We start from the raw sequence: 60,948 nt of genomic DNA on the forward strand, positions 1-60,948 counted from the left end.
TTTCCCGCTGACCACTGGCAGGTTAAGAGGCTCATTGAAGGCTGATGCAGAACAGACGTGTGTGTGTGTGTGTGTGTGTGTGTGTGTGTGTGTGTGTGTGTGTGTGTGTGTGTGTGTCGTGAGTGTGCGTGTCGTGAGTGTGTGTGTCGTTAGTGTGTGTGTCGTGAGTGTGTGTCTGTGTGTGTGTGTGTGTCGTGAGTGGAGAATGTAAATGGGCTGAGGCATGGGACATTTTTTATAGTGCATGATGTTATGTCACACACACATACACACACACACACACACACACACACACACACTCACACATGTCATGCATGCATGCATATGAGCGTTCGTACATACACACACACATATACACATGCTCCAAATAAAAATACTGACTAGATTAATAGTGACTGAGACTCAGCTGGTTGTATGCCTTGTTCTATCTTTGCCCTCCCTGTATGTGTTTGGGGCTAAACCCTTCTTTCTGCCTGCTGCTTACCATACACTTGCATGCACGCACACACACACACACACACACACACACACACACACAGAGATATGCATTTCCGCCCCTATTCCCCATCCTATCATTTACCTCTGGGTACAACGAAAATAGCCCAAACAAACACTCAAACAAAATAAACAAACACAGACCACACATGGAACACACAGCCTCCCTCATTCCAAACACACACCACACACACACACACACACACATACACACACACACACACACTCACCCCTAGACACAGACAGCCAGGGGCTGGCAGGGTAGGCAATCAGAGCCTGTGCACTCATTAGTCTGCTTAATGGGGGGGACTGAGGATGAGTCCATGGGCTACTGAGCCCACCGACACTCCGGCCTTTAATCACAGATGTGATTGTGTGTGTGTGTGTGTAGGGGAAGACCCCTCCAGCTTCATTCTATGCCTCTCTGTGTGTTAGTCACGGTGGCCTGCTGTAAATTAGGGGAATAATTGAAAGATAATTAGAGTACACACATTTGCACCGACCTGCCACAAGGGGGACTGCCGCTTTTTATTAGCGTTTAGGGCTAGTTGCCACCCCCACCCCCCCCCCCACCCCCCAAGGACCTGACCTACCCAGACGATTCTACTCATTAGTTCTGCTTGCAGCTTAACGAGAAATGGTGTCACTAATTTCTAAACCTAAATGCTTGACAGTCAGTCAGCCTACACTGGCCACCCCGGGGGGAGGCCCTCCTCTTTCTGCACCGTGTGGCAGTGCAGCAGTGTGATAGAGGTGGGTGGAGGGGGTGACTCTATTAAAGCGATTCAAATGTCCACCAAATGGTCTCCTCTAGACATATGAAGATGTGAAGCGTGTCTGCTAGTCTTCAGCAGGCCAGTATTCTGATAAGGACGTTGCTTACTCCAAACTGGTTTTTTCGCTCACATAGCAGCGGCAAAGGACACTGCTCCTGCTACTATTCAGTTTCATTAAAACCTGCCCAGAGGTGCAGAAGTCTGTTGAGGGGAAAGGAGGGGAAAAACTCCCCTCGGCGTCTGCCAACTTGCCAAATTTCTGTCCGTCTCCTCACACAGGCTCTTAGAACACGCTCGCGCAGGTTGCCGTTGGCGACAGGAATTGATACCGCTGCTCCGACTGCTACTCCGACATTTCTCAACATCCACTAAATATATCATCAATCTTAAATACACATCACTACGGGGTGTGAGGGCTCAGCCAGACTGTTCTCCTGTAAGCCACAGAGATGATGCCAGAGCTGAAAACACTAGGGAGAGGAATTAAGGGCACAACAGGATAGCTTCTCATAGACAGAGAGACAGAGGAAACACAGACGGCTTAGGCTAGGGTACTAACATTTTATGTTGCACTTGTATAGATTAATGTCCTGCCTAATCACATCTAGATATGCCATGGTGACGATGAATTGATCACTTTGTTGCCATACACTATTAATGGCCTAGCCTACTTGATATGCCATGTTTCATTTTTGAGTTCATTTCACGGTTCTGACTAACTACTTCACCTAAAGGCCTAATGCTCATGGCTCTTATGCCTTTATTCTAGCACATAGCCTACAGTAGTTATCACCACTAGGATTAAACAAACAGGTGTGTTTATAACCAGACCCGAGTATGATTTTCCAACCTTTATGAAATAAATAATAATAATTAATGAATAATGTTAGGTTGGAGTGCCACTTCTTTCTTAGCACTGGTGTAGGCTACTTGGTGTCACCCAAGTAGGCCTATAAATAATTAGAATTTTCCTCTCAATTAATAAGTCTCCTCCAATGACTAAGTCTTCATTTAAAAATGTAGGCCTATGAATAATTCACAATCGGTATCTGCATAGTAAGATGAATGTTTGTAAATAAAGGCATACAACACGTCATCTCTAATTAACATTACCAGCTTGGTGTGAAGGTGAAGGCTGGGGCCCTGTCATCGCCCTAGGCAGCTTCCTGACTGCTTAAGGGAGATCGGCGTGCTGCTTTTGATCCCTTAAGAAATGCCTGACTTCTTAAGACCCACTGAATGGCTCCCTCCGTCTCCCTTAAGCCACCATGAATGGAATAAACTCGGCCTCTACTCCTGACAGCCCTATACCCATAAAGGGCTTTATTTCCCTCCTGCAACTCTAAAATCATTAGTCTGAACGGTGGCGGTCGGCCTCCTATGAAAGAGGTTTTTCGGTAGACTTCCCTCAGCACTCCTGTTGTCACCATTTCTGACCTTGCATTCTGTTGCCGTACAGCTCTTTTATTTTCTCATCTGCTGTTACTCCCTCTCTCACTCGCTCCATCTCTTTGTGCCGTTCTCTTTCTTAGCCTGTTTGTCTGTCAGTGTTTTGACAGCTGTGATATACAGATGGAATATCAAACGTATTTCCACAAAGGGCGCCCAAGCTTTTATGAGTGAAAAGACTTGTCTGGATAGAGAGAACGGAAGAGCCGGAGACAGATAAGAGATGGAGTGAATGAATGTGTGTGTGTGTGTGTGTGTGTGTGTGTGTGTGTGTGTGTGTGTGTGTGTGTGTGTGTGGCGTGAGGCTACAAGCATCACCACCCACTTCCTACGCTACACTGGTGGCTGATTGTCTCGTGAGGGACCTCCCAGCCATCCCTGGCCAGACTCTCCCTCTTGTTAGGGTTCCCCAGGAGAACATTCACAAGTTCATTTGAAGTTTTACAGCCCTCCATTACGGCAAACTTCACAAGACTGTCTCCCTCTCGGAAATGAATCTGTCATCATCAGGGCCGGGGTCTCTAAGCTCCTCAGGCCTGCCAGCTGTCGTTTATCTTGTTCCTCAGGCTCAGGTGGGCTTAAGTGTGTTACAGGATGATACTGTTGCCATTCTGCGGTATTTCTGTTATGCATAATTACCAACACCATGCATGGCTATGTCTAAAGATCAAAGAAGGGGGGGGGGGGTCCTTTTTGATCCTCTTTTTTGATCCTCTTGTTGTTCTTAGAGTCTCTAATAAATGTGGCACTGGGGAACTAACAAGATCACTAAAGCATGTAAGCACTTGGAGTGTGTCAACTTCACATGCATAATTCTATAATCACGTCTGTTTTTGGCCACCATCACCAAAGTTAAGTCGGTGGCTCTGTCTTGTTTTATGTGACTTGTTTTATGGCTGTGCTAAAAAACACTACAGACCGTAGAATTAAAAAGCACTGAACTGCACTGGTGGGATGAAGGGAACAAAAACATTATTGGACTGAATCTCAAGGAGATAGAATATACTTTCCTCTGTAACTGGGATGTCACCAACAGATCTGGGATCTAAGCAGTGGACTCACACACTGCGCTGTCTGGAAGATGTATGAATAACTGACAAATGGAACAGCCTGTACCCTTCTTGTACAATCTGTCAGTACTCCTGTCTCATTCCGTCCAGGATACAGGCAATTTATATCCACAGATATATCCGTATCATAGGCCTACCGAAATTATTAGCCAAGCACATTTAGGATATCTACAGCACACAACGTTTAAACAACAAACACCACAAGTGCTAACGTTTAACAGAGAACAGAAACTCAAAAATCAATCGACTGTGTGATGCAATCATGTTGGGGTCAAAAATGGGTACATGCGCTTCAGTTATTTTTTCATTGGTCTGAATAGCCTATGCAGCCTGATTCTGGTCTGGCATTAAAGTCTGTTTAAGCCGAGTCATTTTCAGACCGGGGTGATTGAGGAGGTAGGGGAGGATCCACTGACAGCTTTATAGTACAGGACGGTCATATCGCTCTTATCGACGCAACTTTCAGATGCTTGGCTGGGCACTGTCCTTGCCACGCGCTTTCAACAACTTCACATAGATAGATAAAAACAAACAAAAAACTTCCCAGAGCACCAGAGTGTGTCGTGTCTGTCCAATAATTGCATTAACTAGTCTCATTTTATCACAACTTTGTCAAAGTCTTTTGGGAATTGTACCATTGGCAGGGGGTAGAGGATAATGTAATCGTGTCTATCCGTTTGTCTTTCTGTCTGCCTGCATGTATGCCTGTGCTCACAACTTAAGACTACATTCATACTATTCTGTTTTCATTTTGAAATGTTTCATTTTAAATATGTTCTCTGTCCACACGCACACAAAACACACACATTACTAAATCTTGTCTGCATGAGACACCTAGACAGTATACCTGTATCCCCCATAACATGACCATTCACGCAATAACATTGCAATAACATGATCATTTATGCAACTGTCATCATTGTAAAATGCAGAATTTCACTGCACTACAGATGATACCAAAGACAGCAAGGCTAGTAAAGCTTGTTTTCTTTTTTTTCATGTTACATTCATCGTTCTAGTATAGTGAAAGTTGAAGTGAGTCATGGAGAGTCAAGAGTCATGAGTCAAGAGTCATGAAATATCAGACTGACAAGGAAGGAAGGGAACATGGTTGTTTTCAGATGTTTGTAGATTCACTGTCCTCATTAAAATACAAAGCTGGAGTTTTCAAATGAATATGGAGCCAACAGCAACAAAAGTGTTTCAGATTCAATTGAAAACGAAATATTGTGGATATAGCCTTAAAGTAGCCTAGCTTGATGGGGATGCTGGGGAAGCTGGGGATCAATAAAGTATCTATCTATCTATCTATCTATCTATCTAGTGGTCTGATTTATATATACATTTCACACAAGGTAGGGGATTAGCATATCTCGGTCTTCCAACATGATGAAACAGACCAATTGCATGGGAGAGGGACTGCAGGCACCTGACTAAATTTTCACTTTAACAGGGATCTCATGTAAGAGCTCTTTAGGCTTGTAAATAGTATAATTTGCTATGTCTGAATATTCATGTCAATTTGAACACATGAACAGACATGACTCAGCATTGACAGACGTCAGAGATAAGTGGGTAGCTACGCTGATGTCCTCACTGCCAACCATTAATGAACAGGGTTTGAGATTTCTGATTATATAGTGGGCCCTTATCTTACCTAACACATGCTGTTCTGCCTAAACACCTCAAGAGCAATTTAGAAACATCAAAGGGCACTTTAAAGGAGTTCCATCCTGAAACCGTTGTACAACACACAGGTACTCAACAGTAATAGGTCATTTTGAGACTATAAGGCCAGAATGCGTCATCGTAGCTTTGTGTTACAGTTTTTCTCAGTTGCTAAAACACTAAAACCCATTGGCTGAAGTTCTCAGTTGTTTGAACTCATTAAGCTAATTATTCAGTCTGTTGTCAATACCTTAAACCATTTCACATGGTAAAACACAATTTGCAAATCTCACTTACAATTTTTAGCAAAACGTTGAACACATTCTCATTCTCAAAACACATTCTGCACTCTAATGCACATGCATCCATACAAGTGGCAACAATGAAATAGAAATAGACATACACATGTCATTGATTAAACACAACCACTCAAAATTGATTTCACTTGTTTCAAATGATGTGACAAAACCACTATAAGTTCAGAGAGCAAACAGGTTGTTGAAGGTGGGAATGAGAATGGATAGAAGAAACTATGTGAGGATGAGGACGAGTGCATATGCGAGGTGGGGGACGAGGAGGATGGCAAGAAAGAGGATTTTTATTGGACACTGTAGTACAGTGCATTGTAGGCTGTATACTGTACAATACTGTAAACTAATTGTATGGCCCTAAACATTGTGCTTTCCATTTGTTTACAGCACTGACTGCTCAATAGATTTTGCAAGTTCATATCAACAAACAACAAGAATCAAAGGACAAGTTTGTGAGATGCAGGGTACTGAAAAAATAGGGGTACAAGGAGGAGGAAGAACAAAGTAGCACTTGATGTTTTTGTTTAGCTAAAGTTTCATTTTGAGCACAGGTAAATCTGTTTTGAGGCGAAAGTTTGATTTTGCCAGAGGAGTCAGAGGTTTTGTAAATAGTGCTTGAAGCTGAGGTTTTGTGCTTAATGTTTTAAGAAAACGGAGCAAAGTTTCAGAAATTGTGTTTTAGCAATTGAGAAAAACTGTAATATTTCTCTTGGTTTTCAATGGCACATCCAATCCAAACACATTGTGTTGCCTTGTCTAAAACATCTGAACTTTGACCTCAAGAACATGATGAAAAACAATGGAGCGACTGGTCTTAGGTATGCTCAGACCCCAGGTACACCATGCACTAGACCCGTTACAGTTTGCATACCAGGAGAAAGTGGGCGTGGACGACGCCATCACTTATCTTTTACACAGGACACATTCTCACCTAGACAAGGGGAAAAGTGCTGTGAGAATCATGTTCTTTGATTTCTCAAGTGCTTTTAACACCATCCAACCCCTCAGACTGGGAGACAAGCTCTTGCAGATGGGTGTGGACGCTCACCTGGTAACCTGGATTACAGATTACCTGACCGAGCGACCACAGTTCGTCAGACTGAAGAACTGCCTCTCTGACACTGTGATTAGCAGCACCGGAGCGCCACAGGGAACTGTGCTCTCTCCAGTCCTGTTCACCCTGTACACATCTGACTTCTGCTACAACACCGAGTCATGCCACATGCAGAAGTTTTCTGATGATACTGCAATTGTGGGGTGTATCAGGGACGAGCAAGAGGAGGAGTACAGGAGCCTGGTGGAGGACTTTGTGCAGTGGTGCAAACTCAATCACCTTCAACTAAACACTGCAAAGACCAAGGAGATGGTGGTGGATTTCCGCAGGTCTAAGCCCGCTCTGCTACCAGTCTCCATTGATGGGGTCAATGTGGAGGTGGTAAGCACCTACAAATATCTGGGTCTCCACCTGGACAATAAACGGGACTGGTCAGCCAACACTGATGCACTCTACAAGACAGGACAGAGCAGGCTGTACTTCCTGAGGAGGCTGCGGTCCTTCAATGTGTGCAGCAAGCTCCTCAGGATGTTCTATCAGTCTGTTGTGGCCAGCGCCCTCTTCTATGCAGTGGTATGCTGGGGAGGAAGCACAAAGAAGGATGCTGGGCGACTTGACAGGCTGGTAAGGAAGGCTGGCTCTGTAGTGGGAGCTGAACTGGAGTGCATCACTTCAATATCTGACAAAAGGACCCTAAACAAACTGATCAACATCTTGGACAATGAATGTCATCCGCTCTACAGCACTATCAAAAACACAAAGAGCTTGATCAGCTGGAGACTTCGCTCACTGCCATGCACAACTGAAAGGCTGAGGAAGTCATTTGTTCCTAGGGCCATTGAACTGTTCAATGCCTCACTAAAGGGAAGAGGAGAGATAGACTTCTCTGCTTAGTCTGTCTGCCTCTCCACCCTCTCCATGTTTGAGTACTGACTGCCCACTACTGCTTTACTACTGTTTTACTACTGTTTTACTAATGTACACAGCCTAATGTTTTCACTACTGTTTTACTGCTACACTGTTTTTCATGCTATATTAGCACACATGATCAATGGCTGCGGTCAGGCTTCTGTTACAATACTGAATGAATGAATGGCTATAACCCTATTACCTCAACCTGTTCTTGCACTGAAATAGTTTTTTATTTTACCTTGTTTACATTATACTTTACTCTCCTATTTGTCCATATTATTTATGCTGGTCTCTAGACCTTACTCTTGCACTGTTGCACTGTTGGACTAATGTTGGACTACTTTTTGCACCTTCACCATGACACTCACTCTCTTGAGCACCTTGCCATGCACACATAACTAAGGACTATGGTTGGACTACTGTTTGCACCTACACTATGACACTCACTCCCTTTAGCACCTTACCAGTCCCGGCCCTGTCACTACAAGCGTCTTATGCTTGATCACCCTCAAGCACATTGGACTTTCTTAATTTAATTTATATAGTGTATTTAGTATTGTTAGTTTTCTTATCTTTCTTATCTTCTACTGTCTTGTCTATGTTTATACTTATGTTTACCATTTCTGCTGTAAGTGCATGTTGTGTGTGATGTCTGTATGCTACTGAGACCCTTGAATTTTCCCTTGGGGACCAATAAAGTATCTATCTATCTATCTATCTATCTGATCTGGTTATGGTGTGTGCAAAGTGCAAAGGCAGGTCATGATATACCAAAGCTTTAGTAGAAAAGAGGATTAGATGTCGTACTAAAAAACAGGTGGTTATTTTTTTTGCAGACAGGAAATTTGTCTAGTAGTTGTCGCTTGAACGTGAATACACCTTGTCATTTTCAATTTCACAAGATTACTGTGGAGGAACGTGCCAGAAATGATTTCAGACAGGCTGTTCTCTGCGTTCTTTAAAAACTGATTTGCGCCACTTTATCTCTGGTCACGCGTGAAAAGCCACTCCTGGATTACCTCTCGTCAATGAAGTGGAAGGAGGACATCATCTCCACAAGTCTATTGCATTAAATGATACCAATCTTGCGGTTTATATAGCCGAATACATCTTAAGACAGCATTCTCAAGCATCCGATTCAACATACAGCAAACAGCCAGTCAACAAAACTACCACTCAGGAGTAACTGACACCTTCACATCCAAAAGTGGTGCATCTTGTCACTAAATAAAGCATGAGATGATATGCCAGAGGGAAAATAAAAAAGCGATTCTACCTGGAAGCAGATGAGAAAGTCTTTCGCTGCTAAGAGAAACGGTCAACATGTAGCCAACACTGGATCGACTTCTATTTTTCAAGTGGTTGACAAGGCATCCCGTTTAGCACAAAATCCTGCTACATCAACAGCTAATGTAAAGGCTATAGGAAATCAATTGTACTGGAGTGAGGACCGGAGGGGAAAAGCCCGCCTCTGTAAACTGTGCTCATCTCCACTGTCAGTCAGCAAGAAGCTTGGTAGGCCTACAAATGGCTTTTCCTCCATGGCATAGCTATCCGCAGTCCAAGCAGAGGAGAGGGGTATTGAATCCTGCAGGGTGCCCTAAGGTGGGTTTAACCCAAAGGAGCACACACCCGTTTCAGACCAAACCCTTGTTTGATGCCATGTTGTGACTTTTTCCTTAATGTTACACTCAAGTGCTTCAAATCTGCACAAATGCATTCTGATTGCAAGAGGTACTGGCCCTGATTAAATATTTACTGTACGGGATTGGTTCTGACACACCAGGGTTGGGCCTAGGAAACGGAGCGGCACAATTCCCTGATGTGGCTCTGCCGCACGAGTGATACAGTGGTGCTAAATTAATTCTGAAAGGTCCATTCAGTAATCCAACTCCCAGTCCCATCCTCATCCATCATTCATGGAAGGAAATCTATTTGGGGGAGTGGGGACACATGTAAGAAGTCGGGTCAAGAGTCTTGGATGGGTCAAGGCATAGCCGGGGAACCACCCCCCGGTCTCATCACACACCGTTTCTCTCTGGCCCTGGGGAGATGAAGATGAGTAGCGACATTATCAAAACTGACGGCATTAATATTTCTTTTATATAATGTCATGGGAGAGATGGCAGGTAGCTACTTTGCCGCACATACCTTAATGACTCGCCCACGCGTCACATGGTATGTGCTCCTACACTTCAACCTCTGCCGTGGCCACTGAGAAATGTAATCAAGGCTGTCAATTACCCGCCCCGCCCCCCCCCCATGACTGAGTGTGACTCCACACAGCGTCAGTCAGCCACATGGATTTCAAATGGCAATCCTTCTGCAGAGGAGAGCCTGACAGCCGAGGGAAACAAAAATCAGGTCGGGCTGCTTGAAGCGTCAGCAGCGTCGTCTCCGCCACGACTTGGCATTGGCCCGACTCTCCTGAGGACTGAGCTTTCAGACACCCCCCCCCCCCACCACTGTGTGTAAAACCAAAAGCAGACAAATTACGAGGGCAACACTTGCGCTTCATTCATCTTGACGCAGGGAAAAGAGCACTTTAATTACCGCACTGTGAGCAGGAAAGCTTTTCCACATCGCAGATCTCTGTCAAACACTGGATTAACAGACTGTATTTGTTGTTTTTCCCCCCCTCCCTTCCTCTCTATCTCCCTCGTGCTAGCTGGGCGGCGGGCTTCTCATTCATCTCGCGACTGAAGGCCGGGATAAATGGAGAAGTGAAGCTCTCGCCGAGGGAGAGTGGAGAGCAGGAGAAACTTTTAATGATCTTGCTTTCCCTGGCGGTAATGGCCCAAAACATGCAGTGCCGACCACCTGCCGGGAGTGTCCCTGTGCGGTGGCCACTTTTGAAGCGAAAATGTAGCAAATGGTCACTCAGCATCTTGAAGCAGCAATACAGCTGCCACTGTGTGTGTGTGTGTGTGTGTGTGTGTGTGTGCGCATGCCTGTGAGTGCATATCACAGGTTTTCTCAGACACACACACACACACACACAAAGCAAATACAATCTTGTGCACTCTAATATACACACACAAAGACTAGCACCGTCATTATTCACACACACACATACACAGAAACACTGACACACACACGAATCCTTGATTCACAAATCCTTGAAATACTGAGTTATTGTCTTATCTCATTGCCACTAAAAGTTGTGAGAAGCTTCTTGCACAGCAGGACAAATTAGAAGTCACAAAGACGTCCACTGCCTTGCTACGGAGTGGCCATTGTGGCTTTATGACACTCACAATTTCAGGCCCCATTCACAGAAGATCCTTTCAAATGTCCATTCCTTTTCTTCACCGCAGATAATGGTACAAATGAATGCCAAAGTGCCCGGTCTTATCAGCCCGGGATGGTGGAAAAGCAGCCTCGACAGGTGCTGACATGTTGGCTTCAGTGTTACTGACCCTCTGCTGCCATCCAGACTCACCAAGAGACATAAGACAGTGGACTACTGGACTACAGATAGATAGAAACCTATTTTTAATAAGGGTCCATAATTGGTCGATAATGAAATGCAGTCAAGTGTTACAAAAAAAAAAAAAAACGCACAGCAGTCAAAAACACAACGGAGGAAAATTACTTGTTAAGAATGCCTGAGGGCTAATTTAGCAGACAAAAAGGAAAGCATGGGAGTAGCCTCCACCACAGGTATTGACATTTACAGATGAAATATGTTTGCTGACGGAAAATGTTATTTTGAGACACATGGGACAAGACTAAATTATACAGCAGGTCGCAGACAGCTGATGCTGGTAATTCTTTGTGCAGGGAGTAGTGAAATAACAATTGCTCTGCTTGGAGGTGAGGGCACGCTTCCAACCTATGGCCCCAGCTGGGCCTCTGTGTAACCTAGTAGCCTTTAGATGGAACGGAAACATGATGATGAGTGCATTAATGATCCCAATCTTCTTCCCCACAGTCTCCAAAGCTCCCCAGTGCAGCCCTAATGACTCAACTGAATTAAAACAACGATGGCGACATCATCATCTTCGTTTTGACCGTGAAACCAAACCATGTTGTATGTAAACAGGCTTCGGCTGACAACGGCACACACTATGTACTGAAACAAGTTTGATGATAAAGATCCCAGGTGAAAGTCTTTGGCAGAGGTGGAAAGTGTCTTTTGGGTCATCTGCTATGTATATATACACAGACAGCATATATATATAAAAGTACAGTCTCTGATAAGATCAAGGTCCCTGTGAAAGTTGTTGCGGCCCCGCCACCGGCCTACTGTCCCTGGTGACATGGAAGCACCTGCTTTTTGAGGTCAGCGAGCCGGTCCTGGGCCAGTGCCCGGCGCAGCGCCTGGAAGAAGCCCAGGTAGTGGGCAGTGTTGTGGAGCATGAGCAGCACGCCAGCCAGCAGCTCATTTGTCACCAGCAGGTGGTGCACATACGCCCTCTGGTGGTTCCGGCAGCAGTAGCACGAGCAACCGGACACAAGCGGACGGAAGTCTTCCCGGTACCTGTGGGGTCAAGAGAGAAAAGCGTTTTTGTTTTTTGGATGTGATGGATGAGTCTTACTGAAGTATATTCCTCAGATGTTTAGCATTTTTCGTCTTTATTTAGACATTCAATGACTGCAAACTGCAGACTGCCTGTTGATGTTGATGGTGTTGCCATCCCTCCGCTAGCCATTGCATCAATGAATAGAAATGAAGCGAGGCCGGCGGTTGACCCTCCCCCGCGACAAAAAATTACCTGCTGTCTCTCAGGTCCATCTCAAAGCGTGTCATCTTCCTCCGAGCGTCGCCGCTGCCGTCACCATTCTCTCTTGGCACTTCTCCCGTAATGACTTTCTCCTTGTCCGAGTCAAGCACTAACCCCACACACCCCAAAAAAAGAGGAAGTGAACGATAGGGAAAAAGTCAGTATACAGAACCCCCCCCCCCACACACACACACACACACACACACACACACCCACACCCTCTCTCACACACCCTCTCTCTCACACACGCACACACACCGTCTCCGTCCTTGAGGCAGTGCAGTAATCTGTCAAAAGAGTGTTATTCCATTTTTATTCCTTGCTAATGCTCCCTCTGTGTGTGTGTGTGTGTGTCTATATATATATATATATATATATATATATGTGGTTTTAAGGGTAAGGGTAATGTCCCATTTATGCCCCCTTCTTTCCTGATTTAGGGCTGACATTTCGCCGCGTCCTTGGGAGTCCTCAGTCCACTCTACTGCAATGGACCAAAGTGTGACCTCGTCGGCAACCAATCAGAGTCTACTTGACTGTGCTCCCCCCGCACTCATCAAATTTTCACCAGGTGCACACAGAGATGGGAGGTGGGGGGGGATACATGAAATGTGTTAAATCAACTTATGGAAGTGAGTCCATCAGTGTGAATACATGTGTGGTGATGGGTGGGAGTGTGATGTGTTGGGGTGTGCGTGTGTGCATACAGTAGGTGTGGTTTGATTTGTATGTGGGGGGGGGGGTTGTATGTGCATGTATGCATAGAAGTGTGTTTGAGGTTCGGGTGAGAGTGGGATGGTGTGTGGGTGTTTGAGTGTGTACTTTATGTGCATGTGTCTGTAGAGGTCCGTGTGTGTGCATGCATGTGTGTGTGTGTGTGTGTGTGTGTGTGTGTGTGTGTGTGTGTGTGTGTGTGTGTGTGTGCATCCATTGAGGCAGTTCTGACCGTAATGACAAGTCATCTGGGCCATGTGTGGCACACTGCTGCACTCCTGAACGACCGTGTTGACTCAACATGACAACAGGTGTGCCGGCACCTTAGCCCATCGCTGATGCCTATTGACAGCTGGAACTCACTAGCCCTGTGACAGGCAGATAAATCAAGCCTCCCATTTTGTACAGGGATGTAATCAATAAATCACCTCCCAAGAGCCATTTGGTCACATATGGTCATGCTCACGGCTGAAGGGACACGGGGGACGCAGCACCAGTGTCGTCGCACAAATGTACACCATCAGGTTTTCTATTCTATTTTAAATACAGATTTTCTTTCCTTTCTTTTCCAAAGAGAGTATATTTTTTGGCAACGGAGGCTCCGCAAATGCAGAACACCTGCAACTTGCTGAGTACGCAATCAGAATATCGATTACATTCAAAAGCCTGTAATGCAAATAGTATACTGTAAATCAGGAGTCATAAACAACAATGCCAAGAGTACAATTTCATGGTGCATTGTTTGATGATGATGCAGAATTAAATAGAGGGATTGTATAACAGTTCATTAAATTAGTAAAATCTTCTGAAATGCTACAGAAAACATACGAGGTCATCAGGTGCTGTGTAATGATTTGAATGAGAAAGGATTCCTATGAAAATGATCCTCGTTAAATTCCTTTTGTGGAAACAACGGCCGATGGGTGCACTGTCTTACTGCAAGGATAACTGTGTGTCATCATTATGCATTTCTACCAAGTCTATGGGTTGGAAACTGTGAGCAGAAGAATATACCAAATTAACCAGGCATTAGTGTTTGGAGAGGTAGACGAATAGAAAGAGACTAAGTGATGAGAAAGAGGGAGGAGGAGAGAGAGGGAGAGAGAGACAGACTGAGGGATAGAGAAAGAGAGAGGTGGAGAGAGAGAGAAAGAGAGAGAGAGAGCACACAACACAGATGACATTGTTGGAGGGTGGAAAGGAGTGAAGAAAAGAGCCAGGAAGGTAGTGGGGGCATGGAAATGTACAGAGAAAAGGTAGATAGAGAACTGAGAAGCACCCGAAGGATTGAGAAGGGTAATGTCAGGGGAAAAAAAGAGAGAGAGAGAGAAGGTAGTAGATATGCACACAGTCAGAGTAACAGAGTAAAAGAGATAGATTGAAGAGAGGGGTAGAGAGAAAGAGAAGAAGAGGTGACCATGGGCAGTCTGGACGGAGGATGGCAGATTGGGGTGAGGCCATGTCCTCTGTCTCCTAGCAGGGCTCTCTAATTGGTTGAGGAGGGATTCCTCCCCGCCCCTGACCTCCCCCAACCAACTCCACCTTGTTCTCCAGAGGTAATAGATGCCTCTCACTCTGCCCTGCTCCTAGATATTGTGAAGGCTGGCCATCACCCCCACCATCACCCTCTCAATACGGTTGAACCCATCAAGACCCTCATGCACAATCAATTTGTTTTTTATCCCCCTTTTTTACTTTTCTGTCAGAAACTTGCGTCTGCGAGATTGCGGTTGTGTTACTTTCCTGCATAATTTATTTAGCCAGTCAGGGCAACGATGGTGGAACAATAGAATAAGTCTGACGGTGCCTTGGGGAGGCTCCGCCATTGATTTCAGACATGGAGTCCCGCGCTTTTGTTTTCCAGGAACCTAATTATTCATTTGACCCTGAGCACATTCAAAGCTGCACGCCTAACGAAGACACTGAAAAGCCTTTTTCTCATTAAGCACAGACACACTGGGAGTGAACCCGTAGCCTCTGACAGTCAAGAATTACTAAAACACACACACACACGCACACGCACACACAAAAACACACAGCATCCTTGCGGTCACTTCACCTTCCAGTGCTAAACAAGTGGCCGACTTTCGACTAACTCTTGATTAATGCATGGATCTTCACTGAAACGACAAGACACACACACAAAAAAAGCTTCACTGCAAAATGCCACCAGACTAAGAGGCTTGATGCGACTCTGTGGAAATCTAAGCACTGGACAAATCAACTGGGACACATCTATAATATACCAATGTACCATTCAAACTGTCCTGTCATAAGCAGTTACCATCAGTGAAGAAGCAGGTTCGACAAACTCTGTATAGCAAGATGGATGGTTTGCTGTGTGCCATTGTGAGCACTTGCAAAAAACGCTGCCTCTACTAACCAAGACAGAATAACACCAATCATTTGCAGCTCTCGCTCCTCCATAATCCTCTCTACAGAGTAACCACTAAATGTGTTAGTAGTAATAGTATACAGGAATGAAGGGCCATCACATGAACTCCTCAGAATCTAATGCATATGGCCCCAGCTCATATATCTGCACCATTTACATTGTTACTGTTGGTGTTGTTGTATTATAAAACATAGCCTATTATATATAAATATATATATATATATTTCAAGATATGCAGCTTTTCACACTCGCAACCAATTCGCTTATTAAAGCTTGACAGACATGGAAAGCATTTTCAATGCAAGCACCTTGAACAACTGATTGCAGATATTCTGGCTGAACTTTAAGGCGGTATGCAGTTCCAGTGGGAAATCAATAGAACTCTCATGATTGCCAGAGAGAAACACACTGGCGGTCATCATCGAAATTTTACGCAATCAGATTCTTTAACCGGAGGGTTGCCGGTTCGAACCCTAACCAGTAGGAACGGCTGAAGAGCCCTTAAGCAAGGCACCTAACCCCTCACTGCTCCCCGAGCGCAGCTGTTGTAGCAGGCAGCTCACTGCGCCGGGATTAGTGTGTGCTTCACCTCACTGTGTGTTCACTGTGTGCTGAGTGTGTTTCACTAATTCACGGATTGGGATAAATGCAAAGACCAAATCTCCCTCACGGGATCAAAAGAGTATACAGCGGGGAAAATAAGTATTGAACACGTCAAAATTTTTTTCAGTAAGTATACTTCCAGTGAGGCTATTCGCATGAAATTTTCACCAGACATTAGTATTACCTTAGGTAATCCACACATATTAAAAAATCCAAACATTAATATCCATAAGTAGAGTTATGAGTAAAAAAGTGGAATGGCACAGGAAAAAAGTATTGAACACACTAAGAAAAAGCAGTACACAAAGGCAAGGAATGGCAAGGAACAAGCTGGAATCTATAAGTAGTTAGAGAGTAATTATCCCTCCTATCTGTGCAAATTAATATAAGCTGGCTTAGTACATACTGATGGGCTATAAAAAGGTTTTTCGTTACCAAGGTGTCACACAAGAAACATTTCATGATGGGTTAAAGCAAAGAGCTCTCGCAAGACCTTTGCAACCTTATTGTTGCAAAACATATCAATGGAACTAGTTACAGATGCATTTCAGAATCATTTAATAAGCAGTATTGGAGCCATTATCTGCAAGTGGAAGGAACATCACTGCATCATTAACCGGCCATGCACAGGATCTCCTTGCAAGATTTCGAACCAGGAAGTCAGAAGGATTGTCAGAAGAGTAGCCCAAGAGCTAAGGACCACTTGGAGAAAGCTCCAGAAAGACTTGGATGCAGCAGGTACAATTATTACAGAGAAAATCATAGGTAATACACTCCACCACCATGGCCTCTATGCACGCTCACCCCGCATGACTCTATTACTGAAGAAAAACATGTCGAAGCTCGTTGAAAGTTTGCTTTCAACATTTGGACAAGCCTATGAAATACTGATAGAATGTATTCTGGTCAGGCGAGAGCAAAATTGAACTTTTTGGATGTCATACTACATACCATATTTGGAGGAGAAATGGCACTGTGCATCACCCTAAAAATACCATACCAACAGTGAGGTTTGGAGGTGGTGGTATCATGGTGTGGGGCTGTTTTTCATCTCATGGTACTGGCGGACTTCTTACAGTTGAAGGAATGATGAATGGAGCCCTTTTGTTCCGGGAGAATCTTGCCATTCACCAAGATGATGAGGATGAGACATGGCTAGACCTTCCAGCAAGACAATGATCCAAAGCATTCAGCAAAGGAAACTCAGAGAAAGGAAATCAAGGCCCTGACTTCAATCCAATTGAATAGTTTAGGAAGTTAACTAAAGATCAGGATTCACAGGAGGGACCCCTAGAATCTTCAATATTAAAAGACTATCTGTTTAAAAAAATGGGCCAAAATCACACCGGAATACTGCGACTGATTAGTTTCGTCATACAGAAAATGCCTTGAAGCTGTCATTTCAAATAAAGGCTCTTCCCCCAAGTATTTAAGAAATTTCAGCAAGCGTGTTAAATACTTTTTTCCTGTGTCATTCCACTTTATTACACATAACTCAATTTATGGACTTTAATGTTTGGATTTTTTTATATGGGTAGATTATCTGAGTTAATACTAATGTCTGATGAAAATCTTATGCAAATAGCCTCATTGGATGTATCCTTACTGAAAAAAATGTTAACGTGTTCAATACTTATTTTCCCCGCTGTATATACTTATACTTATACTAACCATTTATAAAACTTCTGTTGAGCTCAGCTACAAACTGATCCAACGCATAGTTTCACGTTGTGAGATAGTTGTTTTAAATTACATTTGACATTTTTGTTGGGAACTTTTCAGTCGATGGTTTATCAGGATAAAGTGGAGGCAAATCAGACTTCACTTCTAATATGTGATTTTCTATCTTAGATACATTATACTCCAGTACTCCTAAATGTAATTGACTATCACTGCATTAACAGACGTTGTATGCGATTTTGGTCCGATTTTAGCCCTGATTCAGTCGGACCGGACAAATTTAAGAATCAGGCAGAATTCCCATCCAATTCAACATGCAGTTTGAACAGACTTATTCTCCCAGTTAGAAGACGACATTCAACGATCAAGTTCAAGTTCCAGGCTGATCCAAACTGGATTTTAAACAAACAGAAATGTTTGTCGGCAGTTTTGTAGTGTGAGAAGTTCAATCACAACTGACTGAAACGTGTAGTGCGAGTTACCACAGCACAGTGTCTGCCAGGCTTCTGGGGCACTTCAGTTCCAGGTTACGCTACTATCAAACAATCGGTAATATGTGTTAAGGTGACACAGAGCCTTTTCTGAGCAATGTTGCCAGGAAATCACATGACCGGCTCCATGTGTTTTGATTGGATGATAATGATAATTTGCCTGGTTAAAGGTGCAGTTAGGGATTGTTTATGTTTATATTTACATTTATTAGCAGACACTTTTGTGCGAAAAACCGTACATTATATTTTAACCAAGGACCAAACTATACACAACATACAAGGTAGCTCACCCCTACCTTCAGTATTCCCAGAGAAATTCCACACAGAGTTTCACCTTTAAAGTTCTCCAGATGATAATTTGTTGTGCAATGTGGGGGCAGGGGCAAGTGCCCGAACAACACTGCTCAAGAACACTGCTCAACAACTGTTGCATGTATTGCTCAAAACATTAACCAGTGTATTAGCTTGTGTGTCTGCATGAGAGGAGTTGGATGGCTGACTGTAGCACACCTGTAGGGGTCCTGGTACCTGCTCTCTCCGGGTCGGGCTCAATGTCGAAGTCGAAGCACAGGGCACAGCCTCGCTCCGCCACCTGGTAAGGGAAGAAGCTCTCAAACAGGTCGACTCCAGCCTCTACACAGTCAAGGACCTCATCAGGACAGCCCACACCCTGCAGTAGCCTAGACGCAACAAACACACACGCAAACTATGAACATATTCACACACAAATACACACACAAACTATAAACATATTATTCACACACAAATACACACACATACACACACGCAAACTATGAACATATTCACACACAAACTATAAACATGTTTACACACAAATACAAATACACACACACACACACACACACACACACACAAAGAAAGACCACACACCAAAGCACACATACTAATACAAGATATACACTCACACACAGATAAACATAAAGATAAAATAATTGTACAAAACCACAAACGCAAACAGACAACACCACACACATCCATATTCACATTACAATAAACCATTTAGCCATACCAGCCTAATTCAGTGCCAAGCAAACTCACTGAAGAGCTCAATTTAAGTGCCAGTTTCCAAACAGAGCTGGCGCAACATGAGCCCATTTCCTTCAAAGCCAAAATATTTGGAAATGTACAAACACAATTTTGTCCACAAAAAAAGGACCCTGAGGATTTCATTTTTAAGGCCTGGCATGACAAATGCCTCACAAATGATCGACTTTCTCTCTACTTTGTTTCCATGCACTAATTATAACACCATTATAGCGTCAATCATCAGACTACGTCAGCAGCCTCATTTTCCGCCTATACTTCATCTGGCATCGTTGGCATGTCTCACTCATTGTCATTAAATCAAACCACGTGAAAGGAATCCACAAGCCTCCGCTAGCCAAACCGCCAAGCACCCTGTGATACACAGACACGACAAGGTTGTCAACTTGACGGCTTACTCATATTTTAACAAGAAGCTTTAAGGAGGCGTGAAATTGGTGAAATGCGTTGGTCGGCTGCCTAATGAGGAAACACTGATGCGACTTTACATTGTTTGCCCTGAAATAAAGCATTTCCTATAATCTCTGATGTCGCTCTCAGCTACAGAGCGGCGGATATTCTCAGACGATGTGTCAATCTGGTTCAGTTGGCTCCTGCCCAGTCACAGCAGACACCGCAGTTGACAGTCCCAGGAACGAATGTGGCCCAGATTGGGGCAGCCGTGGCCTACTGGTTAGCACTTCGGACCTGTAAACGGAGGGTTGCCGGTTCGAACCCCGACCAGTAGGCACGGCTGAAGTGCCCTTGAGCAAGGCACCTAACCCCTCACTGCTCCCCGAGCACCGCTGTTGATGCAGGCAGCTCACTGCGCCGGGATTAGTGTGCGCTTCACCTCACTGTGTGTACACTGTGTGCTGTGTGAGTTTCACTAATTCACAGATTGGGATAAATGCAGAGACCAAATTTCCCTCACGGGATCAATGCTAAGTGTTGATGCTAAGACACTGAGAGACTCAGAGACATGCCCCCCGTTCAGCCTTTAGCCGGGACAGCAATGGAGTGTGGACTCTAATTCAGGCCAGATATGGTGCCATATCTCTCTCTCTCTGTCTGTGTGTGTGTGTGTGTTTGTGTGTGTGTCTCTCCCTGTCTGTCTCTCTCTCTCTGTTTCACTCAGTCATGTTCACACTCACTTACTCTCTATCTCTCTCTCTCTCTGTCTCTTGTCTCTCTCTCTCCTAAGAGACATATCAGATGCCCTTCTCCTCCCTTCTTGTGACTCAGAACTGCTGCTGACTGCAGACCTTGACACACTTTTGCCAAGTGTGCTTGGAAAGGCACCTCACTGAAGCATTGAGAGGGGGGGAAGGAAGTTGGGGCACTGGGCAGCTGCCTCACCCCAATATGAGGACACGACCAGTCACATGGCCATGCCGGTCACATGTATCTGACCAAACATGGCCCAGCGAGTCTTAACACACCAGCCCACAGGTGTGCTGCCTTCATCAGGCCCATAATGCTGTTCTATGCTCTCATTATTGCACTGGTGATTTGTGAGAGGAAATGTGCACAGCTGTATCACCTATCTAGGTGTTTTCACTGAAGTCAACATGCAATTTCACAGACGTACAGACTAAGACTTTGCTAGACTTGGCCTAGCAAACGGCAAGTCAGGCAAATTAATTAGTCATTAATTAGTCATTAATCTTGAGCAATGGCCAGAAAAAAGGAAAGTCTTCAACATGTGCCATGACGATAGACTAACTCATAAATCATCTGCTTCTTCCACTGAGCAACATAGAGGTTAGATCTCATAGAGGGGCTAAGGGATCATATTTTACTGCCAAACAGCAACACTGACACCATTTATTTATTTATTTTTCAGGAAAATGTCCCTATTTCCTTATAACTATCTTGGTACTGATTGGCTGCCATAACTTCCTGTCAGTAGACCCTATACACCCTGAGCCTTATGCTTCCTGCTGGGAATGTGCCTGGCTCTACAAGAATCACGTGGCACGGAATGAGGTTAGTAATCAGGTGACAACCTGTAGTGCTCTAAATTTGATTTCTACAGCAGAGACTTGAGGCTCTCCCCATGCAGCCTCTGTCTACAAAGAGCAGTCCTGAGCAGTACTGAATATTATTAGTGGGGAGATTCGAACTTGCTGGAAAAGACAGGGATTTGCCAGTTTTGTGTTATATGACATCTCTCTTGCTGCTCATACGAACCACACAACAGTCCTGTTGAGAGTTATGGCAACAAGAAAGCAAAAGCAACAAGCAGGCAAGCCAGTAAAAAAAAAAACTAGAAACCTAAGCTCAAGTGTTTACCCTTTTTTTTCTTTTTTTGCCTGCTTGTTGCTTTTGTTTTCTTGCTGGGAATGTGCCTGGCTCTACAAGTTTGTTATGAAAATGAAATCCTGGCAAATGGGTCCACCAAGGCAATCCAAAATGTTCATGATGAATTAAATAACGCTTAAGTTCAGTTCACTTTCGAGAAAAATATTCTGAAACTATGATGGTCTAGCACAGGGAATTATACATGCTTTTATGCACACAATTCTGAAACATTATTAAAGAGTTTTTTCTTTTGGGACGAGCAACAAAGCCTAGAGAAAAACCACAAGCACACAACAAAATTATGAAAACCGAGCACACCAGCTCAAAGTGTCCCTAATAAGCTCAGGCCCCACATAAGTGTCCTCTGAAGTTTTACTCCAGACATGGTTTGCAGCTCAAGCAGGCAATTATAAAGTGTGCACACTTACAATATGCACAACAACAAAAGCAGGGTTATTATTATTAGCTAGGGTGACAAATATTTCTCTCTCTCTCTCTAACCTTGAGCCTTTTGGGCATCACTGCATTGCCGCTTCAATTTCTGATGACGTGAACTGGTTCCTGATCAGCTCAAGGACTGGCTCCTACTAATGATGCCCAATGGCCCTCCAACAGAATTACTAGAAGCTTTTCTAGGGAAATAAAAAAGAAAATAGGCACCCAAACCCCACCCCCACCTCTGCTCTCCACTCAACCATGCCTGTGTGGATTCTTTCTGCCCCTGAGGCGATCTCAATAAGATGATGGCTATCCCTATATGGGAAGCTGGGGCTGAGTGTGGAGTTAGGAAATATACGCCTCATTAGCTCACAAGGAGTCAAAGTGGAAATTCACCCAAATTCCAAGACGACCTCTCCATCTACTTCTCCTGATCTTTTTCCACATCCCAGTAGGCCCTTTTACACTGGCAAAATTGCCGCGATTTTATGTACCAGAATCGTGGAACGACGGTCCCTTTCACATAGACCGAGGCGGAACGGCGGGACAAAGTGTCTCGCCAAATTTACTACCAAGCCCCCTAGACATTTTTCCGAGTTTTTTCGTTCCGCCACCAGTGTGAATGGGTCAAGGCGGAAAGGGGAATCTGGGCGGGCATTTCAATGCTATGTCCAGCCCACCACAGGAGATTGCAAATAAATCTAACTGATCAAAAGCAGCAATAGCAGAGACAGCACATTATGTCAATCTATAAATTTACAAAGCCTCCAGTCATTCAATTCCTGCTAAAGTTGACTGTAGCTTGGAAAGCAATCCATAATAGGCTATCCTAAAATCCAGCGATAAAACAATTGCATGAACTCATGAGCGTCTGTCTGCCCTATATGTATATCCTCTGATTGTAATGCTTACAGATATCTAGGCGATATTTGTAACATTTATTTTGTATTTGGCCTGTTATAAAATCATGTAGACTTATTGAACAATTTAAACACATTAGGAACCGCAAAGTTGGAGACATGCATAAATGCTGCAAATTTAATTTTTAATTAAATTGGAATGGCTAACTGTGCAGGGGAACTGTGCTTTAGGCTACACCTTTATGTTCGGTAAGGTCTGCTGTTTATTCTGATATATGGTTTGTCATGTGTTGAGGGAAAGTTCGCGAAGTATTCCACCAAGATGAATGGGTAGGGAGACGGGCGCAAAAAATATGATTAAATTAAAGTTACTTTTCTCGCGAACCGTTTACCACAACAACTAACCACTAACATCGTTTAAAGCAGGGGTATTCAATTAATCTTCAGCGAGGTCCAGTTACGGAAAATTTCCTCAAGCAAAGGTCCGGAGCATCATAATGTTTAACGTGCGTGTTTAGGCTATGTATGTATGTATAATATTAGGATGAATGGATGGAGCCTAGTTGTAGATAGATAGATAGATAGATAGATAGATAGATACTTTATTGATCCCCAAGGGGAAATTCAAGAAATAGAAGATTGTAGGCCTAGGCCTAATGTTTAATGTGAAATAAAATAAGTAGCCTAAAAGGCAACATTCGAAATGAGGAGAAATAAGGCAAGTTAAGAGTAGCCTAATTGGGGAGAAAAAATGAGTAGCCTTGGCTATTTTTAAGATCTTAACGTGAACTTAAAATAAAATTTGAGCTGAGACAATATTCCACAGCTGGTTCCTTGAACCCATTAATCAGCAAGTTTAATTTGATTTTTTTTGTTTTTTTTATGTTGACCTGAAATCCTGGAAACCCAGGAATAGCACGTTGTTGGGCAGTGAATGCATAGGCTTAACTAGATTGTGGTGGATCAATCATATTGCCTTCTTAAATCGTAAAATATTCTGTGGTCTCAGTTCACTGTTGAATGGGCCTAGCATACCCTATGCTTGCTCAAAATATATGCTTTGTCTAGTAGAGGTGGTTCAAATTGACGCTTAAAATCGCCTGTCTCAGAATATATAGAAGAGGTCCAGGGCAATTCCGCGCAAAACTGTCACATCCATATTTAGTTGGCGTTACGGACGTGACAGTTTTGCGTGGTATTGCCCCCTAATTGTTATATAAAGCTCTGTTCTCGCTTTCTAGCTTTCTCCTCTTTGAGCAATCGATAATTTGAAAATAACTTACTTATCGTTAACTTAGATATCCATCTGATTGTTTCTCGTCCCGTCTCCTCTCCTCGCTCGTTTCAGGCTATCAGTCTCTTCTCCATAGTAGGCTACTTTACTCACTGACTCGACTATCAGAATTCACAGATTTCACTGGCTGAGTAGCAGAAAGCGAAATGATGGTCCTTTAAGCTCCTGAAGTAAATGCTGTTATCCTAACCAACGAAACATTTAGCGCAGCTTTGAAATCTTACGTGAAAATCTAAATTAGGCTATGGTCTGGGTCCGGATAGGATCACGTCACGGTCCGGACTCGGTCCGCGGTCCGCCATTTGGTAATGGCTGGTTTAAAGGCTGAGAAAAAGCTCTTTCGTGTGATAGATGTGATGTCTGTGATGAATAGGCTACTTCGCAAGTAGTTCAGCAAATTTGGGTGGGACAGAAATACCTTTACAGAGCAGCAGTTCTGGCCATATCGGCTCTGGCTCACATGATGTAGGCTACTGCTTTAAATGCATTATCGCTTCACTACCCAACACGCGAACAAGAAAGAAAAGAAAAAAGAAACCAATGTGCTTATGTCGCGATTTCCGATTGGCCCAGGGCTAGAGAAAAGACGGCTATGGTAACCTAACAATTAGGATTTGCTTTGCCTACACTGCTGTTTGGTTGTCCCAAACTTTGAGATGATCCATACTCGCATTAACTGAATCTTATCAACCCGAACTGCGATGTTGAGTGATAGGATGCAAAGCCTAATAATCTCACTGCCTTCGGCATAACGGCTCCCACACACAGCTGCGTGCATCGCGTTGCTGGAGACGCATCCCATTCACTTTAAATGGGCTCACGTGATCCGTTGCCGAACTGAATTGTGGGTCCGTCGCGTCGCGTTTCTCCCGCCGCTCGCGTTGAGGAGTTCAGCTGTTGCTGCACCGACAGACGGCACCGGCCAATCAAGCCAATCTACGGACGGCACCAACCAATCACATTACGGTTTTACTTCAAGTAATTTGCATAGCTACCGCCGGGAACACCCACTGGCATGTGTTGACGGAACACAGCTGTGTGTGGGAGCCGTAACTACTAACAGTGCGCCTAGGCCTACTGTTAAACACCTGAAAAATATTAAGCTGCTGTTTTCTTTTCATGACGAGCACTAGGCCTGGCCTACGCTTGAATGATTTATGACTGAATGGAACGTTTTTAAAGAACTGCTTATTACGTATTGTGACAAAGTTTACACTGTACACAAGTGTACACAAGCTATTTTAATTGTTGTAATTATGAATTATTTCATGAATAAATTGTACGCACAGTACATTGTATGGCCAATGCAAGGGGCAACTCTTCTCTTCAATTTCCCTTCCAAATGACGTTTTATTGTCTGAAGACATCTATTGCAAGAATTTAACATTCTAACAGCAACAGCAAAGCAAATGCAAGCTGACCAAAGTGCAGTCGGTTCTCCCGCCATGGTTTTTGAAATCACACACCTGCTGTATCTAAAGGCCCACGCACATAAGGCCTGCTACGACTATCACTCTACATGCCCCCTGTTGCACGTCACAATTTAATTTACTATAGCTGATCCTGCCTCCTGGCTCCCCAAAATGCCGCATCATGTGAACAGATCAGCAGGCCGGCAAATTTTCATCTCGCTTTCAGACACAAAAAGACGGCAAAAAGACGTCCCCTCTTCCCGCAAATTTAGCGTGATCTCTGTGTGAAAAGGCCTAGTGTCTCCCAACATGGACCAGGAGCTTAGTTAGTTGCCATGACTCCCGTGAGGAATCGTGAGCATGTTGCCATGGTTCCTGGGAGTCGCGGGGCGTATAATCAGCCAAGGGTGATGGGAAGGCACGAGGGAGACAGCCGCTCAATCTCCAGCAGAGAGTGGGAGAGAGAAAGCGCACCTGGGATTGCCTTTGCGTGTGTGTGTGTGTGTGTGTGTGTGTGTGTGTGAGATGGAGAGCTGGAGAGCTGGAGAGAGAGACAGGGTGGGATAGCGAGTGTGTGTGTGCACGTGTGTGTCTGGGAGGTCCAAGAGACGACCGCGTGGATGGGCAGCAGGAGATCAGGAGAAAGAAAGTGGAAGGCGAAATTTGGAGAGCGCAATCTGTGCATATTTGCATGTGAATGTGCGAGACAGTATAAAAGAGTGGAGAGGACCACTTAAGTGTGTGTGTGTGTGTGTGTGTGTGTGTGTGTGTTACAGCGAGGATGTGTTGCAGAGAATTACCTGGGTTTGTCTTGAGGTAGCTCAGCCATCGTTGCAGCGATCAGCTGGTTCCGTAGGTCGGTCCCCATGGCGCCCGACTGGAAACCATCCAGAACGAAGCCGGCGACCGGCCGCTTGGCTGTCTCGCGCGCCGACCGCAGACGTTCCTCCTGCACGTCGCCCCCTTCCACCACCCCGAAGATCTCAGCCTCCGTCAGCGCCTGAAATAGAAACCAACAGACATCACTCAGGGGCACATCAGTCAGTGAACAGACATTTTCCATACAATACAAAGACGCGCCACTGTGCGCGTAAAGTTGTAGATCTAAGAGGAGCTGTGTGCATCTTCAGCACTTTGACACCAGTACTGAAGATGATCCTCAAAGCCCTCCAGCATGTGGTGTTCCCCACAGCAGGGGGCTACAGAAAATTGCTCTCAACTCTCTGACAAACAGGTGTCAAACACTCTGTATCTGCCATGCAAGCACTTCTGAACAGAGAGAGAGAGAGAGAGAGAGAGAGAGAGAAAGAAAAAGCGTAGGAGGACAAATGTTTAGAAGGCTGTGGGTGTAGCGTATAGACGTAAGTAGACCGTTATTATATCTGCATCTGAATAGCTACAGCTATGCCAGGGTCAAAGGTTAGGTTCCTCTGTCAACAAGAAAAAGTGCTGAAATGTATAGCTAAACAATAACAAGTTTAGCTTAAATGCATATGGAAAATGATTATATGGAAATGTTATGGAAATGAGTGGTCAAATGTCTACCTCTAGAAGGGAAAAAAACAAAACTCCAATTTACTTGTCCACTTACAATTGTACAGCTGTAAATTAAAGTGCTTTGTCCTTTGTCCACCATATTATAATGTAAGCATTGCATGCAGAACAAACCACACAATTTCAAAACAAAATACACAACACTGATGCAACGAGCCTCCACAAATAGATATAAAAGACACAGGTTTAAAACAATACTCTTTATATTTTGCATATATTTTCTGTGTGTGTGTGTGTGGGGGGGTGCATACAGTGTACCTGTGTTTTCTGGTGAAGGACGAGACACTCGTCCAGATGGCTGAGGGTTCGGTCCACTGCCTTGCGCACCCTCTTGCGCGTGGTGTTCTCCTGGCCTGTCTCTCCATCGGCCATGCTCTGGTACCAGTCTGGCTGGATGGCCGCCTGGAGAGCCATGTAGCGCTGCACGGTCAGCTCGATCCGACCGCCGCTCCCCCACACAGACACCGTCTGCAAACCACATTTGGTGTTGTAACCATACACCAAATACTTAAGTCCATGAACATATGTTTCTTTTATTTCCTTTTTCTTTTTTCTTTCTGTATTTATACTGTATTCTTACTTTGTACTGTAATTAAGTGGAGTGTTAGTTGAGGTGAGCGATATCTGTGTCTGTTTGAGGGTATGCTCATATTTTTTAAAATTGCTACTGTATTTCTTATCAACTTTTGCATTTTATGGTGCCTGTTAAGATCTGGCTAGGGACAACATATGGAAACTAGCATTTGTAGCTAACTCTGGCTTGTTTACAGCAAGTAACTTGTCTGTTGATTAATGACCATTGTCCCTATCAAATAAAATAAACAAACAAACATTCAGACTAGGGCTGTCAATCGATTAAAAAAAATAATCTAATTAATTACATACTCTGTGATTAACTAATCTAAATTAATCGCATATATAATTTTTGCTGTGAAAGTATTTTAAATATTTAAATTCAAATGAATCATTGAATAATCAGCATTAGTGACATTAAAGTTCAAAAACTCTTTTATTATTATTTTCACAGCACGTTTTCTTCTCTCTCCTTCATTTTACAGTCTAATTTTTACTGACTAGAACGGCTCGGGGGCAAAGGTCATACGAAATCGATTAATCTGCACTAATTTTTTTAATCAGTTATTTTTTCTGAAAATAATTAATTAAAATCAGTTATTTTGACAGTCCTAATTCAGACATCAAACCGTATCTATGACCTAAGGTGTCTAAGAAGGCCAGTAAAATGAAAGGTTTCATTAAACATGCTGTCTGCTATTCAGATCCAATACACTTTTTGTCATATTCAGTAAATTGTTCCTTGAGGTTCTCTAGCTGTGCGTTCAATGTGTGCACTCAACTTGTACAGTTATGGACAAAAGTTTTGGCAGTAACAAACATTTTGGGTTTTGCAAACTTTTCTGCTTCAGTTTTTGTGGTGCCGATTAACATTGTTTCTAGATTATTGTGCAGAGCGATTAGATGCATATTACCAGTAATTCATTGCACATAGCTTATATGTTGCTGTTCATGCATCATTAATGGGAAAACAACTCTCATGGCTCAGACAGAGCCCTAAACAATTGCAGCCAATCAACACGTTGCTTAGGGAAACTGAATGGTGGAGTGACGTTTGACTGGCTGTTGAGTTCAATCAACTAATTAACTTGTTTGTGATATTTAATTACAAACACACATCTCGTGGCCAGGGTTATGCAAAATTCAAGAATTCAATTGAAACTGGCTCTTAAATTTCACTTCAATTCTTTAATTTGCATTTCAATTAAGGTAGCAAACAGGAAGCAAAATTGCGATTCGAATTTTGCATAACCCTGCTAGTGGTGTGAATGGCTTCACCTCTGACCTTATTGGTGATGTAACCTGGAGGGTTGGGCGAGGCTGGGTCATGGAGAGAGCAGTACACCACTGTGTCATGGAGACCTGGGGCCAGAGAAATGAAGGGCATTAAGGTCTTCTCTTCATGCATCTCGCATGTTTTTCAAAGACCTGACATTTAGTTTCTGAAACTGCAATTGTTGTAGTCGAAAACATCAGTGTATGCAAACAAAAGGTTACAACCTTGCTAAAGACTATCTAGTGAGGAGATGGGATTTTTTATTTGTATTTGTTTAACTCATTGCTGAAATCCATGGCTGCCTGCAGCAATACTCAAAAAAGGGCTCCTCCACACTTGTTGTGACTGTAATTATGTTTCTAATCTTCAGCTTGTTTGCTGAGGGCTAGAAATGGTTCAGTGATTTGCTCGGCAATCTACCCCTCTCTCACTCGTGCTCCCAGGGTGCACCTCTTTATTCTGCTCTCGCCTAATCACATGCACTAGGTAGCATTTGATGAAACATACATTTACCACACTCACACAGTTTGCCCTTTCAAGCAGCGACCGCTGAAAGCAAGAAACAGCAAGAGACTATACCATAGCGATAGATCTCAATTGTCTTGATCAAAAACAGACAGAACAAAAAAACAGACTACCATCTTATTAATTATGTATAATATAAAAGGGAAATTAATCTATGTGGTGTTTACAATACCCTATTCCTAACCAGCTCAGGAATCAAAAACATTATCTTTATGTCAATGTGAGTAATTAAGTGTAGGAGGCAGGCATATATGCAATGCCATGTAAATAAGGCATGAATTCAGTTCAACTATTTAACTGCTCGCAGGCCATGCAGCCTACATGTGCGACCTAATTTCAAAAGAACATCATACAGAATGCAGTATGTATGCTACAATTCTAGTTAGTATATGTGGGCAAAGAACATTTTTCATTTAAAATGCATGGTTTTGTTTGATAGATATGTGTGGATCCAGAATGTTTTCAATTATCTTGTGCTTTTAACCATTTCCCCCTACAGTTGCATTTGAAAATCTCCAACTTATCAGTCTTGTGCATAGCATATCCATGAAACTTTACCAAAGTGTTTACTTTTCAATATGGTTAACCATCTTACTCAAAAGCTAGGCTATACATTTTCAAGTCAATTACTCTGCTCTTAGCATTTGTAGCCACTACGGCATGGATGGGTGTAAGTGAGTGAGGGAGTGAGTGGTGAAAGAATAATGAACAAGGATGGCGACAGGGGAAAGCAGAGCTGTTTATTGTGTAGAGAGAGCAGGATGTGCTACCTGGTGAAAGTAAATGAGGGAAGCGTGTGAATGTGAGCATCTCTGAAACAGGACTGGAGATGACTGATGCCAATCTGGCCCTGATCTGGGACAAATCACTTAACCATATGACCTGTATGACCTGTTTTAAAGGAATTATCCGGAGTAAAATGCACTTCAGATCGATTTCCGGATGATTGGGGGTACATACGTTGAGTTGACATCAAAATTATGTCATTCGGATGTGTTTTGAGAAAGTTCGATTGTACCGTTTTCAGTCACAACTCGTAGCCTGGAAGTGAGCGGGGCATTTCAATTGCGCAGCTACAAAACGCTATTTTTGTACCTCTTCTACAGTTCCAAACAACATAACACTTACGTGGTAGTGAGTAGAGGGTCCCTAAAGCCAAACCGAAGTATCCCGAGGTCTTTATGTGGTCGAATAGAGAGTCCAGAATGAATTTTATCAAGCCAGTACCTTTCCGGAAATTTTGCCATCTTTGCCGCCACCTTGAGGGGAAAGTCCGTAGGAGTCTTATTGCTGAGTGTGTTGTAACACGCTCTGTAAATTCACAATTTCGTCGCCGTTTAAAAAAAAAAAAAAAAACATAGTCCAGTATTTCTTTCGAAATTGAAATGAAGTTGTATGGACTAGACTATGTTTTTTTTTTTTTTAAACGGTGACGAAATTGTGAATTTCCAGAGCGTGTTACACAGCAATAAGACTCCTACGGACATTTCCGGAAAGGTACTGACACATATAAGCCATATTGAACTAAAAGCACCGATATTAGAAGGGTATCGCCAAGGTCAAAATACCCCATTTTTTTGGATTGATAGTTTAGGATTGGTGTTTTAATAAAAGCCAAATTTGTTGTCTATTAAAAAAGAATTTTCCGTAATCTGTAGGCCTAAGCGATAACTGATGTTTATGTTTTTTGCTGTAGTATCTTTTCAGCATTGGTATCTAGATACTTAAGTAAGTTATCATATCTAAATCATAATTTTGGTATCGTGCCAGCACTGTATTCAAGAGTCAGGAAGGTAAGGAGTGAAACTCAACAATCAACATTGCCTCAACACGATGGCTGACACAAAAGCAAAAAGGTGTGATACTTTTGTTTCAGTAGTATGAAACTTGCTGTTGTTTTTCAGGACGACTAATGAGAACGTGAGATGAGAGCAGTACCATGGAGCACAATGCTCACCCGCAAACTTCCGTGCTCCCTCTTTAAATTCCTCCAGCACCTCCTGATGTTCTGCCCTGCGGGACACCGAAAACACATTAAGCACAAACGAATTAAAATAAACACATTAAGCATACATACATTTATTTTTGTGTTTGAAAGAAAGACAATAATTGAGTGACACTAGGTGGACTGACAATATGAGGAGTGTTGTTAACAACCCTTTTCCACAGCTACCAAGCTCACAGCCGTGAGCCTTCATTCTTCACTGACAACCTAGCAGCTATGTAGTCAGTTCTCTGAACCGTGCAGTCACAACCTGCCTCCCCAGGCTAAGGTTGCAACAAGAAACCAAGCAGCAGTCCTACTGCATACCCTCAGTCTTCCCAGGTGTATGACGCATTTCCTTCATTCACCCCTCTCATTGACAGGGAGGTGTCTAAACTGACATGCAGCTGTCCTATTACAATCCCTCTGGACTCTATTCCAACAGATCTCCTCCCAAGTATAAGTGACTCCTCTCTTGCTCCTTACAAGGTTGCAAGAAACATGCGTCATGACTGATAACCAGCAAACCTTCTCTGACCATGTTGCTTCACTCTATTCAATGTAAGACAAATCAGGCCGTAGCTAACCCAACACACAACTCAGCTCCTAGTTAAGACTATGGTTGTCTTTTGCCTTGACTACTGCAATGCCCTCCTCACTGGACTTCTGGATTGTGCAGTAAATCAATACTGAAGGTCCACAACACGGTGGCATGTCTGGTTTTCAATCAACTGAAAAGGGCAAACGATACCCCGCTGTTCATAGCCCCCCGCATCAAATTCAAGTCACTAATGCTTGCTTACAAACTGATGGATGGGTCTGCCCCCACCTACTTATATGCTCTCATAAAGACTTATGTTACCCCCTCGGCCGCTGCGCACCTCCAAGGAACATCATCTGGCACTGGCGCCCCTACATACACAGCAATCCAAACTATTTCCATCAGTAGTCAAAAGACAGACAAACTGATCAGACATCAGCAGTCAGGGACAGGCTATTGCTGTGAAAATGTAGGGGGAAGACATCACTCCATTCTGGCCTCTCTACATTACTGAATATATCATTGACTTGTTAGCCCCCTCCAGGGTTCCTACACATTTTCCATTTCAAAATTCCATACTTTTTCCATACTCAAATGTTCAAACTTCTCGGTAGATTTTTCTGACCGTATTCTAGACATTGTCAATGGAGTGTTCTACTAGCATTGTGAAGAGCTGTATAATAATGTTTATTATTAACTTGTTAGCCCTCAGAAAAAACTTGCCCATTGTTGGATACTTTTCAATGGAGAAGTGCTGTGTTGGAAGGTGCACTAACATTTGATACAGCATACTACATGTAGGAGACTAGTGCACTGCTGGCAGAGGCCTCAGAAATCACCGTAAACAGTATTATTTGTTTGCAATAACAGTTTATCAGATAATGCAGTATCCATGTCTTGGTAACTTTTACAAAATCAAAAAAGTCTACCAGTGTTTTAGCCGAAAATAGCAGAGCTAGGTATAGGACACGTGCATAGAACTGGGGTTTTCGACAATGACAATGGGTCCCCTTGTGGGAGAGATTTTTTTTCTTAAGACCCCAATTCAATTGTATCTTGATGATGTGGACTGACATCTTAAGCTACACAACAGTAGGAATGGTTTATTATGACCTGAGTGAAGTGATTAGTACTGTAGATGCAATAGTCTGGAAACACAAATATTTCTCCATACCCTTGTTTCTTTTTTCCATACTTATCCAGACTTGGAAATTACTAAAATCAAATTCCATACTTTTCCAGGTTTTCCATACTGCGTAGGAACCCTGCCCCTCATAGCCTTTCTAAGATGTCCTTGTAAGATATAGGCTATTTTGCATGTATCCTGGGCGAGACAAGAAAAGTAGGGATATGAAATTATGTGTAAGTAGCCACTTGTATTAAAGAGCTTTTCCAGCAGCTTTATCTGGCTAGATCTGTATGCTGCAGCCTGTGGTTTGCCAAACTTTTTGCCAAATTACCTTTAAATGGTGCAATAAAGATAACAAGTTTGCATTGATTTCCCTCCTGTTTATTTACTGTAAGTGCAACATGATAGCCATGATATAGACCATTGGATAAAGGTAGGTAGTTTAATTCACAACCCTCTCAGCCACACTGTAAAAAAGGAAAAGTCAGGGCTGTCCAATTTATCAAACCATATTATGTTACAATTTCTAATTGAATCATCTAAGGTAAGCATACACTGGGGAGAGGGGTTTCCTTACAGAGGATTATGCTTAGAGGCCAGTGGAATTTTGAGCTGTAGTTTATGTTACTGTATGTCTTAAAGTCTTAAATATCAAAGTTATCTTCCTTTAGGGTCATTCCACGTCAGTTCAACCAGGGCCCACGCACTTAGGTCTCAAAAAATTCTGAAAAAATTACCAGGTGTACCTATGTTACCCAGGAGACGCACTGTAAAATTACTCTTATGCAAGATCAATACTTTCCAAGATACAGCCAGTTTTACAGGGGGAGGGGGGTGTCGATTTTGTTCGGCTCTTTTTTGTGTGAAAGTTCACAAGCCCACAGCACAATAACTAAACCATGTAGGAGGCTCAAATTTTGCATGCTGGTACATAAATAGGAATAGTATGTAGCAAAATCGTCACGTTTGGTCTGGATTATCCTGCATGGTCATAGCTGTCCCTCAAAGTTGATACAAATTGTATTGGAGTTTTTGGCTGGGCTCTGTTTAAGCCTTCAGAAGACATATTTGTACTCAACATAGGCTCTTGATTTATTTTCCTTACTGAGATAAGTAGAAACACTCTCACAAAAAGCAATGAACAGAAAATAAATCCCTTCAGGGTCTGAAAAGCAGACCTCACAAGTCTGAAAAATAATTTTGGTTTTCATTTTCAGAGCACCCAAACACCTTGTGGGAATATACAAAGATTTTTAAAATATGTTTTTCCTTATTCTCCATGATCCCTTCTTTTTGAAAACACCAATTTGACTTGTCTTATTCAAATCTTTCTTTTTTATTTTCCACCCTGAACATGGGCAAAATGCCCCATTGACATCAATATGTTTTATATAGTCACCACACTGCCACCTGTGGTTGTATAGAGTAACCTGTGGTAGCTCTATACAAAACATATTGATGTCAATGGTGCATTTTGCCCATGTTCAGGGTGGAAAGTGAAAAAGAAAGATTTGCATAAGACAAGTCAAATTGGTGTTTTTAAAGATCATGGAGAATAAAGAAAAAATATTTTAAAAATCTTTGTATATTCCCACAAGGTGTTTAGGTGCTCTGAAAAAGAGAACCAAAATGATTTTTCAGACTTCTAAGGTCTGCTGTTCAGACCCTGAAGGAATTTATTTTCTGTTCATTGTTTTTTGTGAGAGTGTTTCTACTTATCTCAGTAAGGAAAATAAATCAAGAGCCTATGTTGAGTACAAATATGTCTTCTGAAGGCTTAAACAGAGCCCAGCCAAAAACTCCAATAAAATTTGTATCAACTTTGAGGGACAGCTATGACCATGCAGGATTATCCAGACCAAACGTGACGATTTTGCTACATACTATTCCTATTTATGTACCAGCATGCAAAATTTGAGCCTTCTACATGGTTTAGTTCTTGTGCTGTGGGCTTGTGAACTTTCACACAAAAAAGAGCCGAACAAAATCGACACCCTCCCCCTGTAAAACTGGCTGTATCTTGGAAAGTATTGATCTTACATAAGAGTAATTTTACAGTGCGTCTCCTGGGTAACATAGGTACCTCAGAATTTTTTGAGACCTAAGTGCGTGGGCCCTGGTTGAATTGACGTGGAATGACCCTTTACTAAGTATATATGAATGCCTACTCTCAGTACATGCCACCTGTGTAACACAATCCCCAATGGTGTAAGCGACCTGCCAAATGCCATCGGAGTAGGGGCGACCCCCTCTAACTTCAAGAAGCTCGCCTCCAAAAACTTTTAACAACCTAACATGCACTTCCCACCTCTACCCCCTTCTTCTTCCACATCACTTTAACTAGTACTAAATGTCTGCACTCTCATCCTCTAATAAGAGTAATGATTGATGCAGTATTTATTTCTACATAAGGTCTCCTTTGCACTGTATTTTGAATACAATGACTGACTAAATTAATAAATATAAGTGGTGTGTGTGTGTGTGTGTGTGAGAGAGAGAGAGAAGGAGGAGATAATGTGTGTTTGAGTGAGCAACTCACAGAGTGGCAAGGGTCACTTGTGTGACAGCAGGCAGATTGGTCAGAGTGTGTAGGGTGTCTTGAGTCAAGTGCGGTACTGAGCCGCAGCGTGTGTACAGCAAGCATCCGGGAGTTTCAAGAGAATGCCCCCCTGTCTTTCCTAGTCCTGTCAGCACACCCAACCGACATCCCTGTACAACTCGAGATATCTCCAGCTTCATAGCAATGAATTTCGTGGAAGTCGCTGTAGAGGAGTAGTTGAGGCGCTAAGACAGAAGAAAGGGCAAGGCACTTTATGAGTTTCACCAAGGCAAACACGACATCAATTTAAGACACAAGCATTTCCAAGACATTAACGCTGGCTGACATAAAATCCTGGTGTCTTATTTTCATGGTTTCAGCTGTCTAGGCTCTAGACTATCGTCTGGACAGCAGAATCGTTAGGCAGCATGTGAGCATCGCTGAAAATATTCACTTCACTGCTTCAATTCTGCTACTTCTGATAGCATGTGCTAGCGTAGTAGGTTAACGTTACCACCAGTTCTACCAAGATGTAAATGTATAGTTATGTAATGCCATTAGGGTTGTTCATAGCAAGCAATTGTAGATTTATGTTTCTTTGCATCATCACTCTAGTGAACTGAGGTGTAGCCTTGTACTGTAACCTAACGTAAAGATGAACAAATGTTCCTAGCATCTACACTTACCGCATGTAGCACGTGAAAACTACACGTCGCTTGTCTCTGGTTTACGACGTCATCGTGAATGTAGCGAGGAAGAGGGCGGAGTTCAATTGGATATAAACTTTAAATATGGAAATAACCCCTTTTTGTAACAAAAAGGATCATTATTATAAAACTACTCGCTAGTCATCAAATAGGTAATCATAATAATTTCAAGCAGCAACCAATTCATCATCGGACACCATGGTTTAAACACAGACAAGTATTTAAACCAGTAGACACCAGTAGAGCAATGCTTATGTGCATGGATGTTATTTTCCTATTTTCAATGATGGCAACTAGCCGCAAAATGACCAAATAAGTTATCTAGTTTATGTTTGTGGCAAGAGGCAGTTGCTATAGTAACAGAAAAGACGCTTTAAATGGTACTATATTCTGGGAGTTGTGGTTTGGTTCGGGTGAAGATAATTACGACCGAAGCAACTAAAGAGTACTTATTAACTACAATACCCAGACTGCATTTCTGTCCAATGTCATTCCCAGAAGTTTACATCTCAAACAAGGGAGACCACAACAACACCAGAGAGGGTTAAAGCTAGTAATCAAGGATCTTTGACAACACCTTTAGATTAGGCTACAGTTGAATTTAAAAAAATATTAGGCCTAAGAAGTGGGTTTACTTAAAACAATTTTAGTATAATTATAATTATATGTTCTACGATCCTCCATTATGAAAGACGGACACAGAGCCGACCTTTTCCGCTGGAAAAAAATAACTCAAAGCAAAAAGCCATCAACCACGAAGGTAGCCTAAAGCTTATTGTCATATCCGATGTTCAAAATGTGAATGTTTGACAACTTAACGAAGATTTGTTTGACTAGAATTTGCCTGGATGACGTCCACTTTAAGTAGCCTATGGGCATGGGAGCAATTCAAACTTTCTCAGTATTTCTAGTTGTAGATTAGCTATAAGGTTAGCCCATGACCTAGGGCCCTTATTGAGGGGTTTAGACTTTTTAATAGGTTGTTAAAAAGCTCGTCCATACATTTCCTAAATTTTATCATTTCTCATTTTAAGGGAGAAAGAATTGTCCATGCCTTGTCTTCATTAGGCTATTGCAAATTCCTTCACCGAAATCACCTATCTTATGCCCAGCAGCAAACTGATCAGACATCAGTCAGGGACAGGCTATTGCTGTGAAAATGTAGGGGGGAGACATCACTCCATTCTGGCCTCTCTACATTACTGAGTATATCATTGACTTGTTAGCCCCCTCATAGCCTTTCTAAGATGTCCTTGTAAGATATAGGCTATTTTGCATGTATCCTGGGCGAGACAAGAAAAGTAGGGATATGAAATGATGTGTAAGTAGCCACTTGTATTAAAGAGCTCACAGCTTTTCCAGCAGCTTTATCTGGCTAGATCTGTATGTTGCAGCCTGTGGTTTGCCAAACTTTTTGCCAAATTACCTTTAAATGGTGCAATAAAGATAACAAGTTTGCATTGATTTCCCTCCTGTTTATTTACTGTAGGTGCAACGTGATAGCCATGATATAGACCATTGGATAAAGGTAGGTAGTTTAATTCACAACCCTCTCAGCCACACTGTAAAAAAGGAAAAGTCAGGGCTGTCCAATTTATCAAACCATATTATGTTACAATTTCTAATTGAATCATGTAAGGTAAGCATACACTGGGGAGGGGGGTTTCCTTACAGAGGATTATGCTTAGAGGCCAGTGGAATTTTGAGCTGTAGTTTATGTTATGTCTTAAAGTCTAAAATATCAAAGTTATCTTCCTTTACTAAGTATATATGAATGCTTACTCTCAGTACATGCCACCCGTGTAACACAATCACGGTGAAATGATATGAATATTTCATGTAGGCCTAAGCCCAATCAATTACATTGGAATTACTTGATCAAATTGGGTTATCACAGCATGAATCAATTTTGTAAACCGAAAGAGAAATGCTGGAATAATTCTAGACATTTCATTCATGTGCAACCAATGTACACAATAAAATCAAGTAAATCCAGCGATTTATTTTTTTCAGTGCAACTGTCTTCTCTGTCTCAGAATAAATAATGAGTAGGCTGTATGTGATCTTTGCATATGATGTGCCTTTTTATGTAAAACTTCAAAACACACACACACACACACATACACACACACACATTTCCCTTGCCCCTGTACCAATGTCTTTTTTTCCCTTAGAGAGTGGAGAAAGCTTCAGAGTTTGCAGTCTCTGAGGTTTTCTCCCTTAAGAAATCCAAGACTGGCATTCACCATCAGGCAATTTCATTGCAGAGCACAGATCAATTGCAAGACCATGATGAGGCATACGGTGAAGGTAAATTGTAACAAAAATGACCACCAAGTTCTGATTATGTAACAAAAGACATGCCATACTCATACTCAGATATGTCATTCAATGTAATAAAACATGAAATATTGTGTGTATCCACATGCAGTGAATGTAATGTCAAGCACATGCTTGTGTTAAAAGCAATTTTCACTTAGCAGTAAGCACACAGGGATTTCTGAAGCTGTTTTTGGTCAATGGCACTTTGGTACTCATTGTTCCTATTGCTCTTTACTCTGTAGCGCAGGCAATTCTGAGCGAATGGATGAACCAAAAGTTGCGCCTTGAACTTGAGATGGATGATGAAGAGGAGGAGGAGGAGATTACAATCAACAAAATAGGGGCCCCTGTGTTGAGGTCACAGAATCATCCAACTGTACCACAGTACAACAGTTTTAATGGTATTATTTGTTTGTTTGGTTCCATTTTTGAACAACTGCTGTGATGTTACAATTGTTATTTCTCACCTTCGCACATCCTTTGATGTTCACACTGTGGCATTCTCCTGGTCCCTCAGACATGTATGCCAACCTGGAGCAGGAAGAGGAAAGCTTTGTGGTAAATAACATCCTGCAGGAGCTCATGGTGCATGACGTGTTGGATCCCGGGATAGTGGAGGACCTGAGTCTGGACTCTGCTGACAGGGCCAAGAGGAGAACACGGAATCCGGGCCTGACCATGGAGGTGCGGCACAGACAGGTGAAGGAGAACCGACTGAGGAGAGACGTGGAGCGGGAAAGGGAGCGACGGGAGCGGGAGGCGCAGAGGGAGGTGCGCGAGGAGGCCCAGAGGAGGGTGAGGGAGGAGGAGATGAGACGTCAGCAGGAGGTGCGGAGGAAAGATGAACTTCTGCAGCAGGAGGTGGTGCGACTACGCCGAGAGATGGAGGAGAGGAGAGCAGTGGAGCAGCTTGCTCGGAGGATGTAAGGTTGCCATGGCTACGGCTGGCCCACATTTTGAGCCTGACAGCGTTTTTTTCTCAACACTGTTTTCAGTTCATGTGCGAGCAAAAAGTGAAAACAGTTCCAAGTTCCATAATGCAAAATAATCATAGGTCTTTAGGAGAGCAAATAAAGTGTGTGTGGGTTTCACACTTGGATCGCGTTTTGTGTTCAGAGGCATTATATGTCTAAAAGGCACTTGTTCTTTATTGCAGGGAAAAAGAGAGGGAATACAAAGAAGCCAAGCAGAGAGAAACTCGGTCCATTAAACCTGCAGTGCTCGCATTAAACTCCCAGAAGCAGCAAGATGAGGAACAACTTGTGCAAGAGCAGGTGGAGGCTAGAGTCCACATGCTGAATCTACAAGTGAGGATTTGGATTTATTGTCAGTCTATGTGTGTGTGTGTGTGTGTGTGTGTGTGTGTGTGTTTTTGCATTTATGTGTGTGTGTGAGAGAGAGAGGCTGCCAAGAGAACAAAGAATATGTATTCACTGTCAGTCAGAGAAGGTTGAGACAGGGGAGCACTTTCTTCTTCACTGCGAAAAATATTACCTTTTTCACCAACTTCCAAAAAAACATCAAAATTTGAAGACAAAAAATGAAATGATAAATGATAAAAATCGCCATACCTCTTGGCGAAGGGCCAAGAGAGAGTGTGTGTGTGGGGGGGGGGGGGGGGGGGATTATAACAATACAGGACAACACACACCAGAGTTTCTCTGCACTCCTGGAGGTCCACAGATCCTCTCATAGGATTGAGTTATGGACTTGATGATCAACCCTCAACATTTGGTGGATTCAAGTTGTGTACAGTGGGTTTGTCCATTGGACTCGCCAATTAAGAAAAAACAAAGAAAGTTAGATTTCTAAGATTGCAGTCACTAATGAAGAGTGCTGAGGTGCATGAAAAAGTAATTGGTTTGTGTTAGTAAGGTTGTTTAAGTGAGAGTCATTGATGATTTTATAGTTGAAGGTTTAGTTAACTGTGTGTGTGTGTGTGTGTGTGTGTGTGTGTGTGTGTGTGTGTGTGTGTGTGTGTGTGGGTAGTGCCTGCAGAAGCACTTCTCAGCCTGGTTCACCTTGGTGCTGGCACGTCGTCTGCGTCAGGGCAAGGCGGCAGCGCTCTGTGATTGGAGGAGAAAACTGCGGGTTTGGCGGGCATGGCGAGCCCTGGTGTGGGCCAATAAGGAAGAGAGAGAGGCGGAGAGAACAGAGGAGGAGCTGCGATTGGAGCACAGGTGAGACCACATGACACACAGTATCCAGGGCTCTATCATCTTGATCAAGAGTATTAAGTAGGCCTATACCGTAATTTCCGAACTATTAGCCACGGTTTATACATTGATTTTACAAAATTTCTTCAGCTATGAGGTTAATACACGGGGGCAGTTAATATGGTATTTATATGGTTTTGTTTTGTTTTATTTGCATAAAACCCAGTCCTGCGGTTTATACACAATGCAGCTTATACACAGGAAATTACTGTATTACGTTTTAGGTTTAAGTTGTTGTTTTATATACTCAGGAAGGTAGATCAGGGTACTTTCTCGAAACACACATACTGGTGTCACCTTGTTCCCATAAACTGATATACACACATAGATACACATAATTCATACACACTTTTAACCAAAACCAATTTTTATTTTATTTGTTTGTTCTGTCTGTGTCTTGGGGTATTTCCATTTTATTTGTTTTTCTGTCTGTGTCTTGGCATATTTCCATTTTATTGGTTTGTTCTGTCTGTCTTGAGGTATTTCCATTTTATTGGTTTGTTCTGTCTGTGTGAAGCACATTGAATGATGATTATGTATGATAATGTGCTATACAAATAACTTTGACTTTGACTTTGACACGTAGATGCAGAGTTCGTTAAGATCTTTCTAGTAAACAAGACGTGCTGGGTTCCCAGTGGTGTTTGTGGGTGTGGTGGAACAGCTGTAGCATTGGCGCCTGACAATCAGTCGATTCCTGAACCCACTGTTGGGAGTCCGTGTTTGGATAAATTCTTACGTTTCCTTACACACATGCATATGTAGTGAGGCTATACAGACTGACAAGGATTGGGTGTGAATCCTACACTTACCCATTTGGTCCTGAATAAAGTCCTTGAATCACAGTATTAACAGAATGAGAAAGGGAGAGACATGTAGTCCCATCAGAGAGTAGCGTAGGCTGTTGAAGGAGTGTTTGGAACTGCAAGCTCTTCATGCAAATGATTACCATCCTACTGCCTAAACATTAAACAAGGGCACTTTTAATCATCTCTGCAATTTAGTTTGACCATGGGATTAGCATTTTTATGGAATACAAAATGTATAGGCCTACTCTTCCCTATCAGAAGTACCCGTCCTTTGGGTCTGTTTGAAGTGAAAAAAATAATGAGTTGGCACGCCAGCTTACGTTTTGTGCTCCCAAAACAATATTGAACAACTGTTCAAGGTTTGTTGAGCCTAGCTTGAAATTAGCCTTGGACATGATGCCAGAACAAGCACTTGAATTATGGGAGATAATAATGGTTGTAACACAGAGGTAAAGAGTGTTTGATTGACAGGTTGATATCCCTTTAGGCGTTGTCAAGTGGCCGCAGAGAGTGACCGTAAGAGGCTGCTGAGACGGTGTCTGAATGATTGGCAGCTTTGGTGTCGAATGGAGAGAGAGCGACGGGAGCTTCTTCAGCAACAGGAGGAAACCAAACGAAAAATGGCTGCCCTGATTTCTGCTGCCGTCTCAGGGAAGTTAGGGTCTGAGCACGCCTCTGTTCAGCCAGTCACAGACCTACCTGAGAAATCTAGCCAATCAGAACCCATAGATACAAAGGTAAGCCTTACCTAACAAACAGGCTGTCTTCATTTCCTTCTCAAGTATCCACTGTCTTTCTTTCTCGCTGTCTTCCTTCTCCTCCTCATCTCTGCCTGTTGCTGTCTCCCTCTTTTCTCCCTCCTCCTCCTCATCTCTTTGTCTCTGTCTTTCTCTCATTCCCAGGGACAGAAACAGAGTATCATTTTACAGCAACATTAGTAATGTACTGTCCTCCCTGAATACTGAGTCATGAGTGTGTGTGTGTGTGTGTGTGTGTGTGTGTGTGTGTGTGTGTGTGTGTGAGAGTCTTTAAAGGGGGGTGGGGGCAGTTTTAACAACAGTGATGGTTTATGAATGAAACATGAGGTGAGGTGCTCAGCGAAGCCACCCAGCCCAAGCCAGCCAATAAAGCACACAATTGAAAGCATTTAGGTCTCCCATATTAATCTTCGAGCGCCTCGCACTGTGCACACAATACGCCAGCGAGAGCCAGCACTGGCCACCTTGGATAATCAGTCATGTTTCTGTCAAGGAAGTTTATCAACAGAAGTGTGGAAACTTTGTTCCTCTGGTAAATAATTAAATGAGATAAAAGTTTCAGTTTATTTCCTGGGCAGGCTGGCACTGAAATGGAACAAGCAAGGGAGGCAGGAGAGGATTTTCAGAGTAGCATTCTGAGTGAGATTGTATGTATGTAAATGTAAAAAAAAAAAAATAGAGGCAGAGGGCCAAGTAGAGTTGGTGAGGGTGGTGGGGGGGAAATGCCAGGAGAAAGCATCTTCGCCTGAGGTACATTTGTGTGCTATGCCAGAAATGATCTGTGAAGTGTCATCACACCAGCCCACCCAGGCACTAAGGGGGGCTGACGCGCAGTCATGCACGGCCATCACCGATTTGATGCCCTTCTTATCTCCCAGCAGGCTGCCATCCCTGCATCGCAATGCCCTGGCACCACGCCCGCCTCCGCCTCCCCTCTAATTGCCACGGAATTTGCCCGGGGCGATGCCCGCGGAGATGCCTGTGGCGGTGGTGGTGGCTCCCTTCCGAAGCAGGCTTGGCAGGTCACCCGCGGGCACGGTGCCCTGAGTGTGGCCGAGCTGCAGCAGCTGGCCAGGAGGAGGAAGGGCCTCCAGGAAGGACAGCTCGCCGATGCCCCCCGACGCCCCGGAGTGGAGGTGCGCGGCGGGAGGTTCGAGCACCGGCACGCCACGCAGCAGCAGGTGATCACCGAGCAGCGGAGGCTCCTGAGGGAGCAGCAGGAAGTGATCGCTCGGCTGCAGGAGACGCGGAGCATGGCCGAGCTGCAGCAGCGCGCCACCGACGCGCAGACTCGGGCCACTGCACAGACCCCAGCGGGGCCCAGGCTGCCAATCACACAGCTCAATGGCTTCCAGCAGCCACCCAAAAACCTCAAGGGCTCCAGTGAGCCAATCACAGAGAAGAGAGAGACAGATGATGCTAGGTGAGCACCTGTTGAGTGTTGACCTTTACTAATGGACCTTTGCTTGAAACTGGAAGTGTTATGTTTTATGTTTTGTTTATGTTTTAATGGGAAGCTGTGTGACAACAATTTAGTATTCTTTTAGCTGTGTGTGTGCAGTGACTGTGTGACAGACGGTTGCTCTAATATTCATTGGTTTTACTTCCAGGCCCCAAGGCATCTCAGGGAAAACCAATATGAGCAACGTGGCCCTGAGAAACCCACAGAGGAAATCCACAGCCCTGCACCCTACTGTGCAAGGTCAGACACACACACACACACACACACACACACACACACACACACACACACACACACACACACACACACATACTGTACAAACACATCCGCTATAGTGATCCCAGGGCTTTGGCCTGATATGTCAGCGATGATGCAAGAGAAAGAAAAATTAATTTCAAGGCTCCAACAGCTTTGAAACGCTTTGACAGGAACCATAGGAAAGGTTTTTTCCCCCTTTACCACTCTTCGTACATTTTGCTGAAGTGCTACATGGGAGGAATGCAAGAAGAAGCGCAAAGTATCGTCATCATGTGAGCACATAAAATGCGCACACGCGCTTTCCCATTCTTTTTTTATTCGCTCTCAGCTCTACTGCAACCTGCATCATGTCTCTTTGGAGCCAAGCATCACATCTGGAGAGAAGGGTATTGTTGCAGAAGACTATTGTTGCAGTAACTTTAAATTACTTACGCATCTCTTTATCTCAGTCTCACTCAGTCTTCTCACTCTCCCTCTCTCTCGCTCTTTCTTTCTTTCTTTCTTTCTCTCTGAGGTCCACAGACTTATAAACTTGACACACACAGTAGACTGTGTGTATGATTTTAAAGAGAGCTCCTTAAGAATCTAACAAAGGTGCATGAAGCAAACGAGAGATGGAAATTGCTCCTCTATAGCATGTATGGCCAGGAATCATAATCAGCATATGTACCTACTGAGCCGGTGAGGACGATGTTATGCATTGTGCTATCAGTATGTGCTTTACATGGACAGTCATTATCTAAGGCCTTTCCGGAGGCACTAAACAAAGAAATAAGAGAATGAAATTAAGGGGAAAAAAGTTCTGAAGTTTTAAGACAGAACTTCCACATTTATGAAGTGCTAAATGAATTGACTCATAGTCCAATTTCGGTTGGTCCTTGTTCTAGAGGGAAGAAGCAACAACCAGCACGAAATGAATAATCTTTTTAAGTGATGGTGAACAGGTCTCCAGACTAACTTTTTGCCCTGGTTGCACTGGTGCACCTAACTTTTTTTCTTAGGTGCACCAGCACAAAAGTTAGGTGCACCCAAATTTTCAACCACATCGCATTTAACACCGCAGCAGGTTCACTTTTTTTCCTTAATTTCTGTCCTATATAGGTTGTCCTATGACTTATGATTTACAATTCTACAAGAAAAGTAACTTAATGAAGTGTTGGTGCTTTAAGTGCTTCACTGAGCTGAAATTTAAACTTAAAACATCTCAAGATGAATTAAATAAAAATAACAGTGAGTAAATTAACAGTGCACGTCTTTTAAGGGCTTCAAACTGCACATCTCATGGCTCAATGTCTTACATACTATCCTTCATGATCTTTAGGCCTTGGCTAAACCAGGTCGCCATGCATCTTCCATAGAAATGTATTTGAGCACAATTTAAAGAGATGTTCCAAGTAGCCTGGGGGATTTTTATGTGATTTTGCAATGATGATTGCAATAATCATTTGACAGTCGCACAATGCAATTTACTTTTTAATTTTAGTATTTTTAAAATTTCAATAAGAACATCACTATGGTTAATGCAGTGACGAAATGGTAGGCCTATTATTATAGGCTATTGCAATGACTTGCCATGCTCGATCTAAATGTGTCCATTCAATTCACCGTAAACAATGACCACAGTTATACATGCAGGGAATATTCGGGCTTTAAATGTAGCAGCGATATTCGGTTTGCGTCAAATACCGGATTAAATTGATTGATGCCATCAGAATGAGTTTACACAACTCGCGCACAAAACGAATATTGCTGTTGAAAACCGGGTTACTCCCTGCATGTAACTGCGGTCAATGACGCATTCCTTTTCGCGATATCTGTATCTCTGTCGTTCGCGAAGGCCTTGTATGCATTGTTCGCAATTTTAAGACGTCTTTTCATCTGCAATGACTCCTATAAATTTGGCGCAAGTGGCATTCCTGTACGTCGGGTTTACGTTCAAACTATTTTGGTGAATAATTATTTCGGACTGAACTTGGTGAAGGGAAGTTTCACTAGGCCTATCGTAGGCAACGATCTTGATCGAAACTTGATCATCATCTCGGGCTCGTCTGATCGGTTTGCTGCTGCCAGCCGCCGAAATGCAGTGGGGAGAGGGTACATTTATCTCGGCCTATGTGACCACACTGTAATGCAACTACATCCACTCTGTTTATCTGACGGGTCTCTGACCTCTCTATCTCTCTCTCTCTCTCTCTCTGCAGCACACGCATTTTCAAATTTACACACAGGCACTGGGCCACGGCCAATCAGAGGGGAGGTCCCGCCCTTCACTATCTGTGATTTGTTTAAACCACGATATTGGCCAAATATGTGTCTGTTATTGAACCAAAGGTAGAGTTTCATAAAATTGATAAAAAAAAATGGGTCAACTATGCGTGTCAGCTACACAGGGCTGCACCTCATCTTGGAGGAATCAAACAAAAACACTTGTTATCCATTTGTTTGTGACAGTTCGATTTTTTTATTTGTTAAGGTTGTTTTCGAGGGTGAAGTCTATGGAACATTTGACCAGTAGGCCTACCATTGATCTAATGAAAGTACTTACCTTAAAGGGTAAAGGCTGGTAATTAAATCTGTATTCCTGGGAACATGTGAGATTCACATCGATATCTAATGCTGCTCTCTGAACCCTCCTGACCATGCTCCCTCTTGCTCTCAAACACAAATTAATTGTAGCACAACAGTTGTGTTGCTTTAACAGCATGATGTGTTGAATTAAAAAACAGCTAGCTGGATTAATAGACAATATGTGTGGAGACAAAAGAGCAGAAAAAAAACAGGCATATGTGAACAGCAAAATACTTATATCTACATATTTTGATCCTGCGTGAATTTGAGAACAGAGGTAGAAAGTGTTCAGATGGTAATTGCTCTCATTCTCTCTCTCTCTCTCTCTCTCTCGTGTATTCCTCTCTCTCCCTCTTTTAATAATCCTACAGCGATGGAGGAGAGAGCTCGACAGCGCGCTGAACGCAGGAAAGAGGTGGAGGAGAGGAAGAGACAGATAGAGGAGGAGAGACTTGTGAGTACTGTAGTCTGTGTGTGTGTGTGTGTGTGTGTGTGTGTGTGTGTCATATTCTAACTTCAATTGATGTCTGTGGGTAAGAGAGGCCTAATGGGGTTTGAACCTAAATGTGGTGTGTGTGTGCGCATTTTTTGTGATGAAACCCTGCAAGGACGTAATTTAAACATACCCTTACCTTACTTAAATAAAACAAATGCAGTTAATCCTTTAATGAACATTAATCATTTACTATTCATCTCAAGGTATGTTCAAATGTTCACATTTATAGGCTGTTGATGCAGTCTTATACAGTTCTGTGAGGATTTTAATTAAAACATAGCCTTACCTTACTTGAATAAAAAATGCATTTAAGATGAAAAGGTTCAAAGGTTCACATTTATCTAACTTGGTGAATTTAGTCCTCTGGGCTGTCGACACTGTGTGTGTGTGTGTGTGTGTGTGTGTGTGTGTGTGTGTGTGTGTGTGTGTGTGTGTGTGTGTGTTTCCTCAGGCCCAGCTGAAAGCAGCAGAGGAGGAGAGACAGAGGGTGGAGGAGGAGGAGAAGCGCATCGCCACAGAGAAGAAAAGAGAGGAGCGGAGGAAGGAGCGGGAGGTGTGTGTGTGTGTGTGCACGCGTGTGTAATTTCAGCCTACACAGTGAGATGTTAGGATTTGGACATTGTCTGTTCATGTTGACTTCTGTTTAGGATGACATCCTGGGAACAGTTGAGGTTGATGTCATTCTTTTTCTCAACGTAGGTATAGGCTGCATTATATAGGCTACATTATATTTGTGTTTGTAACATAGATTGTTATTGAAACATGCACTAATACATTTCGAAAATGTCAGGTGTATATTCTTCCCAAGGAGAAGAAAATCTGAGTTGAGACCCAGGTATGGAATAAAAAGTGCTTGTATGGTAAGTGGCACTGTAGGGTGAATGTGTGGGTGTTTGTGTGGGTGTGTGGTCGGAATGTGTGGGTGTTTGTGTGGGTGTGTGGTCGGAATGTGTGGGTGTGTGGGTGTGTGGTCGGAATGTGTGGGTGTTTGTGTGGGTGTGTGGTCGGAATGTGTGGGTGTTTGTGTGGGTGTGTGGTCGGAATGTGTGGGTGTTTGTGTGGGTGTGTGGTCGGAATGGCAATATACTGTTGTGCAGTGGTTCTGGTCTCCACACTGTGGGCCGCAGCACACTGGTGTGTTGTGAAGGCTGCGCAGGTGTGCCGCAGGAAAAGTCCATATTGAGCTTTTATTATCATTGATAATAGTTAACAATCAGACAAACAGACTGTGGCTATTAAAATATTTCATGCCATTAGTTCTATACATCATCATCATCATCATCATCCTTATTTTCACTTTCCATCTAGGTACCGTTTTATTGGTCAAGGAAAGTTGCACCTGCATGCAACTGACAGTCAAACACTGTAGAACAACATAGCTGCATTCAGACATGGGCAGTATTTCAATTATATGTATGTAAAATACGTATTTAATTACTTTAGCGTATTTTGTAATTTGTATTTTGCAGGATTGGAAAAACTCAAATGTAGTTTGTAACAAAATACTTTGAGGGATTGTATTTGAGTATTTCAACTACTTAAATACTTAAATAAGCCAAAATGTCATCACTCAATTAAATATACTAACCGCTATAACCATGACAATAGGCAATGCTTATCATAAAGCCGAAGGCCAGAATCTCTGTGAATCTGGTTTTAAGAATAGGCTGGGTGCCTGGAGATATCCTTTGGGCAATTCCCTATATTCAACTGTAAAGTTGACCTAAACATTTTATTACCTTTTTGGAAGAAAAGCATGAAATGTTTACCCATTTTCCATTTTTCTTGCTGTGGTATGCCACATTGTGACCAACTTAAAAGTGTTAGATCCAACTTTCTTCTATTGCGATCCCCTCTGAACATGTGTAAAGTTGAAAAAAATGAAAAGAAAAGTAAATTTGACCCCATAACGTTGAGTACCTAATAGCTGATGTTCATTCTTACTGTAGGACAGTATTAAAACTTGGATTTGACATGAGGATTTATGTAAGGAGTAACATCCGCTGAGGTGTCCTGATATGCAGAAATAATGGAGGAGACGGAGACAAAGACCTCCCAGAGTGGAATTCTCTCCCAAGTTAATTCATTCCGTATATTGGGACACCTTATAGGCAGGAGCAAACTTTTGTCTGCTAACAACTGCCATGCTGTATACCCAAAAGGCATAGAAAAAAAAAACACTTTTAAAGATGCTTGACCATGAACTTTACCCATGCTGAATAGAAACAATATATTACAGCAGTGAGCAACAGACAGACAGTAAAATACAATCAATACTTGAGCTAAAGTCATGGGTTCACGTATAGCCTGCCAACATTAATGGCATGTGTCAAAATAGAAAAAAAAATAGTTTTAAATACTTTAATAGACTCGATTTTTCGATGACGTGTGGGTAATAAACGACAATTAACATGTTATTTTGTCACTTTTGTATGTTTAATATCATGGTGGTGTGCCATGAGATTTTCTCTCAGGAAATAGTGTGCCATGAAAGTTTGGTGAACACTGCTGTAGTGCATGGGAAAATGTCTTGACATGAATTGCATTGCTGTTGTTATTTGTTTCCTTATTTATCTGTAAGTACCCAATATGTGTTATGTGTGTGTGTGTATGTGTGTGTTCAGAGGGAACTGGAAAAACAGAGGAAACAGGAAAGGGAACAGAAGCTGCTGCACCAGGCCAAGGAGCACTATCAAAGGAGCCTGCTGCTCCGGCAAGGCCTAGCGCCATGGAAACGCCTCATGGAGCAGTGCCATGCCAACACGCAGGTGAGCAGTCAGACAAGCCAGACGGCCGCCCCACAGTCACGACACCCAACACCGGCGCCACCTGATCACCAGCCTACAGTCAGAACCAAAACAACTCACAAGTGAACGATCCCATCTGCATACGATATAGACACAGACACACCCATGCTGGGTTACAGATGTATACCTCCATTTTTCATTGATACAGATCTTGCTCTCTCTCTCTGTCTTTAACACAGTATTAAACAGACTTAAATCCTCTTATTGATATGTTACAGTAACATGTTTAATATCTAAGTCCTTATAAAGGCTATTTGACCCCAAGTGTGACCCATATCTATGTACATGCACCTGGTCTAGAAAGTTCACGGAAATATTATGCAAGCAACTGAACATATGAAGATCTTATTTGTAAAGTAAACCCACACACACCCACACACACACACACACACATTAGTAAGTGACACCGGAAGGCCAGCTGTTCCTTGTCACACGAAGATATTCTCATTTCCTGTGCTCAGATTATGTGTACGGTGTACTGTAGCTTTAGCACCTGCTTGACCACCTGTTATTTAGAAGGCTTGCGCCGAACTGACATCTGATAATCACAATGAGGGAGGGAGGGAGGGGGAGAGAGAGAGAGAGAGCGAGAGAGCGCGAGAGAGCTCAAGTGGCAAGGAGGTTAGGGAGAGCAAGAAAGAGAGGATGACAAGGAAGTTAGAGTGGGGTAGAATGAAGGCCAGTAAGAGCGCGAGGGAGAACAAAGAGATGAGAGTGAGAGGTCAGAGAAGGAGGAAAGTGAGAGAAAGGGTAATGAGGAACAGAGGAGAGAAAGAGAGAGTGACAGAGAGAGAATAAGTGAAAGGGTAATGACACAGCAAGTGATAAAATAGAGGGAGAGTGTGTGAGTGTGGTATGTATGTGTGTGTATGTATGTGTGTGTTTGTTTGTTTGTGTGTGTGAGAAGGTGGGGGTTGTATGTGAATTGAAGAGAGTGTGTTCTCGATGGAGAGTGTGTGTGATATGAGAATGTCTTACACCTGCTCTGTATCCCCCCCCAGCTGGCTACCGCCCATCATGGCCACTGGGCCCTAAGACGCTGCTTCCTGCTTTGGCACAGTGCCAGCCAACAGCGCCAGGCCAACCGAGAGGCCTGTGCCGCCCACCTTCACCGAAATATACTCCTGCGGAGGAGCCTCGCAAGCTGGAAGCGGGTATGCACATGCACACAAACACACACACACACGCTCCTAAATGTTCAAACACATGGACACACTCATTCACACACTCGAACACACAAACACTTGTAGCAGCAATCACACCATAATCTCATTTTGGAGAGGAAGGCTGTGGAGTTGCAATGAGGAGTCTGATTTGTACCCCGTGTGTGTGTGTGTGTGTGTACGCGCTCAGCTGAAGGACTACCGCTCCTTCCTGGAAGCGCGGGCTCAGAGGTTCTGCCGTGAACGGGTCCTGCGTCGAGTCTTCATGGTGCTCCTGGATTACGTGACGGATGAACGACTAGCGGCGTGGGACCGCGAGCAGCTGGCACAAGAGCACCACACCAGGTAAGGCTCACCTGAGTGCAGGTGATGCGGAGCAGTGGTGAAGGTGGGCTGTGGTGACAGATCATGGCATGGTGTCCTACTCTGTCTCGCTTTTGTGTGCTATGTTCACATCTTCAAGCACTTCAAACTTTTTTAAAAACTTTAAAACTTTTTAAACTTACAATTTTCATTTCTCCTCCTTGTCCATGTGTGTCTTTCTCCCATCTGCTGCTTCTCTTTCTTTGTTTTCCTTTCTCCCTTCTATTCTTTTCCTCTCCTGTATCCCTCCATTCTCTCTCCTCTCCTCTCTTTCTATCCCACTTTTCCCCCTCTCTCTCTCTCTCTCAGGCGGGTGGTGCGTAGTTGTTTCCTCAACTGGCGGCGTCTGCCAGAGCTCCAGAGAGAGGAGAAGGAGAGGGAGGTCCGTAGGGAGCAGCTCCGACGCAAGGTAGCTGAAATCCTGCCTGACTTCCGAGCGTCCTCCAGGGATTCTATCAGGAGCTCAGTCCTACCTCCCCTCTGAGTCACTGACACACTTTCAGGGGCACACACATTGACGTGAACAGACAAACCCTCACAAACACACTTGCACAGACCCACCATTCCAAGCTCCCAGCCTGAAGCAGGTCGTGTATAGATTCTTACTTGTGCCACGCACATCAACACACTTACATACATGCATGCCTGTGAGAAAATACATATGGCTGTATGCAAGAAGATGCAGATTCTTGGACCTGGACATTCACACAATCACTCACTCACTCACTCTCTCTACACACCACAGACACATTCATGTACAAAATGCAAACTTCTAGTCTCAAAATTGGACCAAGGTGGAAGTTAAAAGAAAACATCACACAATCACATAGTGGTCCACTATTTGTCTCTGAACATATATTTTATTTCATTTCTTTCCTCAAGTTTACTAATTGTTTATTTTCTTCCATGTGTTATCTTAGGGACATACATTATGTTATTCTTATTAGAACAAAGCTGTTTCAGACACTGCAATTATGCAGGATTGTAATTACAACTCAATCAGGAAGCCAAGTTGTGTCTGAAGTGAGTTTGATTGGTCTGTGCTTTCATGTATGCTTCTGTGATGAAGTCTTCTACACACCTTCTCAAACACAGATGGTACAAATGATCCTAATGACGCCCCCTGAAAGTGTTTCATCCATTTAAAGAGGTGCCTTACACTTTGCGTCTTCAAAGGGGAATGTGAGACAGGCAGGCTGGTGGAAGCGTTCAAAACCACATCTGCTTCATCACCTGTAAATATTCATGAGTCTAAAAAGTCATTTCTAGTGACAAATCTTCACCAAAAAAAAAAAAAAGTGTTGGCTTGTGAAGCAGCTGCCTTTAGAACAGATCTGGACGGATGATGTTGGACCTGGATCCATGCAACATCTGGGAAGGAATCACAGGGGGTGTTAACTAATGATGTTTTTTACACAAAGTCAGGGAGGAGCCAATAGGGGTGATTGAACTCACTTTCGCTTTCTAGAAGATTGCTTATTGCCAGAACTCTGAATCAAAGATTTATATTGATGAACTAGTGAACTGTCTGGTTGAGTTTGAGAAGGCCATAATTACATCACTCTCTGGAGGGCTCAGAAGGTCAATGGATGAACAGTCAAAGAAAGAAATGAGGCTTTGGACAAAGTACAGGAGTAGAAGATCACTATATACCCTACCAAATGAAAAAAATCTGCAGAGAAATAAATAAATGGAAAAGGCAAGACACACTGAAATGCTTCTGAAGGTGTGGTGCTGATGTCACTGTTAGCCGTGTTTTACCACATATCCCCAATACCCACCCCATAAACCTTTTCCTCACACACACAAGGACTGTGTGTGGACCTGTACCTGCACTGAGGAGAAGACATGGCACAACAGTGCCCCCAACTGGAGGTTTAGGGAACTGAGCCAAAGAGCTGGAGTGGCTGCTTCCTCCAATGCAGTTCCACCACGTTCAGGCTTCCAAGGGAAACGAACACAGCAAATCACAACTGTTTGACGCAGGTATGTCAGTGCTCAGAATATCAAAAACGGAGAAGAGTCAGAAACCAGAGTTTGGTAGGCTGCCTGCCAGTTGTTCAACACTGAGGGTGAAGGCTACATAGTCCTACACCAATTCTGTGAAGGCGGGTGGCGATCGTTCGGAGGGGTCGTTGTTGTCGGCCATAGTCAGGAATTCTGCCCAGTTGTGGCGGAAACCCTGCGAATAGACGCCGGTGTCGATGATGAGGCCCCAGAGGAGAGTGCGGCCGGTCTTGTCCCGCAGGGCGAGCCGCGCCTCGCGCTCCGTCACGTTGTAGCTGACGTTGATGAGCTGGAGGACCAGGAGGTGGAGCATGCCGCCCGTCACGATGCTGCTATACCAGGCACAGGTGAAACAGAGGGCCGAGCTGTACAAAACACACACCTGCGATTATGCTATGTCTACACACACACAGGCAACATATGGACTATGGAGTGACAGTGGTTGAGGAGCACCCATCTGAAATGAAATGTGTGTAACTGAAGGGGAAATCAAACAAATCTCACAACCTGAATTGACACTATGCGCTCTCACACCTCACACACTATTCTCTCTCGCTCCGTCTCTCACACTCACTCACACACATACACACATGCAAAATCTGCTTTACCATGCACAGGTGAGAGAATTGCTGAGCTGGGCTAGGTGCACTCCAACGCCACAAGCAGCCATCAAAACAACAAATGAAAGTGCTGAACCACACAAAACACCACTTTAATATTCAGACACAGATGCTAGCTCAAAAACCACGGGTGGGACAGCACTAAACCACACACACGACTAATACCAAAGCAGCTTTACCAGACACAGGTGAGAAAGCACTGAGGTGTGCAAAAGTCTAATCCATGTTCAGCCCCCTACAGTCCCTCACAAACACATAGACCATCATATGACTATAAAACACAAATACAGTCTCTTACAAACGTACAGGCAGAAAGCATCAACAGTCCCTCACAAACATACTGTATAGACCTTCATTCGAGTACAAAACACAAACAGTCCCTCACAAACATACAGACCTTCATTCAAGTGCAAAACACAAACAGTCCCCTACAAACATATTATACCTTATAAGTAAATTGCACAAATACTAGCCCATATAAACATATAGACCTTGATTCAAGCAGAACGCACAAACAGTACCTCACAAACATACAGACCTTCATACAAGTAAGAAGCAGGAATACTGGCCCATAGAAATGTATAGACCTTCATACGTGTAGAAATATTGACCAGTCCCTCATAAACACACAGACCCACATATGAGTAGAAAGCAAATATACGGTAGCCTGCTATTCAAATATCATACAGTCACAAACAAACATGGCAGGAGAAAGAGGTTCTAGATGAATGACACAGTTACATGAACATTCATAGTCATACTGCACAGACATGGGCAAGCACAAACACTGATTCATACACTAGAGTAGTTACACCTGTGATGACATGAGACTTAACACTACCATCTCACCTCCCGGGGCATGCTGTAGACAAACACATTCACACCTGAAATGTAATATCCTCCTACGTCATCTCTGTTTCTCACATTCCTTCTCTCTCTCTCTCTCTCACACACACACACACACACACACACACTGATGACATTAATTTACAAACTTAAACATACTACACTGCAAAAACTCATTAGCTAAATCTGGGCCAATTATGTCGCTGAGTGTGTATTCCTAGCTCCTATGAGAGTGATTATGGTGGGTGGTGGGGGGGGCTAGCCCAAGCTCCAATTTTAGACATTTAATGCCCACCTGTATAAATTGTGCTTAATGTGCCCCAGATAAATGAATGAGTAATAAAGCACCATTAAATGGCTGTTAGAGATTTGAGATCTGAATAATTAATAAATAATAGGGTCATCTGTGCTGAATAATTGAATAATGTTATTTCTGAGAGGGATGAGATCACACAGACACAGCTCTTGTAGCACAAGGAAGAGTGTGCAGTGGTATGAACACTTACCCACACAGTGTCCATGTTTGTTGGTTTAACGCATGGTCAAACCATCCAGGAAATGTAAGTAAGTGTGTATCTAAGATCATGTTTGAGTGTGTGCAAGAGTGTGTCCATGAGTGAGTGGAGTGTGTGTGTGTGTGAATGTACTGTATGTATGTGTGAGTGTGTGTGTCTGTATGTGAGTTGAGAATGTGTGTGTGCGCATGTCAGTTGTGGCTACAAACCTGTACAGTGTATGTAGGTACTGTATGTGTGTGTGAGTGAGTGTGTCTGTATGTGAGTTGAGAGTGTGTGTGTGCGCATGTCAGTTGTGGCTACACACCTGTACTGGCTGTAGACTCCAGGGCAGTAGAGCAGGGCGATTAGCACATTCTGGCGAGGGCACACGGTGCGCAGCACCAGGCTGATCCCGTACAGGGAGGTTAACAGGAACAGGAGGAGCGTCATCAGGAAGCTGCGGTGATTGGCCCGCCCCACGCAGCTGTTAATCCTGCCATGGCATTGACCCACATGACACGACAGGACACGACACACAGACAAGAGACTGGCCTTGAGCCCTAGATCATCTCTCTCCATCACACACACACACTGAAACGCACGCCATCAGTAACTCTTACACACTCGAACTTCCTTTCACTCACACATTCAATCTTTATCTCCCACTTAGCCATGGGCTCAAATTCTCTCTCTTGAGCATGCCATCTGTACCTCTCTCTGTTCTTTCAGTCACTTATCCCCACATATCCTCTTAATCTCTGACCCCCCCCCCCCCCCCCACACACACACACACACACACACACACACACACACAAACACTTTCTTTTTCACACACTCTTCGCACAAATCTCGTATGCACTTGTTCACCCGCTCCACCCCCTAGGTCACTTACACCATACATCCATGGAAAATGGGACAGAGACTTAAAAAAAGCCTGAAACTGTATATCCCTGGGGCATACATTAAATGCACCATTATGTAACACTCTCCATTCACAGTCATGCATGCGTCTGAAGAGCTGAAATGTTCGCCACGTTTAACTACAGAGATGTTAACAGCTGAGGAAAATGTCATGTCATGTTATGTTAGGTTATGTTAGAGAGGTGTGCTATATTATGAACAAAAACATATGGTCAACCACCGAAGTAGAAAGGGTGAGCAGGGTTTTTTAAGCCAAAGATGTTGCCATGAGGTTGTGGCAGTGTGGCAGATGAAGTGAGAAGAAAAGACAGAGACCCTGCTGGACAGACAGAGGAGCGTTTTAATGGCAGAAACCCACCAGACACAATGGTGATCCAAGCGCTGGATGCAGGCACTGCAGATGCGACAGTGTCCAGCCCGCGGGGGGCGCACTGTCCTGCACCAGGGGCACCAGCTCTTCTTCTTACTGCCCATTTGCCCCGATGGGACCTCCTCCACTGCCCCGTCACTGGTTTTGTGCTCCAGCACCGCCGTCCCCCGATTGGCTATGACCACCTGGTGCCTGGTTCCGTTCAGGTGGGAGGAGTCCTTATCAGGAAGTGGACTGTGATAGGTGACGGTGCTGTGGGTGTCAGACAGGCGGGGCTTGACGTAGCCCGGCCCCCTCTTGGTGTGGACGAGGGAGACGAGAGTCAGAATCACACCCATCGTCACTGTGGCCAGCTGAGTGGACGTGACTTCGCCGCTGGGGACTATCTCTGTGATGAAGAGGTAGTACATGTAGCCCAGAGAGAAGAGCGCCAGACTCAGGAAGAACAGAGTGCGGCCCTTCTTGCGGTGGGTGAAGTAGTAGTACCACAGTACCAGCCCAGGAAGTGCTGTCAGGACTACAACTCCCAGAAGGATGTGCAAAGCTGCAATGCGCAGCAGGACAGGAAGCAACACAAGGGGCGGGAGCAGGGACAAGTCGACGCGCTTCGCCCCCTGAATCCACGGCACCCGTAGTCGGTCGGACACAGAGTCTACCACTCGAGACAAAGAGTCTGGCTTTTGAGCCTCCCGTTTCAGCCACCTGAGAAACAGAGATACAGTGAGGGCCTGACAGACAGACCAACATATATGCCCCCATGTTGACTATACAAACCCCCAAACAAGTTAAATTCAACATTAACAAAAAACGTCAATCATGCAATGAACAAACTGATTTTAGTTGTACACTTTCATGTTCCAAGAGTAAAAAATGTGTCTTCATACGAAGACAAGAGCAGCCCTCAAAAGAACAAGAACACTTGATCGAGGGTTGCTATCAGCCATATTTTTACATTCAAAAGGAAATCATGTATGTCAGCAAAACTGCCATATTGTAATTTCTACACGTATGCCACATGCTGTTGGATGTGTATTTGTATGGATTCCATGAAGTACTTCATGCCATGTTGATCTCTTGAATGTCAAAAATGTCACTTGTTTCAGGATGAACATTGAACATCATGACTTTAACATTGTACAGCACTAAACGGTCAGTTGACAAGTGCCTTTGAGTACTGCAAATGTGGACACTAGTACATGTGCCGCCTAGAATCACTGCCTATGAAATTGTTGGCGGCATATGGGCTACCAGACCAACAGCACAGTGCGTTAGTTTGCCCAGTTCCTGCATCCAAATGAAAGTGGATAGTCAGTGTCACTTTGAGCACATGATGTATGCTGCTTCCGTCTGGCACCCTCCCTCATATCGATGACCTTTCCCTTTTTATAGCAGACATGGCAGCCTTCACAGATGACCCACACCCATCCCTAACTAGAGACGGAGAGTGCTCAACTTGATTGGCTACCAGTAATTTAACAATGGTCGTTGCACAGCAACACTTTCAGGAAATGCACCCCTGATTGGCCAGATGCTGCTGTGCTAGGCCCTCGTACCGTGTCCCCTCTCCTTACCTATCACACGCGTCGTCCAGGTCCTCGCAGTCGCAGCAACACGCCGCTACATGGTTCCGGCCTCCCTTTCTGTCCACATACTCACAGCAGCACAAGGGGTCATCAGGCTCCGGCGGCTTATGGACCCCCCTCTTCATGATGCCCACTGTGTTGGCCAATAATTGGTATCTTGGCTCAAAGAGAGGTCACATAACACACCTGTGGGTGGGCAGAGGCTGGTGAGAGTTGGCATCGGCTCTGGGTAGAGACCTGCTAAGCCATGTGGTGAGCTGGATGCCATTCATGCCATCCTAAATGTCATGGATGCATTATCACTTGCCTCACTGATCACATCATCAGTTGCATTTACACAATCCATTTTTAGCCAGGGTATGCTATGCGTGTATGTCAAACTAACATTTCATATTATGCCACGTTATTATCCATTTAGGTAGGCCTACACAGTGGTTTACTGATTGCAACTTCTGCAACTTTCCCCATTAGGTGTAGAGAGCGCACGGACAGTGATCAATAAGGCTAAGTGGACCTATGAGCAGGGAGAGTTTAAAGACGTGAGGGGAGTTAAAAGCCCACAGCTGGTCAATACGTGCACGGAAGGCTTTTCCTGTACACTCATGTATTTCTGATGGAGCGTTAACTGTGTTGTAACGACATCTTCTGTTATATTCTGCTTCTCCTTACATCTTCACTGCGACACTGAATATTCTGTTTGCCCAATAATAACAATTTCAACACACACATAAATCTTTCTTTAACGCAACACTCAACCGAGTGGTACTTATCATGTCGTGTCAGACAGCAGAGCTGCTCTAGCTTCTTGTCCTCTGGGAGAGCAAGGTCAATGGTCTACTTCCAATTCGTTATAGGCCATTATGTGACCATTTATTTCAGGCTACAAGGTGTAGACTAGTTGCTGTGCAAGACGCATGGAGAAAGCGAGACGGCTGTCACTTGGTCATTTGAGCTGGTGTGCCAGCTCAGCTCAGTATCGCTTTATATGCAGAATGTGAGGATTTGAAATGTGGCACAGCACAAAATCAAGCAGAAGATGAAAACGTTGGGTAGGCTATTCAAGAAGGTTGTGACTTCCACGTCACTCAGTCGTAGCCTACACAGCATCGCCAAGACCTTGACAGAATGTGTAAGTCTGCAACGGTCTAGCCAACCGCGGTAATCACCTCCCCTACCACCAGAGCATAGCCTACACGTCGTCTATCTCGTAGCCTAATGTAATTATTTAAAGATTACAAAGGTTACAAAACAAAATCGTGGTTTGACATGGCATCGGGAAATTAAAATGCGCTCGGAAACGGTGGCGACATGCCGATCCTAAAATCCTATTCAGCGAAACATGCTGTTTGAGTTGCCAGTTGAAACAACAGGTTAATTATGGTTAATTATGACTGAAGTTTCGTATAAACCATATGAATTATGAAATGGGGGCCAGTTGAGGCAAACATGTCCACCAGAAGGAATAACCTACATTCCCTTGTATCAAAGTCGCACTCATTCCGGATGTTTCTGTGGAGACGAAGCACTGGCAGTAAATCAACCATGTTTAGAACAGCGGTGAAAGTTGATACTAAGTATTCGATAGCTTGAAACCGTAGGCTATCATTTCACATGGAGTTGAACACTGTCCTAAACTCGGCGTGAACAATATTTAGTCTAATTTCTAAGATTTACCATTTTATGTTTACGTCAGACACTTCCTCGTTGCTTACAGATAAGTCAACTCGTAGGCTATCAAAAGGAAGGCTAATGAATCTGAGATGTTATTCGCATTTAAAACATATTATGATACAGTGCTATTAATGAAATCATATGACACAGCCTACCTGCACATCAGTAACTGTGTGGATTTTCCATTCAAACTGGACACATTAGTTTAACTGTGGTTCCGCCTGACGGTTGTCACTCATCTAGTTTCATTTCTGTCCATTTCAGCTTTTCGTCCGGCTAATGCAAACGCAGTGGTCATATCCACATGACGCCACTACGAAGATAGCCCTCGATGATGTTGATGGCCAAGTTGAAAGTTTAAAAGTGCGAGAGCGGCGGTCGTCAAATAGGCTATTTCTGACACGCCTGCCTGTTCTGTTTACGAAGTGAGGCTCTTCCCTAGGCTATATCCTGACGTCAATAGAGACTAACCCTTTACTTTCCTCTCATGAACTTGATAAAACTATACGTTCATATAATAGCCTACAAACATGTTTTATAGGGGTCTTCTAACACTTTGATTGTTACCTGAAGTGTGTTTTGAGTTCCCGGTCAAAAATGACCACTGCATTTAACTTGTTATAAATCCATAGTAGCCTAATATATTATCATCTAATGTTGTGACAGACCTTTGTATCAACTTTGTA

The 60,948-nt window shown here is 43.5% G+C and overlaps 3 protein-coding genes across 6 annotated transcripts; 1 reads left to right on the forward strand and 2 right to left on the reverse strand.

Annotated features, from left to right (window-relative positions):
* Positions 1–11,207: 11,207 nt before the first annotated feature.
* qtrt2 (queuine tRNA-ribosyltransferase accessory subunit 2) lies at positions 11,208–36,534 on the reverse strand. Of its 3 annotated transcripts, none has more exons than XM_076290632.1 (9): positions 36,505–36,534; positions 35,819–36,063; positions 31,583–31,638; positions 29,110–29,186; positions 27,510–27,719; positions 26,498–26,697; positions 18,874–19,025; positions 12,454–12,571; positions 11,208–12,218 (listed from the first exon to the last, which is right to left on the reverse strand). In XM_076290632.1, the coding sequence occupies exons 2-9, from the start codon at positions 36,016–36,018 to the stop codon at positions 11,981–11,983; spliced, it is 1,251 nt and encodes a 416-aa protein (XP_076146747.1). In that variant the 5' UTR covers positions 36,019–36,063; positions 36,505–36,534; the 3' UTR covers positions 11,208–11,980. The 3 variants fall into 3 exon arrangements, with proteins under 3 accessions (XP_076146747.1, XP_076146746.1, XP_076146748.1); XM_076290631.1 differs by having other exon boundaries at positions 18,856–19,025; XM_076290633.1 differs by lacking the exons at positions 29,110–29,186; positions 36,505–36,534 and having other exon boundaries at positions 18,856–19,025; positions 31,583–31,633; positions 35,819–36,023.
* A 520-nt stretch (positions 36,535–37,054) lies between these two features.
* Positions 37,055–52,758, forward strand: ccdc191 (coiled-coil domain containing 191). Of its 2 annotated transcripts, none has more exons than XM_076290634.1 (16): positions 37,055–37,285; positions 38,015–38,053; positions 38,700–38,835; positions 39,090–39,248; positions 39,365–39,770; positions 40,004–40,154; positions 40,837–41,027; positions 42,360–42,609; positions 43,509–44,053; positions 44,241–44,332; positions 47,290–47,372; positions 47,866–47,967; positions 50,039–50,182; positions 51,223–51,375; positions 51,575–51,729; positions 52,057–52,758. In XM_076290634.1, exons 1-16 carry the CDS (start codon positions 37,211–37,213, stop codon positions 52,229–52,231), a joined length of 2,856 nt encoding a protein of 951 aa, XP_076146749.1. In that variant the 5' UTR covers positions 37,055–37,210; the 3' UTR covers positions 52,232–52,758. The 2 variants fall into 2 exon arrangements, with proteins under 2 accessions (XP_076146749.1, XP_076146750.1); XM_076290635.1 differs by having other exon boundaries at positions 43,512–44,053.
* Positions 52,575–60,686, reverse strand: zdhhc23b (zDHHC palmitoyltransferase 23b). Its single transcript, XM_076290636.1, has 5 exons — positions 60,418–60,686; positions 58,580–58,777; positions 56,997–57,710; positions 56,043–56,210; positions 52,575–54,119 (listed from the first exon to the last, which is right to left on the reverse strand). Exons 2-5 carry the CDS (start codon positions 58,714–58,716, stop codon positions 53,837–53,839), a joined length of 1,302 nt encoding a protein of 433 aa, XP_076146751.1. The 5' UTR covers positions 58,717–58,777; positions 60,418–60,686; the 3' UTR covers positions 52,575–53,836.
* Positions 60,687–60,948: the final 262 nt, after the last annotated feature.

This window comes from Alosa pseudoharengus, unplaced genomic scaffold (assembly GCF_046254945.1).
Source record: "Alosa pseudoharengus isolate Yale_2024_CS ecotype anadromous, Long Island Sound unplaced genomic scaffold, YU_APseudo_1.1 YU_APseudo_1.1_scf_18, whole genome shotgun sequence".
NCBI classification, from domain to species: Eukaryota; Metazoa; Chordata; class Actinopteri; order Clupeiformes; family Clupeidae; genus Alosa; species Alosa pseudoharengus.

What these genes read in the sequence shown, in the direction of transcription:
- ccdc191 (XM_076290634.1), top strand. Translation starts at nt 37,211, where the DNA reads ATGAAAGACGGACACAGAGCCGACCTTTTCCGCTGGAAAAAAATAACT. An exon ending in TCCACATGCTGAATCTACAA is followed by an intron (nt 40,155 to 40,836) that starts GTGAGGATTTGG and finishes GTGTGTGGGTAG; the next exon opens with TGCCTGCAGAAGCACTTCTC. An exon ending in GCCTCGCAAGCTGGAAGCGG is followed by an intron (nt 51,376 to 51,574) that starts GTATGCACATGC and finishes GTACGCGCTCAG; the next exon opens with CTGAAGGACTACCGCTCCTT.
- qtrt2 (XM_076290631.1), bottom strand. Translation starts at nt 36,018, where the DNA reads ATGAAGCTGGAGATATCTCGAGTTGTACAGGGATGTCGGTTGGGTGTG. An exon ending in CAAGTGACCCTTGCCACTCT is followed by an intron (nt 31,639 to 35,818) that starts GTGAGTTGCTCA and finishes GGTGTCCCGCAG; the next exon opens with GGCAGAACATCAGGAGGTGC. An exon ending in GGGAGCACGGAAGTTTGCGG is followed by an intron (nt 29,187 to 31,582) that starts GTGAGCATTGTG and finishes CTCTGGCCCCAG; the next exon opens with GTCTCCATGACACAGTGGTG.
- zdhhc23b (XM_076290636.1), bottom strand. Translation starts at nt 58,716, where the DNA reads ATGAAGAGGGGGGTCCATAAGCCGCCGGAGCCTGATGACCCCTTGTGC. An exon ending in TTGGATCACCATTGTGTCTG is followed by an intron (nt 56,211 to 56,996) that starts GTGGGTTTCTGC and finishes ATGCCATGGCAG; the next exon opens with GATTAACAGCTGCGTGGGGC. An exon ending in GGAGTCTACAGCCAGTACAG is followed by an intron (nt 54,120 to 56,042) that starts GTGTGTAGCCAC and finishes TGTTTTGTACAG; the next exon opens with CTCGGCCCTCTGTTTCACCT.